Raw genomic sequence first — 72,089 nt, forward strand, 5'->3', positions numbered from 1 at the left:
TAAGCGGAGATAAATAAACAAGTTGGGCCTGAACACAATATGTTGATATACGAAAAAACACATCGTCGCGAGAAATATCATAAATACATTGACTTTTCGACGATTTTACCCCCATTTCACCCCTTAAATCCTGGATCCTCGATCCTCGATCCTGAGACTGACGGGTCGACCTCACTTTCCTTCTACTGTGCTTTTTGAAGTAAGACAAGTGTGGCAAGGGATACAAGTTATTTTAAAGTATAGATACTGTTCCAAATAAGAATGTTTTCAAGGAAATGAGTGAAAGCTTTCTCACCGTTCTGTAGCCTTATTTTCGACCCCCTAGGCTAAATGGTGAGGCATACTGACTCTTCCCAAAGATACTTTACCGAGCTACTCAAAGACGTGCTAGAGTGTATTTTAATTGAAAGTAAACTTATAATCATTATTAATAACAACTTTTTTGATTTGGGTTAAGCGGAACAGTCTTAGAAAGACTTGGTAAATTATATCACTAATTGCCCGTTGCGAGGCAAGATCATGACTTTAGCCCTTAACCGAGTCAGATGATGTCTACGTCCCGTAATAAATAATTTTTAAGGCCCGAATCGACTCTAAACGATTATTAGGGCCAAGAACTGCACCATTAAAAACCCTGTTTTCCAAAGTGTGTAAGAGATTTTTTTTTTAATTTGCCGGTGGGCTGTTTCGATTCTCCCCTCCCCAGTAGGGGTAAAAGGGCAAGCAGCATTAGGTGACAGTAAAATTCAAAGGTACACTTTTCCACCGGGGCGTTTGAACGAGGGGCGGAAAGAGTTCTCGAAATGTCTGCTTCTACAGATATTTAATAACTGAAAAATTATACTTCTCAATATTACTTAAATAACTGGTCAAAAATTATTGGAAAAATGCTTAGTTATTTGCAAAAGTATGCGACTGGCGTTACTGTCAAGTAACATTAATACACATTTCACCAACATTCAGTTTTACCTCAATAATACTCCCCCCCAACATGTTTTGGTTAAAACAGACTAAATACGAGATCTGCTGCGTATTTAGTCAAAAAAACGTTCAGATTCTTTTATATGTGGTGTTAACAGCGACGAATTAAGGGGATCAAAAGGGGCAATTGCACTCGTGCCCCTATTTAGACTCGTGTAGTAGTGTGCATGTTGTAATTATTGGTTTTGCGTTTAGAACATACTGATCGTGCAGATAAGAAATGAATCGTTGGAAACTATCGAAACCACTCTCAGGTTATCGCTTTTTTAATTAACCTGTAGATTACCTGTTTTCCGGATTCCAATTTTTCTTACCGATACATTTCTGTAGCATACCTTGATTCTAAGACGGCAAAAAAATTATAATACCCTTTACCAATTATACGCCCAGCATCTTTAACGTTAAAGTTTCTTTTAAAATCCTTATCTTCATTATTTTTTAATATTCAGTATAAACAATATCAAACTAGAGTATTTTTACCCAGATATGGCGCGCCTGTACACTTTAAAATTAAATAGATGCGATTTTTTTCTCTGGGGTTAGCTGAAGGATTTGGTGTACAAGACAGCAGTAAGTGAAATTGCGACTACGCATAAGTGTAAGTTGTGAGACAATTTCTAACGCGTCTGAAATTTTACAACGAATACGTGTATCAATTGTGCGACGGGCTGTCGCCTGTATTAGAGCTGGACGTGGTCATTTTGAACGATTATTGTAATAATTGTTTTCTGGAAAGTCTTGCGCTTTTCCCCGAGCACTAGATGGTGGTATTTGTCAGCTTTCTCTTAGCCATCTATCCTCGAACGTCTGTCACTGAGGAATGTGCTCTTGGTACAATCTTGGAGATTTTCGGCATTTGCATCTTTAACTTTGATATTAGAATTCGTTACGACATAATTTTCATTTTAACTCTATTTGAACATTACCAATACTTTAATATAGCTTGTATCCATGTCAGACTTATCTTACTTCTAAAATATAATAATGAACGTTTGCCACTTTTTATTTCACTGATAAAAACCACTGATCATTTTATGAAAACAATTTGGCTTAGGGAAGAATGCAGTTAGACAGTTCTAAGGCTGTGTTTATAGTGTAGTGGAAGGAATACCATTATCTCTGGAACGAAACATTTAAGGACATTTTTTACTCATTGGGATCCATAGAACAAGCCTCTGAATTTTTTACATACCTATCCGTTACACACGGTTGACAGGGTGTAACGGATAAGTATGCCATAAATTTAAGGGTGGTTTTTTGGTCCTAATGAGTTAGCCTAGAAAATATTACTTACATCGATATGCAACTAATTTAAGAAGTGTGCAAAATCTTTCGCTGGCGGCTACCTTGAATATCGCTCCGCTAATGGAAGTTAGAAAAATTCCAAGTGAATATTCGGCTTTTACGAGTATAAAGTGCCGAAATTCATTGTACGATTAAAAATTGACAACAGCTTTTCACAAATACGATTGTTGATGAGTGGAACACTTTACCGTCTAATGTTATAGCTAAGTCTTCGATCAGGAGCTTAAAAAGCACGTCTGAACAAGTAGTCAGCCTGACTAGGAGGTAAAAATGGGGGTATAAAAACAATAAGGACAACCAACACATACCCGTCAGAATTAAAATAGGAGTTTATTATCACTTGAGTTACATGACTTTGGCCGATTTTAAATTAGTCTTGGACTATATAGTCTTTCACTATTTTTAAATATTTTCATTGATAATATCATCAAATGACGCATTAATTTGAGATAGAGATTCGGAATCAGAACTTGTCTGACGTGCAGTGAACTATCTGGACTTGATTTTTTACAAGCTCATGTTGGGATTTTTTTAAATAAAATGGGATTGATGATACGCTATATTCGGCATTATTTATGAATATTTAGGTAGTGAGCCCCCAGATCTTGATTAATTTTAGTAGTCAGAGCAATTATCTTAGAAGTCAAATGTCTTGACTAGTGCCTTATGTCCAACCCTGGTCTGGACATACATAAGAACTGGTGAAATTTAATTTTATGTATCCTGAAATGTGTACGTCATTCCTAAAACTTGATTGTTTCTCTTAATTGTTTTTAATTTTATCTAATTATTGGAGAATATTATTTAAAATATGCTGGTCAAATATGTTAGGGACCACAGCCCGAGATACAGCCAGACATCAATAAATAATATTCCTCCTCTCAAACTGAAGAGGCGCAGCCCTTTCGCATAGCCCCTGCCCCAAAAAGGGCCAAAATCATCACCCCCATCATCGCCGAAAATTTCTGCTGCTTTTCTAATTCCTGTTAAAAACAACACAGACGACGACGACGACGACGACACAGATCCCCGTTACAATTTCGTTCGCCCCTTATAGGAAGGCAACAAAATGATAACTGGCTGATTTTCTTGATAATTTGTTTTATCTGTACTTATTAATTATTCAAACAGACTGACCCCCGTGTTTTGATAATACACTTATTGATCACTTATAAATAATAAATACACACCTTATCTAATTAAAAGCCAAAACACACTTTAAGTATTGTTTTTTGTTCTCACGTTTGGTTTCTTTATACCATATATCTAATCAAAGAAGATATATTAAACTTTAAAAGTCATTACTAAAATGGACAGCGAAGGTCACGTCAATAACTGAAAAGTTTCTTGAGTATTGGCCTACGTGATTATTATGACGATTATTTTATGTAAAGGTCTTCGCCGTTAATTTGATTTTTTTACTTGTTTGTTTTTTCGGTTTTATTTCCAACCAATTTATTTGTAATCTACCAACTATAAGACAGAAGAGGTATATATAATGAATGAATGCAGAATGAGTTGTGCTATCATTTGCCTAAGGTTAGGAACCCACTGTAGCGGAGTTTTTTCATTCAAGACCCTAAGCGCATTTTGGTTATATGCCTCATTTTATACATGACATATTTTTATTGCAATGTAATTTTGAAGGACAAGCTTAGACGTCCACCAAACAAGCTTTTCCCTTTGAGTTACATTATATTGAATTTGTTATCGCAGTGCCTACCCCTAAGAGGCGGATCGAAGTTATTTCAGTAAGTTAGGTCAAGTAAAAGAGAAGGCCCTCATTTTCAATTTTGGACCTTGGTAGGATTTTGAGCCACCCTTTTTTCCAGTAGCGAGCAAAATATAACGACTCATTCCCAAAATTTACAATTTTTACGCTGTCTGTAATAAATTAAAAAGTAAACCCTCAAAGATTTTCACCAAATTAAAATTTTAGGATACCCTTTGAAGCATTTGGGAGTTAGTAGGATTAAGGGCCACCACTTTTTAAGCTAAGAAAACATGATGATTTATGCTCAAAATTTAAAGTTAATCCTCATGGGTTTTCGCTATTTTAAAATTGTTTGGGTCCCCTTTGTAGGATTTGGAGACGTTCTTTAAATTTTCAAGGCAGGTTATACCACTCCCTGGTGGATAATAATTCACAGAGAAAACAACTCTTCCTCTCCAAGACACTTCAATAGCTTTAATTTTATTAATGAATTCCGAAAATCTGCAATAAAATTTATTACCAGAGAATTATATAGCATTTTTCTGAATCAATGGAAAATCATATCGCCAGTAGTCGCATTGGTCTTTCTGAAGGGCGTTCTGTCTTTGACGCGAGTTGTACAGTTCAATATCAATTCGGGTCTTTTCGGGAAGGCTATACATTAACCACTGATCAAGATTCTTTTGCGCAGTGACGACTCGATCAATATGAAAGTTTCCATTTTCAGTTTGCGATTCTACATTCGGATCCCTAGAGAGAAAGAGAAAATTCATTCCACGAACTTCGAGATATGTATTCTACGTTTAAGATTATTGTCTCTAAAACCCTATTGGACAAGGAGGTTTCTCTAGAAATGTAAGATGACGTTTTAAAAGACAATTATAAGGTTTCTTCCAAATAAAGCTAGGTTTAAAAGAGAAGAAATCGTTCAAATGTAACTATTAAATTAAAATTCTAAATTGGAAAGATAATTTAAGGTCATCAGAATCGCTTGAAACATTTGGGCCAGATTTCAGGTGGATTCTATCAACCGTCAGGACCCAGACTTTCCAAAAACACATGATTATGGAGTCTATCCCACAAAAATAAAACGATCAGACCTTTATCTCTGCGGCTCGGCCTCTCATTGGTTTCCTAAAACTAACGTCTTCCGACGCGAATATAACACACTGGGTGAGGTTTTCCTCGCCCATATCGGTCCAATTGCATTTAGGAAGGAATTAACCAAATGTATAACTTGGCAAAAAAATGGAAAAATGATAACTCTACCCAATTAACTGGCTCGATTTTAATATCTTAAATATTTAATAAACAGGCGAGGGAAAAGCGTGTCACGCATTTTGAGATAAAAAAAACCCTTTTTGAAGTTAGAACAATTCTAAGCTTTCCCTTAAATTACTTTTTGCTTAGTTTAAATATTTATTTCGATGAATAATATCCAGCTTACCCATGTTTGGCAAAACTTGCCCAGTATGTCATGATTCGTTGAGAAAGCTCCAGTTCGGGACCTTCCAGATCGGGTGCGCCCATCAGAAAGATCATTTCCGCGCTGTGATCCGCCTCAATCCAAACGGGCGAGCGATCTCTCAGTGGTTTGTGAGTAAACTGGTACAAGAACGTTTTAACGCCGGCGCTGGCCAGAGTATCAGCCAGCTTCGTGGTGTCGCAAGTGAACAGGAAATCGGTTGCGAAACGCGTCGTGGCTAATTATTCCTTGAACCTCTTTACCTGGTCACAGTGGTCTTTGTAATAATACCTAATTGACCTTAGAGCCTGGGAACTGACCGATCCTAAATACATATCCGCAAATGTTTCGAACACAGTTTCCGGGTGAGCTCGACCGTATTCGAGCAAAAGCTTGACCCATAAACCACGGTCGTTCGTGGTAATGCCTAACATCACCTGCTTATTCCGTAAACCAGCCGTCGCTTTATCAACGTCGAACACGTACTTGTTGTCTACCACAGGAAAATGGTTCATAGTAATAATATCACCGAATTTGGCCGATTCCTTCACCAGAGTGGAAGAATCGACTTTTCTCAAACATTCTATCATCGCGGATGTTTCGGATAAATTGGCGCATCCAACCGATTCAGCAAGTTTCAAGGATTTCTGAACGCCTTGGCTGAGGCTATCTGTTCCCCACGAACCAATGGGCGATCCGCTTTGCAAAATTGCCCTTTGGAACAGTTTCTCGGAATTGGGGTTTAAAAAATTATGACCCGTTGACACCGACCCGGCGCTCTGTCCAAATATGGTCACCCGATTCGGATCCCCGCCAAATCGATCGATATTATCCTGGACCCATTTCAAAGCCAAATCTTGATCCATTAAACCCATATTACCCGGACAATCGTCAGTTCCAAAATATACGAAACCCAGCGAACTGACGCGGTAGTTCATGGAGACGACTATTACGTTTTGAGTCGCGGCGAAAGTGGTAAAATCATAGATCACGGTAGATCCAACGGCAAAACCTCCTCCGTGAATGAAGACCAAGACAGCGGCATTTTTAGGAACAGGATCCGGAACCCAAACGTTCAAGTAAAGACAGTCCTCGGAAGTGTCTGGTAACTGAAAGTCCTTGAAAACGTCGGGGATATTGAAACGTTAGGTTTTGTTCCGAGGATTTTTATTGAGTCTTTATTTACAAATGTTAAAGTTTTATAATTTGAACGAAACGTTCACGGCCGAAAGTTATAACGCTGGGGCGTAGTGGTTGATCTAGGATTAGTATCGTCTGGCGGCAGGTCCGTGGTGACCGGCAGTGGCGTGACGACAACGGACGACGGCGTAGTAGTTACGACGGCCTCAGCAGACCCGGCTGGTGCAGTCACTGTGAGCGGCGAACTAACGGCAATGTCAGGCTGCGACGGGACGAGAACGGCTGGCCTCGGCAAAACAGGAACAGTTGGTTTCGGCGAAGCTGGGACGGCTGGTTTGGTAGAGATCCGGCTGGTTTCAGAGCCAGACTCGAACTGACTAGGCCCTTCTACGTCTCCCCCATATATAGCGGGAGCGCGAACCTCGGGGAAGCTGTTGCAGCTCAATCCACTATTGTTCGGAGCGCGAACGTCTGGGAGACCAGGTTGGCGGTGGATGACTGGGAAACTGTCGCGGCACAATCCGGTCGTTACATCGCTCCCCCTCTCTGGAAGACCCGACCCGGGTCTGGCTTCCTCGGACTCTCGAATGTACGCTGGTTTCATTCGGGCGACGTGGATAGTCTCAGTGTGGCGGCGGCGACCTGGATTGGTTTTGACAGCAAAGGTAACTGGACCAGTACGGCGAATAATCTCATAAGGTCCATGAAATTGGTGAAGTAATTTTTTGGCGCGACCTCGCTTCCTAGTCGGCTTCTGGACGTAGATCCATTGCCCAGGAGTGAAGGTATCATCGCTTCGGTTTTGATCGTAGTGAGTAGCTTGAAGAATTTGGGCTGCTTCGGCGTTAGCACGAGCGATATCCCTTGCTTCATGCACGTGATCACCGTCCAACGGAACAAAATCTGTGACAGGTAAAACGCGGTCCATTGGGGTAAAAGGCTCACGGCCATAAACGAGTGAAAAAGGGCTGGCTCGGGTCGATTCCTGTACGGCGGTGTTGTACGCGAACGTCACGCCAGGGATGGCGTCGTCCCAGTTGCGATGGTCTTCATCTACGTACATGGACAACATGTTAGCTAACGTCTTGTTGAGGCGCTCCGTGAGCCCGTTGGTTTGTGGGTGATAGGCCGTAGTACGGAGGTGGTGGGTGCCAACTTGCTTCAAAATGTCTTGCGTCATGTGGGCCGTGAATTGAACGCCTCGATCCGTGAGCAACTCTTTTGGGGCGCCATGGCGGAATACGATTTGGTCAATAAAAAAGAGGCGGCTTCAGCTGCAGTAGCGTCGGGAACCGCTTTAATTTCAGCCCACTTCGTCAGGTAGTCCGTACATACTAAAATGAAGGTGTTGCCCTGGCGAGATTTTGGAAAAGTTACTAGAAAGTCCATCCCGACTCGTTCGAACGGTTGTTCCGGGCAGGGGAGCGACTGAAGACGTCCTAAAGGGCCAGATGTGGGCGTTTTCCGGCTTTGGCAAAGTGGGCAGGTTCGGATGTACTGCTCGACGGTTTTCTGCATTTTTGGCCAGAAATAGCGTCCAGATAATCGCCGGAAAGTTTAAAAAAAACCCATATGAGCAGCGGAAGGTTGATCGTGGGCAGCTTTTAAAACATCAGACCTCAGTGAGTAGGGAATGGCCAGCAACGGCCGAAATTTTGCCCTGTGATAGAGTATACCGTTCTCCAAGGTGTACTTCTTGGCTTTGCGATTCACGGCAACTGATGTTGGTGTGGAATGGTCCTGAAGATGTGTGATGAGTGGTCCGTAAATTTGATCGTCCCTTTGTGGAGCGATGCCTTGTGCAGAGATAATGTGCCCGAGGTATTTCATCGAGCTGCTAGCGAAGTGACATTTCTCAGCGTTCAATGATAAGCCGGCTTCACTTAAACGACCCAGAACTTGACGAAGGCGTGTGATGTGACTGGCGAACGTCTCGGAGAAGACCACAATATCGTCGAGATAGACCAAACAAGTATTCCACTTCAGACCCGCAAGGACGATGTCCATGGTATGTTGAAAAGTTGCGGCGGCGTTCGCGAGGCCCATCGGCATGACATTAAACTCAAAAAGACCGTCTGGGGTACAGAACGCTGTCTTCTCTTTATCGGCTTCAACAAGCGGAATTTGCCAATAACCCTTGGCCAGGTCCATTGTGCTGAAATACTGGGCGCCATGAAGTCGGTCGAGGGCGTCATCGACCCGTGGTAACGGATAGACATCTCTTTTCGTGAGATCATTGAGGCGTCGAAAGTCAATGCAAAATCGTGGCGTGCCGTCTTTCTTTGCGACCAAACGGACCCGTGCGGCCCAAGGGCTAGAAGACGGCCGAATAATCTTGTCCTGCATCATTTTACGAACCTCTTCACATACGATGTCACGTTCGACGAAGGATGTACGTCGTGGCGGAAGATGCACTGGGAGATGGCCCTGAGTGTCTATAGCGTGAGATGGCAGGCGGGAAGTGCGTAGAGGATCTTCCGCCTTCTTGAAACAGTGATTGAACTCTCGTAAAACTGATTGGACGTCGGTTCGTTCGGCCTCGGAGAGTTCGGTGCTAACTGTAGAACGCCGCCATGCGGCAGGGTCAGGGAGCGCCAAGTGATTAATTTGAGAAATCGCAGCAACAGAGTGTTCGAAATTAACGATGGTTCCAATTTTCATCCCAGGCTGAATAACTTTATCTTCAAAGGAAAGGTTTCCAATGGCGGCGGCGAGATCTGATTTTAACGGCAGGATGGCATACGGAGCTGAGAGTCCGGTTTTGCGATTTAGCTCACGACTAGGCGTAAATAAAGCGTCACTGTAGCTGACGGATTTTGAAAGCTTGATTGGGAGTAAAGTCTCGGTCCAAGGCTTAAGTATCATAGGCGTCTCTATAGCGATGAATGCAACCACGGTCGTATCTTCAGGGTATGGGTGATTGCCTGGTAATTCTTCGAGTAGGTAGCATCGGGGTAAACTGGTTCCAGCTTCCTGGTTGGGAAATTCAAAATTTCGTCTGCACCGAAGTCTATAATGAGCTGGGTGGTATGACACCAGTCAATTCCGAGCAGTACGTCAGCCGGTAAATTTGGTAGGACGAGAGCAGAAGTCGTCGTTTCCTTTCCCACAAGGTGTAGTTATTTAAGTAATATTGAGAAGTATAATTTTTCAGTTATTAAATATCTGTATAGAAGCAGACATTTCGAGAACCCTTTCCGCCCCTCGTTCAAACGCCCCGGTGGAAAAGTGTACCTTTGAATTTTACTGTCACCTCATAGACAGTATATATCCCTAAGGGGACGAGAAATCGCCTACCTTCCACTGCATTAACGTCGCTGTTTCTCTCACTGACGCTCTGTTATTGAAAGAGGGGGGAAAACACGTAAGCTTCTAAGCGCTTCAAATGACCTTGAAAGTTTCCGTTTTTAAAGTACGGCCGTCTTTATTCAGTTGGGGCCCTAGCATCGACACGAACTCTTGCAGCTGGCCGCAAAGCGACTGTGATGGAGTCTAAAAATCAGAGCGTATTCTCGTTCCCTTAGCGATTTATACTGTCTATGGTCACCTAATGCTGCTGGCCCTTTTACCCCTACTGGGGAGGAGAGGATCTAACCAGCCCATCGGCAAATTAAAACAAACTCTCTTACACACTTTGGAAAACAGGTTTTTCTTGGCCCTAATAATCTTTTAGAGTCGATTCGGGCCTTAAAAATAATTTATTACGGAACGTAGACATCATCAGACTCGGTTAAGGGTTAAAGTCATGATCTTGCCTCGCAACGGGCCCTAGACTTCATTTAACTTCTTTATGGTTATAACCCACAAATAGAGGTTCAGGCAGCCGTTATCTATAGTTTTCGATCCTGAGTGGTAACTTTAGGTGTAACCCAACGTGATTTACATTTTGGGGTTCATCAAAAGGCGGACGTTAAATTTTTATATATAACGTTCACTGTAAGCGAATCTAAAAGTGTAAAAAATTTACCTTTAAGCAAAGCAACTTTATTTGGGTGGAAAATTATAAGGCTCACTAATTCAAATCCAACTGTATAAGTACCATTCCTTGTCTTCAACAGTTTCCTTTTGTAAGCTTTCTAGGATAAGAAGCACTTTCCTAGCATCAAGCGGTTTACTTCCAAAATTTCTGTCCATGTTTAACGGTGTTGATTAAACTTGATTCTTTGAAATAATCAAACTTGGCATTAATAAAATCATTGTAGGATTTAGCACACTTGTGCTCGTTCAAAAATGCCCATTTGGCATTTGCTATTGTGTTTCTCGCATCACCGTTAATACACAAATTAATAATAAATGAAATACCAAACTTCACATTACTGGCTATTTCGTTGTTTTGGGACCCAGTTTTTAAGGGCCGAAAACTCTGAAACAAATCATTTTGGGACCCATGTTCATGGGTTGGTTTTGACTCATTAGGACCCAAAGGACACGCCTTAAAATTTATGACACATTTATCCGTAACACCATGTATAATAATAAATTTAATTACACCAAATGCGAAAACAAAAAATCTACTATTTTCATCTGTTTTAGCTTTTAATTAGATATTTAGATTAAAACTTAGGTACATGACATTGACATAAGTAAATGTAAAACGAATAATAGAAAAATTCAATTCAGGTTGAATTATTTGGGGACAATTTTAGACAAAATGGGGAAGTCGTGCTTCCAAAATGCACATTGATCTTCCTGGAGAGCCCCGGATGCCAGCAGTGAAGAATGCAGATTTATTTCTATCCTCTCTCGTTTGTCGGTCGTGTAACGGGACCAGTGTTGGATTTCCACCGCTGTTTCCTGTTTCACCTGGTGTTCTTTTTCACTAGCAGAGAGTTCGTCTTTGCAAACTGTTTCGTAGTTCGGGTCCCTGTTAAGTGATTATTCAAATTGTTATTTGTTTTTTTAAATAGAGCTAATACCCACATAAGCAAGGTTGCTTGTGTGTGATCAAGTAACAGGTGGCCGGGTTACAATGCGTAGGAGGGTAGTGGCAAGCAATATAGTATTAATTGATTAAGTACAATTTTTGTATTTACTAAGTATTATTATTATTATTATTAATATTATTATCACTCACAAGGTTGAAATAAGGCTGCATTATGGCACTTGCAACTTAGTGGCGAAAGCTAGTGAAATGTTTTTGAAAATCTGCTCGTAAATTTATGACAGTGACTATGGGGTCGAGATAAAGAACTTATGTTAGATGTGTCAATATTTGGAAACCCTAACAATTTCAGTAATTTTCTCAGTAAAAAACCACTAAGCAACGCTGAAAAGTCAAAATCCAAGGGAGATAGCGGCTTATATTACTTTATGCTACAGGTTATATTTCATCTAACTTAGAAGCTGAACAAAGACCGAATCTGTTTTGTCGTTCAGTGCACCTAAATGTATAGTTAGGGGAACTATAGCAAACAATAGAATTTAAGTTTTTACGATTTTATTATTACGTCAAGAACCGATTTGCGCGAGGAAGAACTTGGGACTGTAGCTTATAGCTTCGATGATATGCTGTTATACCGACGCCCCGCCCTATTTCAGGATCCATCTTAATTTTAGGTCTAGAGCACCATATCTAGAACGGAACACGAGACATTTTTCCTAAGCATCATTATTTTAATCATTATAATTTTATAATTTATTTTTATAAAAACGTTATATTTTACAAAATTTCCATTTCGCGTATAAATTAAATTTATATTTTAATAATTTATAATTATTTATTAATTATTTCGTAGGTTTTAGTTATAACGAAATTTTACTCATAATTAATTAATATTATAAAAATTTTCATCACAGTATTTTCCAAAAGTATGAAGTACTTATCTTTGTGAAAGGTGCAATTATGAATGCTTTCGATTCCACTCATTAGAAGGCAGCATCTGAGTTTCTGACTCTTATAAAATTAATTAAAAAAAATTGGAGATCTACATGGAAATGAAAACTGTGCCGTTTCAAGTTCTTCTTGGCCTAAATTGGTTCTTCATAACGTCATTGCCACAAAGAGTATAATTAAAGAATAGGTAGAGTGTATCAATATGAAAATGGTCGCACATAATATTGTTAAAAATTAAATAATGTAATTTCGTCTCCAATTTATAATACTCTGTAAAACTGTAAAATTTTCTGATCGAATATTTTTTAAACATTTTTTTTAGAAAATTGCTTTCAATTTAGTAAATTCAGATAACGTACCCGCGCTTTGCAAAGCATCCCCAGTAGTTCATCATTCTAGCGGATATTTCGAATTCGCCAGGTGTAACTGCACCCAAGAGAAAGGCAAACTCCGCTCCGTGGTCAGCCTTCACCCATTTGGGCTGAATTGCCGACACTGGCCTATGATTGAACTGGTAGACAAATGTAGGGAACCCTGCTTCGGACAAGTCATCGGCGAGCTCTTTATTGGCACACGTGAAAAAGTAGTCTCTCCCAAACTGGGCAGCAGCAATTTCTTCGGCGTTTTCTTTGATCTCGTTGCAGTGGTCTTTGTAATAATATGATATGGATCTCAACAAGTCCTTGTCTGTTACATCAATATAGTTCTTCAACATTTCTTTGAATAATTTATCAGGTTTTACATTAGCCGTCGTGGACAGGCGTGTTACAATAAAAGCGCCATCGTCGTTATTAATTCCCATAAGCACCTCTTTTTTCTCCAGATCCTTCACTATTTCTCGTCTGTTCTCAAAAACCATCTTATTATCGAAGACAGGTACATGGTTTAACGTAATGGCGTTTCCAAACTTAGCTGATGTTTCCACCAATTTTCTTGGATCAATGCTACGTAAGCATTTAATTAAAGCGTCATTATTTAAATCTATACAACTCACGGCTTTAGCAACTTTGTGTGATTTTTTCAATGCAACCTCTTGGCTATCAGTTGACCAAGGACTGTACGCAGACCCGCTCTGAAGTATGGCTCTTTTAAAGAGACTTTGTGATCTCGGATTAATCACATGATGTCCAACTGAGCCTGCACCCGCGCTTTGCCCGAAAATGGTCACTCTGTTGGGGTCACCTCCAAATCGATTGATGTTTTGCTGAACCCACTTCATTCCCAATTGTTGATCCCACAAACCGGCATTACCGGGACAGTCATCGTTTCCAAGATACAAGAAGCCGAGCGAGCTCACTCGGTAGTTCATCGCAACGACAATTATTTCTTGGTTAGCCACCAAAGTGTTAAATGATCTTAGGCTGATGGAACCCATAGAAAAAGCGCCGCCATAAATAAATATCATAACGGCTGCCTTTTCGGGAACTGGATTTGGCACCCAAACGTTCAAATAGAGACAGTCTTCCGACAAATTCTCAACATTCTTGGTCATATTAGGGAAATTTTTTATATATTGGTAGCAACTTTTGGGCTGTTCGAAGGCCGTTCTCTTACCAACCCAGGGCTTGGCTTCAACTGGTGGCTTAAATCGGAGATCTCCAATTGGAGGTTGAGCGAATGGTATTCCGTAGAAAGTGTTGACTGTACTTTGAGTAGAGGCACTTGCTACTTTGACTATCTTTCCAACAATTGTACCACCGGTAGTTGTTACTTCCACCGTATCAATTCCGCTCAAAGAACCTTCGCAAGCGGAGTACTTTGCGTAAACTGAAAGAACCACGAAAATGGAAAATAAGAGGTGCATTTTTATTTACCGTCTTAGAAACCGTGTATCTTACACAAATGAAACAAGAAAAATTTGAATTAGTAAAACGGCTAATCTACAGGTTACTTATATAAAAGCGATAGCATAAGAGTGGTTTCGATAGTTTCTTATCTGTACGACAAGTATGTACTTCTAGCCGATATTTAATATTTTGCAACTGTTTATTTTAGTAAGCCCATCTTTGTCAAAATTACCGAATCTTTTTTCGCTCCTTCTTGTAAACAGTGTTTTATTTTAGTCGGGCTCCATGGCGACAAATTCTGGCTTTTCAACTCTCGTCTGCGGACACAGTAATTGGTTTTCAAGTTGTAAAAGCGAATTATTGCTTAGAATAATCAGTGAAGACACGATATTAATAGGCGAAAACTATTCGCTAGTTTTGGAGTCATATTTATGAAATAGTGAGCAACTTCAAAATACAGTTTGGCTGTTAATGTATGGAAGAAGTTGGTAGTTTGGGGTAAAAGGTGTATTCTTTTCGTCCCAAAGCAAACGAATAGTTTTCGCCTAATCTTTACTATAATCATAAGTTACATCAAAACCATAAATATATGACCTTTCCAATTGTTTAAATGCATATTATGTGACCGAAGCTTTTATCGCCACTGACATAGGCGCCCAGCTCTGTCTAGAACTTACAAACGAACTGAGTACTATATTTTCGTCTTTCGTAGTAGTATATTTCGTCTTCTGCATATTTAGACACTAAAGGGCTCTGTGCTGAACTACACATTAATTGCGCAATGAAAGGAACCTGGCACATCATGTAGTTTCCTTACTGACCCTGAACTTTGGATTGGTAACGGGCCCGTCATAGCCTTTAGTTTCGTTACTGACCCTAGACATTATTTGGCTTCGTTACAGGCCTAAGACACCAGTTTCGTTATGGACCCTAGACATCATTTGACTTCTGTACGGACCCTAGACAACATTTGGATCCGTTGCAGTGCTTAGTCATACTCTGACTTCGATACGGGTCTTAAAATCATTTAGCTTCGTTTTGGGCCCTAGTTAGTGTTCGTACGGGGACCCCGACTTTTGTCCCCGACTGTCGCAAACCAAGTCGGGGTTTTCCATTTTTCGGGATTATGTTTTCGTAGTGTAATTTTAAATTTTTGCGCCGACGCACCCCGCTAAAATCCTAAAAATATTAAATAGATAGGTTGCTTCTCTCGATTTTTTCGTGGGTGACAATAAAATGATCAGAATGACCTTCGGCTGATGCCGCTGACGTAGCTCTCGCTTGACTCCGACTTGAGTCGCTTTTTTATGTTTTAGTTTCATAATTGCCGTAATTTCGGGCTCTCTCAGTCTCAGCTAAGGAGTGTGGAGTTACAACGTTTGTATATAACTTGTAAATTTATAAAACAACTTACTTCAACAATTACAATGCCTAAGCTTTAGACCTCTATTTTAAAATCTACCTATTTTATCGATTGTTACTATTACTAATAGTCCCTATGCTCTGAGGCTGGCTTACACAAGATACACTATCTAATCTTAACCAGTAAAATTGGGGTATTTTTTTATTTTTTCTATTCTTAATAAATACAAAGAATTTTCCATCCTCGACCCCGCCTTGTTTTTCGCGGGGTTAGACCCACCCCGATCCCGACCCCGACTTTATTTTGACCCCATACGAGCACTAGCCCTAGTCCTTATTTTCGTTTGTTAGGGGCCCTAGAAAATAATCTACTTTGTTATGCGCCGTATTCATCATTTGGCGTCGTTAAGCGCTAAATCATTGTTCGTTTCAGGTCCAAGACTTCACTTAGCTTCGTTTTGGGCTCGAGTTATCGTTTAGCTTAGTAACGAACTTCCAACATAATTTAGTTTCTTTGGGGTCCAAGATGTATTATCCTCCAATTCGTTTAAAATCTCTATACATCATCTAGCTTCGCAACGATCTCTAGATATCATTTCACTTCGTTACCGGTTATAGGTCACAGAGCGTCGCCACGGGAACCCAAGCTGACGTTTTCAATTGTTTGGGGCCCTAAGCTGTCACGGGATCGCAGCCCAACGTGGGGACTATCAAAAGTGAGAGACGTCCGTTCTTTATGTTCACTGTAAGGGCACCATTACAGTTGATAAATTTATTCCCTAAATTACTATTTAAAAAGCTAACATTTTTTAATATAGTTATAGAGGACAATGTATTTTGCTTGGCAGGATGTGCCAAGTTTCATTTTTACATTTAAATAATTAATACGCACTATATCAACAATTGAAGTTTGATAATATACTATTCCTCGTGGTTGCTCATATTTATGCAATTGAATCTCGGGTTAAAGGTTCTAAAAACTTTTGCTGGTTCTGACAAACCACCACAAAATTCCTCTTTAATTGCAGCACGAAGAACGGGTAAACCCTGGACACGTGAATTACGTCTTCCACAGTAGAGAGATAGAGATTTTGAAAATTGTTAGGAATTTACTGGTGCCTCTAGCAGCCGTCATCAAAATAACGGCTACTGCGCAAGCGCGAAATTTTGTTTATCTCTTATTTCCATACTCGGGGTCATAATCTGGTTAGTCGCGCCGTCCTGTAAGCTTTATCCTGTCAGTTTGAATCAGTCTTGCATTTAGTGTGTTATTTGTAAATAGATTATTAGAAATAATAAAAATCATTTACGGTGTGTCCCAAGAGCAACAAAATATCGTGAATTTATAATTTCAAGTATGTTTTTATATTTATCATATGTAGATTGTAGAAACGCTTATTGTTATAATCGTATGATTTTCTATTAATAGACCTTTGTCACCTAATATCGTTACTATGCCTAAAACCCTCACAGTCTAAATTACAAAAAAAGTATAATATTGAGGCAGTTAGGAAGAGTGAAATACAGAAATGTTAATAAATAAATAAAATAAATAATCAGCTAGGCTAATACCCAAGGCACCACCTTAGGCCTGTAGAAAAATTAATATATGTAAATGTCTATAATAAAAATATTGCTAAATATAAGGTAAGAAAAAAAAATATAGTCTCGCGCGTGAAGATTTTTGATGTTATCGAGCGTGAAAAATTATCAGTTGTATATTTGAAGTTGTCCACGCGCGGACGTTTTGAAATCTCTTAATATAAAGTGAAATATTTATTTTCGAAGTCATCGTTATTTTTCTTTAACGGTTCCAAGTTAGGTTTAGTTAGGCCTAGTTTATTCAGTCGGCTAGGCAATACTATAAACAGTTGCTCTCCCATTATTACAACGTAAAACCTTCAACATCTTTAACATATTTGGTGCCAAAACCCGGGAACGTCATTTACGTGCCTACTTGGAAGCTGCGATGGCTGGAGATCAGAAAAAGAAGTTTATAAAGAAGCGGGAAACTACCCGAAGAACTACCACCAAAATTGTGGACGTAATAGAGAATGAATTGAATGAGAATCAGCCTAACGTACAAGAGCTTGAAGATGCTGTTGGGCAATTGCAGTCCAAATTCAAAACATTAGTGGAACTAGACAACAAGATTGAAGACTTGATCACTGACGAAGGTGAATTTGAGATCGAGATAACCGAGACGGAGCAATATATGGATAGAGTGGTGCTATTTAAGAACAGAGGAATGACATGGCTCGAAAAGAAGGCAACTGGTGTCCGAGATCATCGCGATGTTAACAACGAGGACATTCCAGCAGCTATTCACGGTCCACCGGTTCGACTTCCAAAGCTGGAAATATGCAAATTTAACGGCGAAGTTTCGCTTTGGCAGAACTTTTGGGGCCAGTACGAGACTGCTATCCACAAAAACAATCACCTCAACGCCATAGATAAATTCACCTATCTCAAGGGCTACTTGGAAGGAACCGCCGCCAAGGTCGTATCCGGATTGAGCTTGTCCGCCGCTAACTACGAAATCGCCATTTCCCATCTCAAGGAACGATTTGGCCGTAAGGATTTAATAATCAGTTCGCATATGGAACGTCTGTTGAAGTTGCCAACAGTTAAGAAATCATCGGAAATCGTGGCTCTTCGTCAGTTATACGACAGTTGTGAAATTGAAGTGCGAAGTTTGGAGGCTCTTGGCATTCCCAAGGATACCTACGGAAGTCTTTTAAGTCACCTGCTCGGAACTCGTCTACCGGAAGACATCGTTGTGGAGTTTAGCAGAACTCGTCGGAACCACGACACGGAATGGCAATATGACGAGATTATGGGTTTTCTGGAGCGAGAAATCGTAAGCGGAGAACACGCTTACGCTTTGAGACAACCTACCTTAACACCAAAGCCGGGGCCCCAAGAAAAAACAAGTACGTCGTTGAAGTTTTTCTCAGAGAAAAATGTTTTACCTTCCGCCGCGTCACTCAATGTTGTTGCCGAAAAATCAGTATGGTGAAACTTTTGTGAGAGTAATACTCATTATACAAGCGATTGCGACAAGTTTACCACGGAGGAAAAGAAGAATTTGGCTGTCAAGAAGAGACTTTGTTTTTCGTGTTTAAGAAGAAACCATATGATAAGAGACTGCGGGGCAAGAAACAGACAGTGTAAACATTGTGGCCGTAAACACCACTACTCAATTTGCAACTCTAAAGAAGTCAAGCATTCCAGGAGAAATAGTCAGAATACGTCAGAGCGGTACTCCAAAGTTGCGGAGGAAAATGTTACGCCGAAAGTTGTATTGTCGTGCGGAAATCCTGAAGTTGAAGGCGTAGTGCTGATGCAGACGGCTAAGATGGAAATATTGAGCGCCGATGGGAAGGGTCACGAATCACGTTGCCTTTTAGACACTGGAAGTCATTTGTCTTTCGTACGCGAAGACGTATCTCGTAAACTGAACCTTAAAGTGCTAGGGGAAGAGACCACAAAAATTCACGTTTTCGGACAAGATAGACCGGAAAGAGTTACCAGAAGAAAAGTCGTTATGATTTTAAGAAGTTTGTACGATCCTACTAAATCTGTGGAAATTGTCGCTATAGAAACTCCGAAGATCTGTGGAGCGGTATTCGCGATTCCCAGCGGGAATATAGTGAAGGAGATGTCCGAGCGAGGTTATAAGTTGGCGGACGTCTCTGAGAAGAGTCAAATTTCGACAGCGGATTCCTCGATTGAAGTGCTAATTGGTTCAAACTTCTATTGGAACGTCGTAAAGGACGAAAGAGTGCGCTTGGGTGATTCTTTGGTGGCGTTGAGTACGGTTTTTGGATGGATGATTCACGGTACCGACGCGTGACATACCGTGGAGGTCGGAGTAAACTCGGTCGCTGTTTTGCGAGTAAGCGTCGAAGAAGAAATATCGAGCCAAGTGCGAGCTTTTTGGGAATCTGATTCGATAGGAATTTTGAGTGACAGCGAACCGAACTTAGAAGCCAAGGAGCAACTAGATAGATTTGAGAGTAATCTTCGAAACGTGGGTGGAAGATACGAAGTAGCCCTCCCATGGAACGATAGAAAGTTAGATTTGTCCAATAACTACGGAGTGGCGAAGAGACGATTTTCTCAACTAATGTGCAATTTGAGAAGAAATCCCACGGATTTTGAGCGTTACCACCAAGTGGTACTTGAGCAGCGAGATACTGGAATTATTGAGGAAGCGCCATGTGCGGAATTTCCAAGAGCGGATACTCCGGTTTACTATATCCCACACAGAGCAGTTATGAGAGAGGATAGTACAACTACCAAATTGAGGATAGTTTACGACGCTTCTTCACACGGCAAGAATGAACTATCTCTAAATGAATGCCTGGAAACTGGACCTTCTCTTCTACCAGAGTTATTGGATGTTTTGATTAGGTTTAGAGAGAAACCGATAGCTTTCACTGGCGATATCGAGAAGGCTTTTCACCAAATAAGTATCCGTGAAGTTGATAGAGATGCCTTGAGATTTTTGTGGGTGCAAAGTACTGCCGACGATGAAAACAAAGAATTAGTAACGTATCGTTTCGCTCGGTTGCCGTTTGGAGTGAATTCCAGCCCCTTCTTACTGAACGCTACGATTAAGAATCATCTACGTAAATATGAAGAGCGATATCCTGAAGTTTGCCAGGAATTAAACGAAAAATTATACGTGGATGATTTCATATCTGGTGAAGAATCAGTATCAAAGGCCCACAAATTGATATCGGACGTCATAATCGTGCTAAAGGACGCTGGAATGAATATGCGAAAATGGAGAACGAATTCCGGAGAGCTACGTGAGATGCTAGGAGAATGCGCTGCCGGGGTAAACGAGTTGACCACCCTCCCTCAACCCTCAGTGCAAAAGGTTTTGGGGCTGTCTTGGGAAGAAAACACTGACGTACTGATCTTCGACGAAATTCGTTTAAATGAATTTGTTTTGCAACGAACCAATACGAAGCGTTGGGTTCTAAAGTCAGTTGCCCGAATTTTCGACCCTATCGGATTCCTCAGCCCTTTCACCATTCGATCTAAAATGATTTTTCAAGAACTCTGGAGCGAAAAATTTAAACTGGATTGGGATGACGAACTCCCGTTGGATATATCGAGAAGATTTGACGATTGGTGCGAAGAACTAACGCACTTGAACATGATTAAAATACCAAGATATCTCTTTAGTGGAATCGCAGATTTGGGATACGAAAACGCCGAGATCCACTGTTTTGTTGACGCGAGCGAACGAGCTTTCGCCGCGGTTGCGTATTGGAGGTTCCCAACTAAAGACGGGAAATATCAGACGAGCCTGATAACTTCTAAAACACGAGTTTCTCCACTCAAGAAAGAAAACATTCCTAGACTCGAACTAATGAGTGCTCTAATAGGCGCGAGGTTAGTGAATAGAGTAGTGGAGAAATCTTCAATCAAACCCATATCAGTTCACTTATGGACTGATTCGATCATCGCTCTATATTGGATACGCCGAAAGCCCTCTGACTGTAAACAATTTGTTGGAAACAGAGTTAGAGAAATACGACGCCTAATTAGTCCCGAGAACGTCCGCCACTGCCCAGGTCGAGAAAATCCAGCCGACCTGCCCACTCGTGGAATGTCTATCGAAAAATTATCGTTGAGTTACTTGTGGTGGCATGGTCCGATTTTCTTAGTCGAAGGAAATTTAGAAGACTCCATTGGCATTATGGAAAAATCTGATTTGAAGGTTGCGGAAAACGAATTGAAGACGGAAATAAAAAATGCGACGTTAGTCAATAATGTTGAACCAGTCTCAAAGCGGCTATTCGATTTAGATAGATTTAGCTCTTTTCTACGAGTCGTGAGAGTACTCGCTTGGATTTTAAGACTCTTTAAGAACAAGAAGAGAGAAATCAAGAAGGCAGGACCCTTTGACGCTGAAGAGATGATAATGGCGGAGAAATTATGTTTGTTGCAAGATCAAAAGGAAAGCTTCCCAATTGAATTTGAAAAACTACGGGAACGGAAAGATCTACCTAACGGATCGAACATTCTGTCGTTGACTCCGTTTCTCGATGAAGATGGACTTCTTTGCGTTGGTGGGCGCTTGCTTGGAGAAAACTTTTCATATCGTCAAAAACATCCGTGGATTTTGGATTCTAAGAGTTACCTGTCGAAACTTTTGGTGCAATATCACCACGTCAGATTGCATCACGCTGGAGTAAACGAAACTTTGGTCGAAATCAGAGAAACTTACTGGATTCTGAAAGGTCGACAACTCGTAAAGAAAGTAATCTACGATTGTGGCCGTTGTAAAAGATATAGAGTTAAACCATGTGAAACAACTGTGGCACCGCTACCTACGATAAGAACAACGGAAGCGCCACCTTTCCAAGTTTGCGGAGTTGATTTTGGTGGACCACTTTTGACGAAACAAGGAACCAAGTGTTACATAGCTCTGTATACCTGCGCTGTTACACGTGCTGTCCATTTGGAAATTGTTAGTGATTTATCGGCTGAAACGTTCTTGTTGAGTTTCCGAAGATTTGTGTCACGTCGAGGGATGGTGCGGATAGTAATTAGCGACAATGCTAAAACCTTTAAGAGAGCCGAGGCGGATTTGGATTTGCTCTGGAAGAATTTGAGAGGAATCGAGGTTTTAGAATTTTTCAGTAAACACAAGGTCGAGTGGCGATACAACGTAGAACGTGCGGCGTGGTGGGGTGGATTTTTTGAGAGAATGATTCGTAGTGTTAAAACTGCCCTGGGGAAGACACTGGGTCAAGCCCACCTCACGTATGAAGAACTCGAGACAACGGTAATCGAAGTTGAGGCTACAGTCAACTCTCGTCCACTAACTTTTGTGTCGCAAGACGCAAACGAGCCAGCGCCCCTCACGCCCGCCCATTTTCTGGTGGGTAACAGATTAACTGGACTACCATCGCAAGTATTTAAGGAATCACCCATTCAACTCATTCAGCGGCCCGATCTTACAAGGCGCCTTAAATACCGGCAAAACCTCATGGAAGCGTTTTGGACGCGTTGGAGGAATGAATATATGTTGGAACTTCGATCAGCGTTCCATAGAATCCAAAGAAAACCCAGCCGTGAACTTTCAGTTGGTGACATTGTTTTGATTGAAGAGAATAAATTACCACGCCTGATGTGGAAAATGGGACGAATTGAACAGACTTTTAAGGGTAAAGATGAGATCGTTAGATTTTGTTCAATTAGAATGCCAAGCGGTATTAATTTATTACGTCCGGTTAAATTATTGTACCCTTTAGAGTATAACGAAAATGTCAACTAAAATTTAGGAATATAATGTTAAGTTTTAAAACTTGTTTGAACGTTGTTCAAGGCTGGGGAGTGTGTAGAAAAATTAATATATGTAAATGTCTATAATAAAAATATTGCTAAATATAAGGTAAGAAAAAAAATATAGTCTCGCGCGTGAAGATTTTTGATGTTATCGAGCGTGAAAAATTATCAGTTGTATATTTGAAGTTGTCCACGCGCGGACGTTTTGAAATCTCTTAATATAAAGTGAAATATTTATTTTCGAAGTCATCGTTATTTTTCCTTAACGGTTCCAAGTTAGGTTTAGTTAGACCTAGTTTATTCAGTCGGCTAGGCAATACTATAAACAGTTGCTCTCCCATTATTACAACGTAAAACCTTCAACATCTTTAACAAGGCCTAAGTCATCATGCGACTTTTGAAGCCCTTAATTCAGGTGGCCGGGTTACAATGCGTAGGAGGGTGGTGGCAAGCCCTGCATGCCACGAGATCGAGCCAACATTAAACATTGCACCAATAAATTCACCTTAACGTTTGAATTCATTGTTTATTCATGGATGTAACGAGTTCATTAATACATCCCTGGTTTATTCAAGTCAAATTGCTAAGCCTTAGCTGATAAGTTTTAAAGTATAGTATTACATCCATTTGATTATAAGTTTTGTAAAAATATAAATGATATTATGGGATAATGTGTATTACGCATTGTCATTTAGGACAAATTTATCAAATTAAATAAATTTATAAAAAGTATATAGTAGAATTTTTGTTATTTTATAACTTTCTAATAATTTGATATTAAAAAAATATTTAAAATTTTGTATAAGTAAATATCTATTTTGACTTCCAAATATTTGACACGATAATAGACAAATATCTTAATGCTATTCTCAAATAGTAAAAGTAACATATGCAATAACAATTGTGTTTTCTAAAATTGTTTTTAAATTAGTGATAAACAGGGTTGCAGATTTTAACTGACTGCAGGGCCGGACTGGTTTACTAACAGTGAAGAGGCTACATAATTTACGGTGCCATCCTTAGTTCCTATTTTGGGCACCAAAAATTGGCTTATTGAGGCTACAGCACATGGGGTGATCGCCCTATAGGTCAATCTGGCCCTGATTAAATGCAAATGTATCAGAACCACAACATTTTATGACAATAGGTCTTTCTATAAAATAACTGGGGTACTGGGCCTTCTTGTTTTAATGTTTCTTTTACGTCACTGTCTCTTCATTATTACATCCATGGTTTATTCAAGTCAAATTGGTAAGCCTTAGCTTAAACCTGTGGAATCTTCACCTTGAATTAAGAATTTGAATCCAAGTCTCCACTACCCACGTCAGTCGACACAGGAAATTGATTAGAGAGGAGAGAGGAGGAGGGTGGAACGCGAGCGCACCAGCAAACCGATGCCTACGTTATAAAGAAGGCCTGTGCACGCGCTGGCTAGGGGGTGACAGGAGCTTAGAATATTACGCACGAAAGACCGGTAGGTGGCGTGCTTCCTTGTCTTTCACTTTTCAAATATTTGGCTACTCGCGCCCGAAATTTTAATAGAAGGCGGGATCAAGAGTTACTTCAAACTAGAAGTTTAAAATTTTTGGGAATTTAGTATTGGATTGAATATTATTCTAAATAAAAGCAATCATTTAATCAGAAATAATACTTTTATTATCACAAACTTCAGTAATAATAGTAACATTAAATTTCTATTTTGATTTTAAATTTAATATAAAATGATTTTATCACATTTTCTACGTTCCCACACATGCAGAAATTATTAAACTTTTAATACTTTTCTAGATAAAGGTTTTTATTTATTTATTCTTTCCTTATTTCATTTTTATCAGATTGCAAAACATCGGTCTTAAAAACTTTTCTAACATAATTTTCGGTAGAGAGCTGCCCCCACACTCACATACCAAAGGTTTAGAGAAATACGGTAAAATTACATTTACATATGTTGCAAGCACCTGACTTCGAGGAAATAAATGTAAGGATGTTCTGACAAAATCGTGTACTAAACTTAGCAAAGAAATTAGAAACCAGCTTGGATATTTTAATGCAGCATTATCTTGTTCAGCGATTAGGGTATATAATGGCGATTGAGATTGTGGTATGGCTGCAATTTGATCTTTCCTCCGCTACTCTGACTATGAAGGAACATGTGCGATGCTACAATTGGTTATTGTTGTATGGCAGTTGTCTAAATACAAAATTCATATACCCAGTATAAAGGATTTTTTAGGTTTTTAGTTTTTACTAAGAAAATAGTACCATTAAGAGTTAGTTTTTCCATTTGATGAAGGAGGCGCTTTACGTGTGGTGTTAATGCTATAACGGACAATATCTTCGGTTGCCCTGACTCTGTCACTAGCAAAACTTTCGTATGTTTCATATCTTGACGACTATTAACTGAAAGCTCTAAAAATATTGTTTTTAGACCAACTCTACCGAAGCAAATTACATTCGTACAAGTAAATCTTTCCAACCACTTGGGACTTGTTTCCTCCATTTGAATTCGAAGTTCTGGAAGCTTTCAGGATTCCCAATTTCAGTTTATGTTCAATGCTGAGGGTACATGATCGCACGTCCGTTTTATCATTATATCCTGAGGAGCCCCTTAAGTGCGAAAATGCCTCTTCCACCTCATCGCTTGACAATTTCCTGGTCAATACGTAATGATATCCATTCCCCAATAAGTTCTTTATTAGAGTGTGTAAAGCAAACATTTTCATTGGCCAATGTAGGCTTTGTCCCTACCAGCCTTTCCCTTTACTTCAGAGAGTTATCTCGTTGTTTTTGGCCAACGCTGTTGAGGAAGTAGGGATGACTCATCACGGGAATAACGAGATTAGGGGGAAATGTAGAGGTGAGGACAAGTCCCCGAGGAGAAGATTTACGGTTAGAACGCAGCAGAGTAAAGATAAGGCTTAGGTTTGTTTTGTTTAATAATTTAATGTTTTTCATGTTACAGTTCTATAAATTCGTTTATAACTCCCGACGGAGGGACGGTTTCGGCTGAGGCTGCCGCGTCACCTAAAAGAAAGAAAGAAAACAAAACATTTAAAATTATGTCAAATATAACGAGGGGAAAAGGTTGCGTTGTTTCTTGGATAGGGGGAAATCCAACCTGGAATTTCCGACGGCTGAATCTCATCGTTTTCGTCATCGTCATCAATAAGAATAACGTCGTCTTCGTCATCCTTCACTACAATATCGTCGTCGTCACTGTCTAAAACAATAATCTCGGCTACAAAAATGACCTCTTGTTCAAGTGTGTAGATCTTTACTGTCACACAATGATACAAGGAAGGCAATATTTCTTGTACATAGGTTTCAAGCACTTGTACTCGAGGGAAAATTGCACAAAATCAGTTACTAAAGCCAATAACTTGATTAACATTCGAGAGGGGTATTTTAGACCTCCTCTATCTTCGGCATGAATCAAAGCGAATAATGGAGATAAGGTTTGCGGTTGCGTTATTTTCTCGAGGCAAAACAAACAGTCACTTCTCTCTTCAGCGCATTTTACAATATACCCTCCAACCGAGCAATTTTTAATTGAGACTACTGAGCTTTCTGGAATATTGAAATTTTTAAATTAATTTTATTTCAGACCAATATAGTTAATATGCTAGTACCATTTGGACTCGTTTGTTCTATTTCATTTACGATATTTAGTAAGTGAACTGGCAATTTGATTGATGTCGAGGCCTTCGGTGTAAGGATTGGTGAAATATCCCCAAATCTCGTGTCATGATTAGTGGCAACGAGTAAGACAAGCAATAATTAATAACAGTTTAATTATATCCAAAGTTAATGAGCATAACCATATGGGGTTGATCTTGAACCATTTCCACAGTTGGACGAACTTGATGCTTTCAATATTCCAATTTTCAAATGGTGCTCAATACTTAAAGTACAGGCGCGAGCATCCATTTGGTCATTAAACCCACCACTGCTCCTTATATGGCTATACAAATCCTCTATTGGATTACTAGACAGTTTTCTTGTAAATACATAATGAAATCCGTTATCTAGTAAATACTTGACCAGTGACACAGTGGATTTAGTGGTCACTAACAGAGCTTCGTAAGTTTCATCAGTGAATCGGTCTTCTTGTCATACGCTGTAGCATTGGTCTGTATTGCTTCTATAAAAAGCAGAAACTCCTCAGTTAGCCATAGAAGCCTTTCATCGTCTATAGACTCAAATGGGAGTTTATTTTCCTTTCTCATGTGGATGGCGTAAGTTTTGTTATGAATATCATGCAACTCGAACCATTTACGGACCATCTCCATATAATATATAGTACACTCCAAATCAGCTTTATCTTCACCGGCTGTCATTGGAAGTGAGATCAGAAAAACTGCTCTTTTCACATTCATTTTTTTGAAACTTGAAGGGTATACCATTTTTCTTGTGAGAAATCTAACTGGTTTCATAAGTGCTTTAATCTGAGCATGGTAAAGGTCCGTAACGAACTTAGGATTAATCAAAAGCCCAATATACACCATGATTCTGTCAAGAAATTGATTCCTTATATTTTTTATCAGGTGGCTTTGATCAAATGCAATGTACAATTTTCGGTCAAGGTCCAAAGGGTGTACAACTTCATGGTTTAATTGTCCATCAATAGATAGCTTTTTAAAGGCTTCGGTATTAATCTTGGCATTATCCGATACAACCCGGACTACTACAAATCCACTGTCTTCAACTGTTTTAATTACGTCTAACATGATTTTGTGAAGGTCATCTGCTGATAGATTACTGGTAAAAAAGTAAGCCACTGGAAGCCTAAACCTTGTTGAGAGGCCCTGAAATAAGAAACACAGCAAATGCGTAGCAAGGTGGTCACCTATTCCATCCTTTTCTGATGTGGTTGTTTCCCCAAAATATCTATCCATATTTCGGTCATGCAATAACCTTGGCTTGATGGACATTTCATCATGAATAAGTGATCCTTATTTTTCATTTGGGTGTGTTAATTTGGAATATTCAGCAATGAGACGGTCTTTAGAAATTCTTTCTTTCGGGTAAATGTAAAATGTTTAAATCTCGTATGAAATTATATGTTGCAGCCGACTTCTTAAAAATAAGACAACGTATTTTCAAAGTAGAATGTTGGTAGGGTAAAGACCGTTTACCGTAAGCAATTACTTGCTCAATCAGAAAATTGACTTGTACATCACCACTAGCCCCCATAATCTTTCTTAGTTGAACATATACTTTTCTCATATTTTCTTCTTTTTGTTCCTTAATTTTTTCTCTTAAGCTTGCTATAATTTTTTGCTGAGATTCCACTTGCTTTCTTAATTTATAATTGTCCCTTATATATTTGTGATTTGAGGTGGCATACCGGGGTTTTCGTACAATAGGTGAAGCTTGAGCTGTAGCATCTCTCCATGAAATCAAAGTGGCACCTGCGACTAATGGAGTAGCTGCGACTTGAGGACTAGCTGCGGCACGAGAAGAAGCTTTGACATACAGAGAGTTATTTATCACAGTTTGTTTATCATTAGTTAAAATTTCAGAACTAGCTGAATTTGTATTATTGCACTGCTTCTCTTTAACTAAATTTAAATCTTCCTCATTAATTGTATTAAGCGTTTTGAAAAGAGCCTTTTTTAGTTTTTCTCTTGCTTGAAGAACAGGGGTGACTGGTACACTATTCTTGGGAGTATTTCCTATTGTCTTTTAGAGTTTTTTGAGGTTGTATAATGAAAGTATCTAATTCATTAGGTGCAAGATGAGGTACAGCATAGACTAATAATCTTTTTTGACGTGTTGATACACTAAAATCTGATGGTTTGAAGTGTTTGCTACAAATCTTAGCATTTCCTTTACTAGTTATAAGTTCTTCATAGAATGTTTGATCTTCATTGTCACTAAGGGAAAAAATTGCAGCAATCCATCGTTTTCGCAATAATGGTTCCTTAGGGAACAAATGAAAACTTATATTTTCTTCTTGGTCATGTAAGCGCTTCTTTACTTTCTTGCTATCACTCTGCTTACAGTTAGGTAGTGAACAGATGACCATTTTGCTTTACACACATGAAAGGAAAAGTACTTTTCTCGTTAAATTCCTGACTGGCTTGATCACTGAATGTTTTTACATGTCATATAATTTCACTTTAAAAGCGGAGTCTATACGAAGATCGATGTAAATGAAAAATCTAGCTAAAAATAGATTTCGCAGGTTTTTAATTATGTGGCTTTGGTCAAATGATAAGTAAAGTATCCGACTTGAGTCTAAAGGATGTGAAATTTGATGATGTAAAGCAGCGGTACCTAGCTTCTTGAAGTCCGCTGTGTTAGTTTTTGCATTCTCGGAAATTATTATTTTCGCAATAAAACCACACTCCTACACGGCGGCTATAACCTCTAACATCACTTTGTCAAGTTGATCCGAATCAAGTTTTGACGAAAAAAAATAGGCAACTGGCCAGCGAATGTTGGTGGAAAGCCCTTGAAAGACAAAACATAATTAATTCGTTGCCAATTTTTCTCCTATGGTATGGTCTGTATCCCTAGAAGAGAGATTAGTATCGCCGAAGAATCTGTCCATGTTTCTATCATATACCAGCTTGGCTTTTATAGCCATTTCATCTGGAATTAGAGAAAAGAGTCTCTCGTGATCATTCGTCAGTTTAGCAGATTCTGCAAGTAGTCTTAGTTTAACTAATGAAGTGGTTCCGTCTTCTCATGACGCTTCTCCGAGGTACCTCTTCAGTGTTGTTCGATGAGGTAAATGCAAAATTTCCAACTCTTGTACGAAGCAATACGCACTGGGTGACTTTTTGAATATCACACAATATAATTTAAGAGTGGCCTCTAAATAAGGAGGGCTTTTTACCCCAAAAGCCATAATTTGTTCGACCAGAAAATTAGCTTTTGCATCTGAAGTTGGGCAGCCATCTATAATTTTGTTAATTTAAATAATTTATTTTATTTTTGCTTGAGTTTCATATTTCTTTAACATAGATTTTTGCCAAAAGGGTAACTTATATTAGTATTCAAAATCCTGATTTTTTTTCTATATATCAAGTCCTCTTTGATTTTCACCTCATCAATAAGCAAAGTGTAGTATTTCCGATAGTCTTTATGGAATCTTGTTTTAGCTTCTTCGGCAAGTTTTATGGGCATGTTTGATTGGAAACAAGCCTTTTATCCTTCATCGATTGTATGGCGTAGCAAAATTTTACAGCTTGAAGGATACCTGCAATTTTATTCCCTGGCACAGCCGCACAGGGAAGGTAAAATTTTAGAGTAAGTGAATCATAGACGAAGAGAGGGTAAACCCTGGACACGCCACGTACGCCTCAATCCGCGAAAAAAGGTTAGGGTCGCGAGAGGCGCTGCTAGTATGTTTGCTGGTGCGCTAGCGCTCCACCCTCCTCCTCTCTCCTCTCAAGTAAATTTCCGATGTCGACTCACGTGGGTCGTGAAGATCCCACACGTTGAAGCTAACGCTTGGCAATTTGGCTTGTATAAACCATGGATGTATTAATGAACTCGTTACATCCAGCGTCGCGCACCAGTTAATTCCTAACAATTTTCAAAATATTGAAACGTTAGGTTTTGTTCCGAGGATCTTTATTGAGTCTTTATTTACAAATGTTCAAGTTTTATAATTTGAACGAAACGTTCGCGGCCGAAAGTTATAACGCTGGGGCGTAGTGGTTGATCTAGGATTAGTATCATCTGGCGGCAGGTCCGTGGTGACCGGCAGCGGCGTGACGACAACGGACGACGGCGTAGTAGTTACGACGGCCTCAGCAGACCCGGCTGGTGCAGTCACTGTGAGCGGCGAACTAACGGCAATGTCAGGCTGCGACGGGACGGCTGGCCTCGGCAAAACAGGAACAGTTGGTTTCGGCGAAGCTGGGACGGCTGGTTTGGTAGAGATCCGGCTGGGTTCAGAGCCAGACTCGAACTGACTAGGCCCTTCTACGTCTCCCCCATATATAGCGGGAGCGCGAATCTCGGGGAAGCTGTTGCAGCTCAATCCACTATTGTTCGGAGCGTGAACGTCTGGGAGACCAGGTTGGCGGTGGATGACTGGAGAGCTGTCGTGGCACAATCCGGTCGTTACAATATATATATCTCTCTCTACTGTGGAAGGCGTACGTCGTGGGTCCAGAGTTTTCCTGTTCTTCGTCTATGGGTGAACAGACCTAGTGTTTTTTTTAATTCTTCTTGGAAAACTAGTATAGCTTATCCATCTACGCAACCATTTCTTTTTTTCGCCAGTTTGTTACGGTAGTTCGTACACTATTATATTAACTTGTGTAAACCGAGTTTAAATATGTATAATAAAAAGCTTATAATAAGGAGCGAAATAAGTCAATGGTTAGTCTTTTCTCAGCGATTGGTAATTAGGAAGATACTAAAAAAAAATAAAAACATCAAATTTAAATGTGCTGGAAAAAGAAATCCTAGGCTTGAATGCAAGTTAGAAGAAATATATTTTTCAGCAGGTGGCTTATTACAAAATATTTCCACTATTTCACATTAAAACTTATAGAACTACATCGGTCAAAACCGATTTTCCTGTCAACACATTCAGAAATGTTAATTTTAGACAGTTATTAACCAGTTGAACCACTTATGTGTCGAAGCGTATATCAAATTTCAATTTCTTCACCTATAAAATGGGCTGGTTCGTTAAAATGTCTTCCCGCAGAATTTAGTCTGTTATTTAATTTAAAAGCCTGCAAGACCAAGTGATAATGTAAAAGATTCACCGAATGAAATACTACAGAAACGCAAAAGGTCGGATAGACTGCACACCGATAACGCGTACTCAACACTTTTAAAGGTACCAAATTTAAAGAGCACGTGTACTCTCATTAGTGCAGTCAAAGGTACGGGGGTTTATACCAATTACGAGGAGTGACTGGCCCCTCAATATATAATCATGTGTATAAATGATCTATCGTAGTACAACATTTTACTAATTGTATATGAACTATCATAATTTCAGGATGCCGGAGGAAATCATTCAAATACCCCATTAGAGGATTCTATGGTATGGAAAATTATAAATTGTTAAAAATTACAGAGCTACAATTTTAAATTCAGAACCCCTAAAATTCCAGAGCAGACATAAGCAACCAGTGAAAACTTAGATAAAGATATTAGAATTGAAATATCTAACATGTTGCAACACTGCTTCTTGGATCCATAAACACATTTCTGTTAGTTTGTAATTATTAGAGTTGTTATTTTTCCGGAAAAATAAAATGTGGAAACATTTCCAGAAAATTTTCCGCGAATCGGAAAAATAAAAAATTTAAACACAATTATACGAAAATGCCGCTTTATTGAAATTTGCAAACAATATATTAGACTAATCATGGAATGAAACCTTTTTTTCTTTTTTTTTGGAAAAATACGGAAAATTTTCCGACTTACAACCACTGCCTTCTCTAATATTAGGCCTAGAAATACAAGCTAAACCCTTTTTTGTGACATTTTCAATCTGAATTATTTCCACGCTAGGTGGCGCGCTTTTGGGTAACGGGCAATTTCGATCACGCTCAAGTTGGCCGTTTTTTAATTTTTGTGAGCTTTCAGATAAGCTTCTGTATAATTGTGGCTCTTCCAATATCAGGTAAATCTTGATGAAGTTTTTTACTTTTAATATTAAAAAGGCTCTTTTGAGACCTCTCATAGGTCACAACAGTATTTTCCTAATGCAATTAAAATAAAGTGTATATAAGCTTAAGCCTTTGTCTTATAAAACTATTTTTTAATTTTTACCCTAAAGGCACATAGTTTTTGTCGTCTGAAAGCAAAACCCTCCCTAAAAGAAGATTAACAATGGTTAGCTCATGCATAATTAAGGGTTGTTCCACTAAAGAAACCAAGTCTAGGGAAATAAATGATAACTATAACACCAAGTTTCCACTCTATTCCTAAAAATAAGCTAATGCGGGAGAAGTGGCAAGAATTAATTAAATATAACGTCCCTGAAAATACCAGAATAAGTAGCAGACACTTTAAGGAGACATATTTCAATGTTTCTACCAGTAGAAAGATATTATTACCTAACGCCATACCGTCCGTATTTGATGGAGCTCCAATATTTCGAAAATTAAAACTGGATGTTGAAAATACACCTATTAAAGTTCCTATACCTGAAGATAACCAATCAAGTCTACTATACACTCATTCTTCAGTCACCAAAAAGCAACCGGAATCCAAGCTAGATACAGAAGAAACAAATCACAATGGTCGGAAGAGGTCACCTTTAGTAGAAACTCAAGTTTCAGCTGTTACAAATGATAAATACCAGTTCAGTAAAATTATGTCACGTAAAAGACTTTTCATGGAAAATCTTATTGAGAAAGCTGATATAAATATAAGTCCAACTTCCATTAAAAAGTCAAAAGGCATCTTAGGATTTTTATCCCCAAAAAATTCTAAACATAAAACAGAAAATGTGGTAAAAGACATTCGAAATGTACACACACTTGAAACTGGTGATAGTCTAGCACACTGTGATGAAATTTTCAATAACGATCTCAACTAAAGTATTCCTGAAACTATTTAAGAAGTTCCTATTAAAGCTTCCCAAATAACTATTAAAGTAATTGACATTGGTATTCAAGTATCAAGTGTATTGAGAAAGAAGGCCAAACAAACGATATCCTCTCGCAAACAAAGTAGAATCGTGGCCAAACTCAAGAGAAAATTGCAAAACGCTAAAACTTGAATAATAAATCTTGAGGGAAAACTGAACGATATGAAAAATAAATAAACTTTTCTGGGGAGAAATATAATACCTCAACTTATAAACATTAACACTGGCATAAATAATGGTAGCCTGAAGGTCAAATTTTTGGTGGAGCAGCTGTTTTGTTTTGGAAAAAAAAGGCAAATAATACTGAATCAACTTTACGAGTGAGCATTCTGGAATCAAAATATCTGTACGACCGAAAACTCGATATGTTCTTTGGGGAAAAATCTATAACCAGGGAAGAAGTTGGGGTAAGTGAATCACTAGCGACATACTTACTCTGTTATTATTACCAAAGCCTCTCGTCTGACTTCAGAATGCAAGTTGCCTATTTCTTCGTTTCAAAACTTACTGGAGAGAGTCAGCATCGTATGACCCTCAATGTGATAAAAGAGGTTAAAAAAGAAGGTTTTAAGGTTCTTCGTCTAGTCAGCGACAACGCCAAAATAAATGTTGCAACATTTGAAAGGTTCAGTAAAACACCCTCACTCTAAAGAACGCAAGCTCTTTCTGTCTTTTGACCAAAGCCATTTGATAAAAAACAAAAGAAACCAATTTCTTTCAAGGATATGCAGTTTAATTGGTCTGACAATATCCTCAAAATACATTGAAATACTAAAATCTCCAAAAAATAACGTCATTAAAGCTGTTAGACTTTTAAGTAGAAAACATGTCCACCGTACTAATGTGGAGAAAATGAATGTTCTCCGGGCAATTAAAATTTTTACACCAGAAGTAACAGCTGCTCTTAAAACTATTTTAAAATTAAATCTACTTGATAAAGATGAACGAGAAAACTTTGAGGCAACAATTTTTTATATGGAATTAATATCAAAATGGTTTGATATCCATAATGTCCGCAGCTTGCAGCAATCGGTCTTTACTCATAATGACAACAAGTTACCTTTCTTTGACGTAAGACATGAACGATTAAATTGGTTGGAAAATGAATTTATCCCAATAATTGAAATGATCCAAGAGAATGCAACCTACAAGGACGATTAGCTGAGTAACGAAACGTACAGTGCGATGATGTTAACAACAAAACCAACAGTGGCATTTATCAAATATCTCATAGAAATTGATTTCCATTTTGTCTTAACAAGCAAACTATCCAGCGACGCTATAGAAATGTTTTATAGTAATCTTCGTCCTAAAGGTGGTTATAACGATATGATGGATGCTAGATCGTGCATTACAGCTATTGAAAACACACTCAAAATTGATATCATAAAACCTTCAAAATTTGGAAAAGCATATACATTCCCGGATAACTATAAGCAATTTTCAACAACTATTAACGCTTTCAAATCAATGGTCCCATCAAGAAAAGTTATGAACGCAACTGAAATGGATGTGGAAATAAAATCAATTCCAAATATGGTTATGAACATGCTTAATAGACCGAGTATTGTCACTCCTAGAGATTCATGTATGTTATCAAAATTTCGAAACACTACTGTTGCCCGGGTCGGGGGTGATATTGGGAGAGCGGCGGAGGAGAACACTCAATGTGACATGTGCTTGACTCGGATATCTCAAATAAAATCTAATTCTACAATTTTTAGTTTAATTCATTTCCAGGATCGAGGTGGTTTGAGATATCCAAGTCAATTTTAAGTGCAATTGCTGATTTTGTTAGAGAAGCAATGCCTTACATTGCCAAAAATGAAACCTTAAAGATATTTGTAAAAATAATTCAGCCCTATTTTGAAAAGGCTCTTAAGTGTGACTGTGATAATTATGATAAATTATCTGAAATTCTATTAACAAAATTTGTTAGGTCCTCTGGTAGTCAATTACTCTAAAGATTTAACCGATTTAAAACAGGGGGTAAAAACGTTATACAACAAACCCTTATCTAGAAAACATGTTAAAATGTAATTAAATTACTTGCTTTTTAGGGAGATCTGTATAAAAACCAAGTGACCTGATTTTATAGTTTTATTAAATAAAAATGTTTTAGTATGCTATTGAATTATTTTTCTTTAAAATTTAGGTATTTCATATAAAGATTTCTATATTATAAAACATATTGTAATTTAATAATTATAAAATGAGAATTAACTTAATATAATATATGTATACACACTTCAGTTTCCATAACTTAAAATTTACGTATGAATTTCTCACATTTTTTAATTTAGCGCCTTTTTCATCCCCAGAAGAGCGCCATCTAGGGATAGTTTTTAAATAGGTATTGTTACCCCCCTTTCTTTTCTACCTACATGCCTAGTATAAGAGAAGGCAGTGTTACAACACTAGTAATTTCATCTATAGGAAATTGCAACACTGCTTCTTGGATCCAGATATGACTTGACGAACGTGCAATTCTTGGGCTATACGTCTATTTATGATAAACCGACAAACAATGCAACCATGCATTACAAAATGTTGGGAATTTTCAGCAGGTAATTTTGAAAAGTATACTAAAACCTCAACCTCACCTTAAACTACTGAAGTGGTAACTGATGGCCACATTGTTAGTGCAAAAGTAGTGGTTTGACTACAAGAGGAAAGATTGCTTGTACATGCAGGATACAAAATGAAAAAATGGGCCAAACTCTGTTGTTTTAAGTCGAGGTTTTCATGTTCAAATATTAAGGCTAAGACAATGATAAGTAAATTAATTTCGTGGTTTATGAAGTAATATCTGGTAGCATTAAAACTTCCTAAATATAATACTAATTTTTTTAATTATTAATAATAAACCGCCAACTAAAAGGAAAAACTCCCTTTCAACAGTGATAAAACCAAAGTAAATAAAATGACCCTTAGTTGTTTTGTAAGATGATAATGTAAATACATTTCCTTGCAGGAGAAAATCAAAATACTGACAACATAAATGCATTATTTAATTGTTTCTATAGTTCGATTAACCAAAAGGAAGTCAAAATGGCTCTGATTAAAATTTTTACAAATAGGAAAATATGCGTAGAAGATATCTTGGCATTAAGTATCTCCATAAGTGGTAATACCACTTATGGTATCTCTTTGAACCCAGCAAGCCAAATCACTCGAAGTGAAGCCACTCTGAGCGTTGAAAGTGAAGCCACTCCGATCCCCTAGTTCCAATAATGGGCAGCCATGGTGCAACTGTAGAAATTGTGTCCGAATGTCAACACCAGAAGATAGGCTGTTTTGCACGAGGAGGAGGTAAGTTTGTATATGTAAAAATTAAAGCAATAAATAAATTAATTCGTATGAATTATAGTAAAACTGGATGCATCAAGGCGGGCCATTATAGGGCTCTACGATATAATATAATAAAAATATTATTTATTAATATTAATATTTAACCTGCTTGTATTTTTCAGTGCGAGTCCTATATCGGAAAACATAATTGGTGTACCGATCCATATCTACTTCAAGTCATCCGGGCCTCTGTGTCCTCAACGCCTGAGCAACACCATCGTAACGTGCAAACCATCGGAAAGCCGGAATATCAACAAAATAGTATCTCTACAAATCAGGGTACACCTACAATCTTCATTATTGTTTTCCGGGTTAAAGACGAACTGCATACACAATCAGCGGCGCGTATGGTGATTGGTTGGATTGCGTACATCACAACATCGGATTTTTTAACGGCTAAAAAAGTAATCGGGACTATCTGTGAAATGTTATGTTATCAACCACGCAAAGTTATAAAAGTCCTCGACGCACTACGAAAATTTACAGAGCACCAGACTGACCGTTAAAAACATTTAACCTGCTTGTATTTTTCAGGTAATATACCTTTTGTTGCCTTTATTACTCCTTTTTACATATTTTACTGCATGGTGCTCTGTATAACTCTCACCTATACCCATATGGGGGAAGATCAGCCAAAAATCAATCTGTTGTTTATTTACAAAGAATTACGGAATAATAAAAATTATATCCAAGAGTCGATGTCCAAAAATACCAAAACTTTAACTGATAAGGTAGACGACTTGACCCAAATGGTCAATAATACAAACCAACAGATAGTAGAAGTTATGAAAACGGTGAAAGAACAGGACGTAAGACTAGACAATATAGAAGAATCTTTAGTTAACCACAAATCCGAGTTATACGACTTAGCGGAATCCTGCGAATCTTACCAACTTAAACAAGATAAAACAGTCACAGAATTAAAAAAATAGGCTAGAATATTTGGAATCGGATAATAAAAAAGTTAATATTGTAATATCCGGTATTAAAGAATCGCAAGACGAAGACAGATCTAGATTGGTGAAGAAGACTGCCAATGACATTATTACCGACCTACTAGGTTACCAGATAGCCATCAAACCCCATCAAATCTTCAGACGGGGTTAATAGGAAAATAGCTGTTAAATTGCCTGATACCCAAAACAAAATCGACCTTCTAAACTAGGTCACAAACTAGAGGGCTCGGGAATCTACTTATCGGCCGATTTCACACCAAACCAAGAAAAAACGTGCTATCATTTAAGACAGTTCTTGAAAGAAAGAGGGAGAGGAAAAGGCAAATTCTTTTCCAATTTTATAGTGGAAAGTGAAGGCATACAATACGCTTACAACGAGACTACAAACCTGGTCGAGACTAAAAAAAATATTATTGCAGGCGATTTTAACATAGATCTAAAAAATCAACTCCTCGTTCTAACGAACTTCTTGATCTATACAATTTATTTGAAATATGTTTAAAAAACATACGACGAATATTTTAATTATATAAATGTATTTAAAAATGATGAATCTTGGGTCACCCCGGAAATTAAAAAAATGCTTAAAGAAAAACATTTTTTTTTAAATAGCACGCGTTCTCACAACCCCTCTTGCAGCCGCAAGAAAACATCCGCAAGAGGTGTGGTGGGGCTGCGTCTCTGGCCTTGTGACGTGGATATCCACCCCCTTGGGTACGTCAAGTGGATAACATATTATCCTGATTATAAGAAAACGTCTAGCAAGAAAAATTCAAGTTGAAAAGATCTCGAAGTTCCAAACAAGATGGCGGCTCTCTCAGAGCATGGATGTAGAAAGTAATTCATTAAGCCTTGTCCTAAAATGCTATTTCATAAATAGTACGCCGAAATGTTGATTTAATATTATAAAAGCCTCGAAGAACAATTAAGATATATTTACCAATAAAAATTCGCTGAAATTCTTCGGCAGGAACTTTAAATTTATAAATTATTCACCGCCATTCGACGCCATCTTGAATTCTTATTTAAAACTACCTCTAAAGCGATCTTACTATTCTTGCAAGATCTCTGACATCAATCGCTCTTACTTCTGGTTTTAAAAACCATCAAGTTCGCGAGATCACAAGAAATCTTACATTTCTTGCAAGAAATCGTATCAACTGGACGTACCCCAGGAGAGAGGGTTCAGTGTGACTCCCAACCACGCCTGTACCTGTAAGAAGATAGTACATGCGAAGTTGAATAGAAAATGATGAATGAGAATGTTTATTCATGAAGTGAATGCAAGGACAATTTGAACCTTATGGTATGTCCGCAAAGAGTGAAATTGAACAGCGTCTGGTGAAGAAGGTAACCTGACCAGATTAAAGCTGGTTTTCGTCACAGCCCTCGCGAATCGTTGATACCGCAGCTTGTCAAGATTGTGGGTGTTGGGGTTTCGTCCGTATAGAGCAATTGCGACTCGCTCTCCTGCTGCTGCTATCTCGTCAGGTGTAGAGTTGGTGTCGAGAAAAATAGCAGCTTCCTTTTCAACGGCCGGATAGGTTAGGTTATAAATGTGCTACATGTGGGTCCCATTCGTGACGTCACTCGAGCAACACTAGCACACTCGGTTGGAGGTTATTGGAAGCACATCGCTCGTAGTCTCAAATTGTTGCAAATTCAGTCTACTTTAAATACGTACTCCGTAGGTATTATCGAAAAACTAATCTTTTAGGGTTAAAATCGCCAAAAACTGAAGTAAAGTCGAAAATTTTTAATTTATGACAAGGTTGCGTTCGGCGCTCGAGGTCTCAAACTTGGATTATTCATTGGGCTAACATCATAAACCAGGCAGCAAAAAATCCCAACTACGGGATTTGACGCAAGGTACATGTACCTCCCCTTTCAGGCAACAAGATTACTGGACTATAATAATTCATTTAAAGAAAATTCGGTTAAATTCGTTAACTTGGAAGAAAAATTCTGTCCCAATGTAATAATAATCGGCTAAGCTAATACCCAAGGTACCAACTTAGACCTAAGTCATCGAGCGACTTTTACCGTTGTGTAGATTTGTCTGAGTGTGAACTGGGGATTTGAAATTAGAATTACTCTCCCCACTTTTAATACCCCCTATTTTCCAAACGTTTTATACTGCCTTTAAAGACGTCACTTTATAAGATAAATCTCAAATTATTTGGCACTGCTTGGACTATCTATTAAAAATATAAGCAATATGATATAAAGACCCCCAAATGATATAACAAAAAAATATTTATTTATGATTTTAATTAGATTTGCCGATAATAATTAGAGTCATGACATTAATATACGTCAATGTAAAACGAATTATAGAAAAACGTGAGTAAGGTTGAATTATTTGGGAACATTTTTAGACAAAATGGGGAAGTCGTGCTTCCAAAATGCACATTGATCTTCCTGGAGAGCCCCGGATGCCAGCAGTGAAGAATGCAGATTTATTTCTATCCTCTCTCGTTTGTCGGTCGTGTAACGGGACCAGTGTTGGATTTCCACCGCTGTTTCCTGTTTCACCTGGTGTTCTTTTTCACTAGCAGAGAGTTCGTCTTGGCAAACCGTTTGGTAGTTCGGGTCTCTGTTAATTGATTATTGAAATTGTTATTTCAATTGATTAAATAATAATAAGTTAGTTCAGAAGTACGCTATCATATCTGTATATTTCAAGTATGTCAACGCAGCTCAACCCAACATCCCTACATGCATATGTAATATAATAACTCGAAAGTTTGCAACAAATGTATGCTCTTTATTGCAACCTTGTTCACTGGGATATTACTTATATTATATTACCAACTTTATAGGTGAAGCTAGTCAAGCGTTGTACGAAAACGTGCAGAATTCCACTCGCGTTTTTGTCTTTGGAAATCACCAAATTTTGTTTCTGTAGCAACCTTTTCAATAGGAAAAGGAAATTTTTTTAAGAAATTTTCATTTATGGTTCACTAATTGCATCCTCTGTGTGAAAGCCGGTATCATCGAAAAATATACATATATACACATATATATATATATATATACACATATATATATATATATACATAATATATAATATATATATATACATAATATATAATATATATATACATATATACATATATATACATATATATACATATATACATATATACATATATACATATATATACATATATACATATATATACATATATATACATATATACATATATATACATATATACATATATACATATATATACATATATACATATATATATATATATATATATATATATATATATAAAAAATGTCTAATAAACATGGGTCCTAATGTGATTCATTTCAGAGATATGGGCTCCCAAAAAACTACCTCAAAAAACCGGACACAGCCTTAAATCTGGCAAACAATATTCTTCCTTGAACCAAATTGTTTTCATTAAACTATCAATTGTTTTTTATCCGTGAGGCGAGAATCTTTAATAACAAGTGGCAAAAGTTCTTTAATGTCCTTTTAGAAGTAAAATGAGTTTGAAGACAAAGCCCTTTTAATTTAGTGATACGATTTTAATAATTAATATAAAGATACAAATGTCATAAAAATTCTAAAGGAATGGTTTTAAAATTGTCTAATTCATTTTGTAGCTAATATGGCACATTGGTCCAGGAACGCTTATTGCACGGACGGGCTCACGAAAAATGGGTTAGAAGCTCAAAGATTTAACCAGCAGTAGATTCCTAAAAGAATGGTGTCAGATCGACACAAAGTTTAAACATTCTTTTTTTTTTGATTGGCATGTAATCTGGAAAGAGGTACAAATAATATTTCGACTGGTTTTACCAAATAGACGAACGATTGAATCTTTGAACTTCTAACCCAATAAGCGTTCTCGGACGGGAGATATTAACCACAGAACGCATTAGACAAACTTAAAAGCATTCTTTTAGAAATATTATGACATTTTATCTTTAATTTTGATAATTAAAATCGTTCGTAACGACAAAATGTTTTTATTTTATTTGGAACCGTGTCAATAAAATTAAAATGGCTTTGTCTTAAAACTTATTTTACTTCTAAAAGGACATTAATGAACTTTTGCCACTTGTTATTAAAGTTTCTCGCCTCACGGATAAAAAACAATTGATAGTTTAATGAAAACAATTTGGTTCAAGGAAGAATATTGTTTGCCAGATTTAAGGCTGTGTCCGGTTTTTGGGAGCCCATATCTCTGAAACGAAGCACTTTAGGACCCATGTTTATTAAACATTTTATACTAGCTGGGTAGCCCGTCCTTCGGCCGGGCCCCAGCTAGAACTAAAATCCCGTGAAGACTGTTTCGGCCGGGCCCCAGCTAGAACTAGAATCCCGTGAAGACTGTTTCGGCCGGGCCCCAGCTAGAACTAAAATCCCGTGAAGACCGAGTCATAAACAAAACTCTATTCCCCTTTCCCCCCCCCCAGTCGCTATTCTCCAAGTGACGATGACGCAGCCGCGAAATTGACTGAGACAGAAAAATATTGGTCGTATAGGTGTATGTAGGTTGCAGGATTCACGGCACCTTTCCAGGGGCAAAAGTACATAGATTTCGACTCGCTTTTTACCATTATATAATTAATTAACGTAACCGAAATTGGAAATCGATGAAAAATGCGCGACTCGCTGCCTTTGAGCCGTAAGAATAGCTGTGAGAAATTTGGCGGTCCTAGGTTGAACGGCTCGGACGCCTATAGAGAAACAGACAGACAGAAGACTCTTAGGAATATAGTATAGATAGATATATATATATATATATATCCTCCCTTCCCTTATTGAGGGAGGGCTAAAAATGTGTTTCGATGCGACTTCGGCTTTTAAAGTCACTAAAACGATAGCAACGCCACATTTAATTGATATAATAAAAAGTCACCTACCAGTAATGGTTTACAATAAACTTGTTTGTTAGTTTAGAATATTTTTTAAAAATAAATGTAAAATTCATAAATCGTCGCCGTTAAAACAAAACCACGTATCTTTTCGGTGGCCTTTTTGAGAAAAATGGATTTTTTAGTTTTGCAGGGACTTGTGAAATCGCGTGTTAGGTTTTTACATGTGAGTTAATTTTATAGTTAAATAATTTCGTTTCAATATTGACTCTTTATGAGGCTTTTAATTTTAAAATATTTTGCTTAAAGGGAATTTTTAGAGATACGTGGTTTTGCGTCATGAAGTGAGATAGGAGCTGAAAATAAGCAAGATACGTGCTTTTGCGCGAAATAAGTTGTGAATATCAAAGATACGTTTAAATGTTTTCTCGATTTTAAAAATAAATCCAATTGCAACCGTTTAATGTTTTTAATCTTATATACGTAAATTCAGGTGTAGAATCTAAATATGTCAATTTTGACAAAACCACGTATCTCAAGTTACGTGGTTTTGTTTTAACGGCGACGAAATATTCTCTTTATGCCGTATAGTTATTGTTATTAACTTTCGCATAAAGTAATTCTTTAGGAAATACTAACAATCCCCATTTCACACATTTATCTGAAAATCTCAAGGAATGTCTCCCAAGTCATTCCGTAAACGTTCTGTAGTATCGCTTACGAAAACTATAACCATATTCCTTAGAAAACCTTAAGGTATATGCCTCCAAACCAATTCTTAAGACACTCTTAATACAATAGTTCATTTTTACCTTAAAAACGTTAAAGAATTGCTGTTTAAGGAAGCTGAAGAATTGCTTAAGAAACTCTACCGAGAATATTCCCTCCAAAAACTTAGGGGATGCGTCTTACAAATATCTTAAGATTATCTTAGGAAACCATACTGGGTATTTTTCCTTAAATATTTTAGAGGATTTATCTGTATAGTTTCTCAAGGATTCTTTCAGAAAATGTATGTGAATATTCTCTTTAAAAATTCAAATATTTGAATTTATAATTGTTTAAACTTTCTTAAGAATATTTTAAAGATTTTTTTAGAATATTTTCCTTTGATTAAAGTTCCTTAGACCCTCCTAAATCTCCATACGGATTTCTTAAGAGGTCTTAAGAAAGTTTTGTAAGGGATATCAGCCAGTGATTTTTGGAATCGATCTATGGTCATAAAAGGAAATTTCAGACAACGTACCCACGCTTTGCAAAGCATCCCCAGTAGTTCATCATTCTAGCGGATATTTCGAATTCTCCAGGTGTAACTGCACCCAAGAGAAAGGCAAACTCCGCTCCATGGTCAGCCTTCACCCATTTGGGCTGTATGGCCGACACTGGCCTATGATTGAACTGGTAGACAAATGTAGGGAACCCCACTTCGGATAAGTCATCGGCGAGCTCTGTAGTGGCACACGTGAAATAGTAGTCTCTCCCAAACTGGGCAGCAGCAATTTCTTCGGCGTTTTCTTTGATTTCGTTGCAGTGGTCATTGTAATAATATGATATGGATCTCAACCAGTTCTTGTCTGTCACATCAATGTAGCTCTTCACTGTTTCTTCGAATATTTTATCTGATTTTACGTTAGCTAATGTGGACAAGAGTGTTACCATAAACGCGCCGTCGTCATTAGTAATTCCCATGAGCACCTCTTTTTTTTCCAGGTCCTTCATGGTTTGTCTTCTGTTCTCGAAAATTATCTTATTGTCGAAGACCGGTACGTGGTTTAAAGTAATAACGTTTCCCAATTTAGCCGAAGTTTCCACTAATTTTTCTGGATCAATGTTGCGTAAACATTTAATTAAAGCGTCATTATTTAAATCTGTACAACCCACGGCTTTGGCAACCTTGTGTGATCTCTCCAATGCTACCTCTTTTCTATCAGCCGCCCAAGGACTGTACGCAGACCCACTCTGTAGTATGGCCCTTTTGAAGAGACTCTGTGATTTGGGATTAATCACATGATGTGCAACTGATCCTGCACCCGCGCTTTGCCCGAAAATGGTCACTCTGTTTGGGTCACCTCCAAATCGATCGATGTTTTGCTGAACCCACTTCATTCCCAATTGTTGATCCCACAAACCGGCATTACCGGGACAGTCATCGTTTCCAAGATACAAGAAGCCGAGCGAGCTCACTCGGTAGTTCATCGCAACGACAATTACCTTTTGGTTAGCCACCAACGTAGTAAATGGCGTTAGGTTGATGGAACCCATGGAAAAACCCCCACCATAAATAAATACCATCACGGCTGCCTTTTCGGGAACCGGATTTGGTACCCAAACGTTTAAATACAAGCAATCTTCCGACAAATTCTCATTCTCAATGGTTATGTTAGGGAAATTAAGTATATATTGGTAGCAATTATTGGGCTGTTCGAATGCCGTTCTCTTACCAATCCAGGGCTTAGCTTCAACTGGTGGCTTAAATCGGAGATCTCCAATTGGAGGTTGAGCGAAAGGTATCCCGTAGAAGGTGTTTACTGTACTTTGAGTAGAGGCGCTTGATACTTTGACTGTCTTTCCAACAATTGTACCACCAGTAGTTGTTACCTCCACCGTATCTTTTCTACTCGAAGAATCATCGGAAACAGAGGACTTTGCGTAAATTGAAAGTAACACAAAAACGAACAACAAGATGTGCATTTTTATTTGCTGTCTTAAAACAGATTTTATTACACGAATGTCTCGGTATGAAAAATTGGAAGTAGCAAAATAGCTTATCTACCGGGTACTTATATAAATGATTGTCTTAGAGTACTATTGATAGTCACATTCGACAATGTCTTATCTGTATGGCCTCCTAGTCGATATTGCATATTTCATAACTGATTCTTCTAGTAGCCTCTTTTTTTCAACAACATATAGTTCTGTTTTGCGCCTTGTTTTGTACAAATTTTATATAATTTTGGGTTTGATTTTTTCTACTTTTGCTCCGTGGTACAGTGTTTCGTGTTTAAATGACGGGAAAAATTAAGTAGGTTCAAAATACTGTTAAGAAGCTTAATTTATCTCTATTCTATAGTCAATATCACTCAAACTTCATCTTTACCTTTTGATTAATCTTAATTATCATTGGTGCGTTTTTGTTAAGCGCATACCCTACGAAACTGAGTCCACCCACCTTACTAACAATTTTGAATTGATTATTGAAGATGGTTTCAATGCTACTATAGTAATAGGACACTAATCAATTTTAATACTTTTTAAATAATATGTTCATTATATAATATTGTATAATAATCACTCATATATTTTTCCTCTGCATAACATTTGCATAGAAAAATTCCAATTGACCCTGTTATCCGCCATGTTATGGGTAAAAAACAGGTTTGCCCAAGACATGAAGTGGTAGTGCTGCGCTCAAAGACTTTATTTAGTACCGGGCGCGATCCGCAGAGTTGGAAAACTGCCGTGGGTTAGCAAAGTGCCGCATATCTGCTTCTAGACGGCAGGTAAAACAATTTTCGGTAGTTCAACTATATTTATCCGCCACTAATGGGCCGCAAATCTACTTTTAAATGTCTTCTTAAATTATTAAATATTTTAAATGAAGCTATTTAAAAGCTAAGCCCACTTTTTATAAAATATAATGAATCGCGGTAGAAATTATTTAAAAAATTAATTTCAATACGGTAATATTTAAAGCTAATTCAATACTGGTTTATCTTTAAAATAGGTGAATTTAATTTTTGTGTATAGTTGTTCTATGTTGACCAGTTTAATTTTATATAATTAAAATTTATTTTCTTTTCATATTTTATTCAACCTCATAATGAAAAATTTTAAACACCTTCCAATAGAGGGCTTACAAGTGGCCAGTTGACTTAGCCCTCTAATCCCATCGAAATTGTAAAACCACTGAAAATATTTTTGGTGCTTAATCCTTTCTGGGTTTACATTTTCCAAACATTTTGTTCGTATATTACCTTTTTTTATAATGAATTTTTCTTGAATTATTTTTAAATTTTTGATTGGATTCCTTAACGCATAATAATCAGGAGAAACGGTGAAGTGTATTTCTTAAAAAAATCTTACACCTTAAATATAAATTTTCATTTTTTAAATGGTTGTTAATACCTTAAGAGTAATATTTTTAAATAAGATTATTGCAAATTGTTCTAAAAAGTAACTTCACATAGTACCTAATAATCATAATATACACTTGATGTCTAACGTACAGCTGCAGACAAGGCGAGGGGGTGGCGGAGTGGTTAGCACTTTCGCCTCGCAGCAAGAGGAGCCGGGTTCGATCCCAACTTGTGGCACTGGGTGAAAACTTGGAACTACTCCTTCTACGTTGAGTTTGCAAGTTCTCTCCCCACTGGTTTAAGGGGTTTTCCCCCGAGATCTTCGGTTTCCCCTTCCATAAAAACTTGTCGAGGTTAACGGTAATAGTTAGTGTAGGCTCGAACGCGTGGCATGCAGGGCTTGCCACCACCCTCCTACGCATTGTAACCCGGCCACCTGAATTAATGGCTTCAAAAGTCGCTTGACGACTTAGGCCTAAGGTGGTGCCTTGGGTATTAGCCTAGCTGATTATTATTATCACTCCGCGTAATCGGTGTACAGAGCCGTACCTTTGACTGTACTAATGGGACTACGCGTAATCTTTGAAATCCCTGCCTTTGGCAGTGGTAATCTAAGCGTAGTCCGGTGTACAGACTTTCTAAGAGTGGTTAGCCCCTCGAGACAAGGTTCGTAAAATACTGCGTATAATAAGGTTGGCTTATAGAGCCGGTTCTGGGGAACGAGAGATCGGCGCGCAAAAAAAGGGAGGCAAACAACCGGTGTTTCCCCTTTCATGACGTCAGTGGATGCCACTGCCGAATAAACGAGCCTTCGCGTAGTCGCGTTATATTTTGGGGTACCACAACAAAATCGGCGAGTGGCGTGTAGCAGAAGTTGGGATTTTACCCATTCGGACCGTCGGACGATGGCTTGTCATCATGGCTAACCAATTTATAATTCAAACGCAGGTAAAAATAAATTTTTTAAATTTTAATGTAGTAAATAGCTTCGAGTATTATATAGGTTATAGTGATAATTTGCAAGCTTAGTGATTTTATTGAATAATCTGTTGTAAATTAGTATTAGTTATTGCCGAGTCTTAACTTTGAAGCCTTAATTTGACTTGATTATTTTGAATTTAGAGACCACGTTTCGCCATTGATTTAGGATAATGCCAGGTCAACGCTGCTCAGTTTCTGGGTGTAGTAATTTTTTTACTGGAAGTTGGGGAAAGAATGTGTCATACCATCGATTTCCATCCGAAATAAATATCCGACAGAAATGGATAAAGGCATGTGGATCTTTACGAGACAACCTAAATTTAAAATGTGCCAGTATATGTTCAGAGCATTTCATCGAACAAGACTTTCAAAGAAGTTATTAATACCATCGGCTATCCTCTCAATCAACTTACCAATCAATGAAGCCGCATGCCAAACCATGGGAAGAAAATCAAGAGACAGGCGAAAATCAAGTGATCAAGAGGTTTTAAAAAATTAATCCTTTTTCATTCAAATATTAAACATAACATTAATAAATTTTTAGGTTGAGACCATTTCCAGTGAAAAATACACCCCAGATAAACTTCTACCCCCGGAATATAATCTAACTACTGAAGAATGCTCTAATGAAAACCCAATATCAATTGTATCTTGTGATATACAGCCTACTGAAAACCAAGAAATTCTGAAAGACACCTGTAGTGAAAAGATCTTAAATTCCACTTGTGATAACAACCAAAGTTCCTTGAACATTAAGTCTTCAATAAACCAACAAGATCCAAAAGAAAACTCTAGTGAAAAAGGGAACATAACCTTTACTTCTGATAATAATACCAAAAGTTCCTTGTCTACGGATAAACTACATGAACTTTCAAAAGAAAATGGAAATTCAAATTCTATTTGTGATACTTCCAAAAGTTCCTATTTTAAAGAGAGTGATTCACCTCATATCTCAACTCGTGCCTATAATTGCAATAGCTCAATTTTCAAAGATTTTAATGGTTGTCAGTCCACCCCTATTAGAAATAATACATTTAAAAATTATTTTCAAAATTTAGATTTTAATGATTTGTTACCAACTTTGAATTCTAAGGAATTAGCATCAAACCCATATAGTACAAAGTTATTTTCTACACCTAACTTAAATGAAACTAGCTCATTATTGAATGTACCAACTGATTACCAAGTTTGCTCGTTAGACATCAACTCTAATAACTTGTCAACAACCACTAGCTTTCTCTCTATATCACCAACTGTGTCATCGCCAACTAACCTTTGTTCTTTAACTAACCCCAGTAGTTCTCAAGTTTTGTCTAAAACTGTTTCTATAAACAAAAGCTAAATTATCTACTTTCTCCCATAAATTGCTTAAACGATCCACCCCATCGTAGAACTAATTGTAACTGTAATGCAATAGAAATAATAGGAAAACTTAAAAAGTATTATAATATCGAACAAATCCCTTAAAGGTCTTTATTATGATTTAAAAAATAAGTATGGAATTAAATACATATTGACCCATCGGTTAAATCAGGATTGCTTAGAAAACTTTTTTTCTCAATTGAGAACTAGAGGAGGGTTGGACGATCATCCTACTCCTATAAATGCCTTTTACAGGATTAGGATGATCGTTCTTGGTAAAAATCCAGGAATAGTGAAATCAAATGTTAACTCTGTGTCTCAATCCTGCGATGAATACTTTGTTACAAATGTTCTCAAGCAATCTGATATAATAGTAGATGAAGAAGACATAATGGAAAATATTGATGACATTACGTCCTTACTTTCAAATGACATTAATGTACATTCAATATGTAGTATTAATAATGTAGTTTCTCCCACTCATTCTCCTATTAAAAAAAACCCAAAGTTAACGAACCTCACAAATTGTGTAATATTAAGACCAAGTCAAATGTCAAAAGAAATATTTACCTCACCCCCAAAAAATAGTAAACATGTACAAAATGATAACTATTCGCCCAAAACAAACAATAAAACTAAAGAGAATGGCGAAAAAAATTTGTCCCCACAAGAGGAAGGTGGCATGGAATATTTAGCTGGTTGGGTGGCAAAAAAAATTGTGGAGAAATACCCCAATATTGATAAGAAATGTTCTTCAAACACTCTAAACGACCACTCGTATCCCATTCCTTCATGGGTTACTCAATTAAGTTATGGTGGTTTGGTAATTCCGTCCAATACATTCTTAAACGATGTCAATAATTTTGAAAAAATGTTTATCTCCTATCACAAAGAGGCTACAAATTCTAAGTTAATTAGTATAAGTAAAGAAAAGGGTGTTGTAAAAAATTTTACCGATAAAATTAGCCAATTATTTACTCAATATCCAAGAGAAATAATTTTCACGTACATTAAAATGGAACACTCATCAGGATAAAGTTTATAAATATTGCAAGCAATATAGAGCTGCAGATTCCAACAGCAGACTGGTTTCTCTCATCAGTAGTGTATAGCCAGTCTGACCTCAGATTCTGCTTAAATCAGTAAAACTAATAATCGAATAACTAAACAAATACCCAGAATGTACCTTAAAAATGGCGAAACTATAGCCTCCCGTTGGCATCTCAAGTTACTATTTTGACTTCTTAAACTTCGCATTCGACGGACGAACGTACGAACAAAATATTTTTTAATGAATGAATGAATTTGCTTCAAAACTTCTTTGCCCCTGGGAAATTTCTAACATTTCTTCCCATTATTTCTTGTAAAGTTGCAGTTAGTCGAATCGAACTTCGGGAATAGTTAAACATGTTAAACAAAAAATTGTAACAAAACAAATTTCAGGATGGCGTATGATTTGTTAAAATTCGGCCTAAAACAGGGGGTTTCAAATTGTTTCCTTTTGATCTCACGTCAATTTTAACCTAATTTTCGTATTCTTCGGGGTGGATTGCTAATTTAAAAATGCCGGAAATATTTACTCAGCTCGACGCATTCGTTCAAGAGATATTAGCAAAAGAAGGTTTTTGTGCCATGTCTGTGTTATGAATGAGAAATAACTAAACATCTTACCAAGTCATTTTAATAATAAATGTTGAAGGGTCTCGTCGCCATCTTTAGTTCCTCAAAGTAATATTTCTCAAAAATTTTATTGCGTTATATGGTAAATATTGAATAAATTGAAGGGAGATATTTTCGAATATCATTTGAGAAACAAGACTTCCAAGAAAGTAATCTGAAATAGATCGCACTCAAAATTGTTATTGTGATATGTATCTTAAAAAACCTAAAAAGACTTAAAGGAACCGCGCAAAACCTGAAGTGCTGATATTTTTGTGTTAGCGCCATCTTCGAGTTCCATTAATAATGTTGTTAGAAAATAAATCTTTTGTTTCGCAATAAATATTGAACAACATTATATATAAACAAAAAAATTTCCTTTTCAAATTGACATAATCAAACAGTTAACTGCGTTTGCTTACTTAAAATAAAAGTAATTAACAAGATATTTTATAGGCAAAATCTCATCTCACTTATTTGAATCTTACAAGTTTGAAGCTAATAAAACTACAGCTACGCACACCTAAATAAACGTTAAATTTCCAAGTTATTTACTATAGATTATGGTATTAATGTACGTAAGAAACTAAAAATTTTAAAATTGTAATGACCTAAGTTTGTGAACCGAGTTATTAGCACTCTCAATGGGTTGGTGTTTGCCCCTATTAGCCTTTCTTGTGGGCCCTTGTATCCCACTAAACTTAAATAGTAATTAAACTATTAGTTACGGCTTATACTCGTGCCACATTTATTTTCAAACCTATTTAGTTCTTTTCCTTATTGAAAGTTAATAATGAAACTGAGCTTTCAACCGCAATTTATCCTCATAGCTTGTGAAAACCCTCTTCCTTGACGTCATTTTGTCGTTTGCTCCGTCGTCTTTCCTTAAAGGGCAACGCAAGTGGCCATGTAGGGAGGCGCTTGATTCGGAACTAGGTTTTCTTTTATAAGTCGTAAGTAGGTTTTCTAAAGAGGATTTTATACCGCGCGGAAACCTTATTCTCCTTGGTATAGCCACGTGGTGCAATTTCGATCTCATACGCGAATTTTTCGCTCAACACCAACGAAGCGAGGATTTTAGGCTTAGCTTCATTTATTTATTATGGAGAAAAAACTGAGTTGGGTTCCGAGATTTTGACGTTGATATTTTCGATTTAACAATTTTTTGGAAAAAATTATTGGCCAATTGAATATTTTCAATTATGGAGTTTGAAACATTAGGCCTTGGACGCGGTATATCTCGCCACTAGCCTCACACACTAGTCTTGGCTCTATATCGAGTATCCCTTAACAATTTACAAATCATTATACCCCGACAGAATATTTATATTTGTTTTATAACATTTGTATGAAGGATCAGATATTCAGATTTGTTGGTAACTTCGAAAACTTAACTTTCCTCGGAATGCATGGATTTTGCTATCGTATAAGAACAGTGACGCATTTATATAGCGCATGCGCAGTTGTTCTTTTTATCTATAAGATAATTTAACCCCTTGAATGCGATGCCCTTTAAGGGTGGAAGAGAGGAAAAGTAGGCCTACTGACTTTCGGAATCGAACTATTATTAAAATGCCAACTTGCCAAGACGTAAAATGTAAATGTATCGTTAACAGTAATTAGACATAAAGTTTCGCTCTAAGCTTAATAATGGTATTTAAGGCTGACACGAGTGAATACGCCAGCTGGCGAATTACTGACTCGGACGTTATCACATGCCCAAAATATCAGGTCTCTACTCGACTGTTTAGCAACCCGGCCATCTGTTTAAAGGCATTAAAAGTCGCTCGATGACTTGGGCCTAAGGTGGTGCCTTGAGTACTAGCCTAGCTGATTATGGCATGACAAACGACTTGTTGGCTTCTCTCTGTAGTTTGAGAGAACTATTGGAACCTGTTGAAAATAATCGATCTTTCTTGTTGTTGATGGTAAAATGGCGATTCAATTAGTATAATATAATTAAACTGTAAATATCTTTATGTATAGAAACAAGATGCTACTGATATTTATTTAAAATTGTAATTAGCTTTCGGAAAACAGTTCCTTTTCAAGCCACGATTCAAATAGAATATTTTAATTATTGATTATACCATGACTTTTAAACCATTAATTAAACTTGGACATGAAGCAAGTTCAATGAAGCAGTTCGATTAAAAAAACCAATGGCTAAATGTTTGATCATTCTGCTAATTCACGCGCTATTAAAGTTATTAAGAATGTAGTAACTTGTTTTTAAAAAGTTTTTTTTAGTTTTAAGCAATCCAATGAAATCATTAACAGATTCCGATTCACAAAGAAGCACAAAATATCGTATTAAATAGTAGCTGTAGCACAATAGCCACGATCACCAAGTGTGCAACCCATTTTCTTTAGAAAATACTTTCAAAAATAAATCAACTGAGAATCAAAAAGAATTAGTAAAGACTCCAATTAATCATTTTCTTCCAATAGAAAACAAATTTTGTGGTAAGATACCAAATAAAGAATTTCTAGACAATGGACTAACTTAGCTCAGCATGTTAAGGAAAAATACTGCGAATTTTTAAAGTTAGCTTTCATGTGTATTCTCAAAGTGGTAAAAAATGCTGTTTAACCCTTTAATTATTTTTTCCGCGGGAATAGGCAAAATGCCGTTTCCATGCAGCTCTCTATATGAGAGGCGAGACATTTCGAATGGTGGCTCAAAAGAATCCGGTTTTTCGACGCCGTCAAAGTCAAATCTCTTTAATTCGTTGTACTAAAATTTGTCCTTGAGAAAGTTGAAACAAGACATACCGCATTCGGATCATTCTTAATCCAGTGTTACTGTTTTATGTGTCTCACAACGTGCGGTTTTATATGTACTATAGGACAGGGTTGGATTTTACATAATTCACCTGACTTCATGTTTTGCGTCGACCTTATATTTCAGCATGCAAGTGTACCACGCAAAAGTGTAATTTACTTAATTTTACGGTTAATTTAAAATGTTATTATTTATCCTACAGTTCTTCATTGTTTTTTTTCCAAAATGAAAGCGCAATGAGCAAAGAGCAATCCTTTAAACCACAGCGTCTCCTTTTATTTTGAAGATAAATGGTACTCGATTCCATTCCCACTTGGCTTTCCGGAATGGTTATTCGAAGAATTGTGACTGAAACGTCCTGTACAACCTGGCAAGAAATACGCAAACACGATTTTTAAAATATAAGCGTCGCGAAGTAATGATATTGATTAAAAAATTGTAAAATTGCTTTCTTCGTAAACGGAAGCTAATCTTATGAACCCAGGCTTTGAGATGTAGGTCTTGAACTCATGGCCACCCGTAGTTAGTTTTCTAATGGTAGGGGCAATCTACACATTTTTAGTATTATGAAAGTCGGCTTTTAAGCTATTTAATGTAAACTAAAACACTCTGCTTAAATATTGACGTATTGTTCTCCAGAAAACCACTCCCGAAGGTCCCAGTGCGTATCCAAAATTTTACATGTTATGTAGGTTTAGATGAGTTTTATATATAAAAATTACAATATAATCAAAATAATATCATTCCTGTAGTGCAGAGGTGCCCAAGTTTCCAATTCTAGACAACACTATTATGAAGGTCAAGGTCACCTTTTTCAAGGTCGAAATCGTCATTTTTCCAACAGTTATTTTTATTACAGGATTTTAGTATATTTTTGAGATACAAATTTAGAAGGTGCAGATCGACATTTACTACAGATGGCCCATTTGGGCCGCTGCCCTTTCATCATTTTACGGTCGGTGAATAAGTTTCACGTAGCTGCCACCGGTTTTAACTAAGGGCGCTAGTTACGTTAAAGAGCGGTCGGAGCGAGTATTAGCAGACAATTTTTGTATTAGGTTCTACTCCTTTAAGAGTTAGGTCGTGTAGTGGTTAGCCTCGCTGCAAAGGGAGCCGGTTCTTCGGTTTCCCCTTCCTTGAAGTTAACGGTAATAGTAAGTGTAGGGAGCTGTTGGCTCTGGTGTTGTGAAGGACTTGACACCACCATCCTGCGCATTTGAACCCAGCCACCTGGATTGATGATATTTGAAGTCACCCGATGACGTGCGAATAAAGTATCCTATTTGGTTTATTTCAACAATATTACGGTATAAGTCTCCGAGGCCCACAACCTACGTGAACTACGAATTAAGGTTAGATTAGAAACCAAATATGCTTACCAATAACCTGAAATGTCGCGACAATGTTTAGAAATTTCTTGTATGTTGTCATAGTAGGTTTCTTTACTAAAATAAACCACATCTTCTCCAAATGTTAACTTTGGGTAAAGGCACTCAACTATGAATGAAACTGAGAATGGGTTCTAACACTGAATAACGTATTCATCTTTTTTCGTAGAATTAATGACTTTTAAAAATAAAGCTTACATTTCTAATGATTTTTGAGAAATCGCTTTTATTTCAACAGTGCTCTTAAACATAATGCGTTCAGAAAAAGGTCTACACCAACACTAGCATAACAGTGGTAATAAGCCTGGTTTTGTTTGACGATAATTAACTTGATATTGCTTCCAGTAGATTCAAAGATATTTAAGGAAAGGTTTAGGGAAAGTTCTCAATACAACTAATAATAAAAAATAGTTAAATATCAAGCGATTGGAATTATATTTTGAAAATAGCAAGAACTGAGTCGCTCCCATTTTGTGAAGAAGGCTGAAATTTTATTTTCATTCTGAACGGAGATATTTGATGTAAAATTTGGCAAACATATAAATCTATAATCTATTTCAATGTATGTTTTAACAGTGAGTCAGCAAGCTTGCTAATGTCATTTTATAAAAAAGAAAAAACCAATTTTATACCAATAATATATTTTTTACTATTTTCAATAATATAATTATTTATACAAATTCTCATAAATATGCAACTAAATCAGCCCCGTTTATCGTTGACTTCCGGAAATTACGCGTTAACAAAACATCCACAGGTGGTGGGGAAAAACTACACCATGGTTTCCACGGATTATCTCAACAGTGCACAGTCATTCGCAATAACGATATTCTTGGTTCGTCAAATTATACTAACCCTACGCATTAGAAACTATAACTATCAAATTTAAAACCACTGTTGCGTAGTGACAAACAATATTTTGTTAAAAATAAACAACACGACTAGTTTCAGAACCCGTCGCGTCCATCATCATATGTAAATTCAATTGATGTGAGGAAATGTTACAAATCAACAAGAAGTAAATAGTTAATTGATAGAGTTATATATAGATAAGAAATTAGTATAGACATACCAAATTGAAGCAACATCGCTGCTGGGGCCTTCACCTCTATTAAAAACTTGTTTTGTTTTTTAACTTCTAAAATTTCATGAGATTCCCTAATATATCATTTCAATAGTTGTTTAATTTGCATATGCTTTTACTATATCTTCAAATAAAATAGAATGGTTTGGATTTTTTGCGATATGTTTCGCCATGGCTTAAGAGTGAACAGTAGGCTTTAGCATGTTTACGTCATTTTTGTGTTCATTTAGTCTATATTTAAAATTCCTTTTGTTTGTCCGATGTATACATATTCTTGGTATTTTATGAAAACGCTTTTAAAAGATGAACCAGCAATGTAAAATAAGTAGGTTCGGTAACATGAAATGAATTGGGATAAGCTTTGAGTTTAAACCGATGTAATAGGGTCATGGTAGATGCCACACAATTAAGTAAAGTTTAAAATGGCATCGAAATGGGGTTTAGTATAGGTGGTTTATTGGTAGTTCTGTTAATCCTTTGATTTTGGAGAGTACATGTTTTAACCATAGCTAAAGTCATATTCTAATGTTACGTTATTTTCATGTCGCGAACATAGTAGTTACCAAAATTGGTCTTTTGGTATGTTAAAATAAATCTTCGTATTTCATCCCTACCCACAAATTCCAATTGTAGCGTACTCACAGCAGTCGGTTAAAAAAGATTCGTAGTGAAATAATGGCCACAACTCGCAACTGACCTTCCCAGATCGAACAGGGATAAAAATTATTTGAGTAATTAATTTCTACGAGAGGTGAACATTTGTGTTATTTAAAAGATATCACATTGAAATTATACCATTGTACAGTGCGAGAAGTAACCGGCCGTGCCGTCGTCTTCAGCCTTGTTCCCATATGAAGAATTTTGTCTCGTCTCTTTTTACCGTTTGAAACTTTTCCTATTGCACCTCTGTTTCAAGCAGACGAAACGCGACAAACAGGGAAGCATACTCACGTGTGAACGAGCCTTTACAAATGGTCGCGCTTCAGTTATTTTATATTTATTTCTAGCTCATTTCAAACCTTTATTTTTGAGAGGATATTGAAGACATCGGGAACGTGGAGGGGATAGCCGTGATCGTATAGTGGTTAGTACCTTGCGTTGTGGCCGCAATAACCCAGGTTCGAATCCTGGTCACGGCATAGAAACCCTTTTTTAAATTTGGTGCTATTATATGATTTATTATTGCATTTTTTTACGAAATAACGGATGAGAAGTTGTATCTTTTTACTTTCTATTAAATCTTATATAATTATTTAGAAATTAAATGTTTTCTTTATCATATAGAGTGCTCGATAAATATACCTATAAACAATACGTCGAAATTCATTGATTTTTCTTGGTCTATAGAAAAATTACCCAAATTTCTTATTTATAAAAAACCCAATTAGTTCTCACGAATTTACTACGTACGTTGAAAAAGGTGCAACTGAGGTTAAGATACAGTGTACCACTCTAATCTCTTCTGTAAAACACGTCAGTTACTTTGGGAATCGTCAGAGTCAACACAGACTTCTAACGTATACCTATATAATATCTAGCTGCTGATACTATAGTACACGTACTTTGTGCAATCTAATATAAATTTCCAAAAGTTTGTATGTCATGTCTCGTTATAGGCGTCCACACCCTTTGCCCTTGAAAGCTTAAATTGGCCACATCTGTTCAGAATGAGGAAAGTAAGGCTTGTGGACCGCGGGTCATATACATGTACTAATTCGCGGGCCTCCTACCGTTGTGTTTCGCGGAAAAGCCAATGGCTCGGTTTGACCCATTCTTTAATATTCAGGGGTTCAAAGAGATTAAATTGTTATTGTTACATTTAATGTATGAACTAGCGGGTTGTGTTTTGAGGATGATGTCAACATATTTTATATAAACAAGTAATTGTTCTTTTGAATAAATAATTTTTACATCCCATAAAACCTAAGCAGCTCGTTGAGGGCGGGCTTCTCAGATAGTAAAATTATACGCATGATATACCTAACACATCGAGGGGATTGTGTGCACTCAATGGTTTGTTTTTATCTTGTTCTCATTAATTCCCTTTGCAGAGGTTTCTTTGGTCTACTGCGGTCGTGTTTTTAGTAATGAATATTTTAAAGTGTGGCCAGTTATAAGCCGACCTGGGGTATGACCGTTGGGGATGATTTTATGGAAGAAGGTACCACTTGTTTTAAAGTTTGAATTTGATGAAATCGCGCGAATAGTGTCCTTCCCTAAGAAACATAACTTAATTAGGGTGCTGGAGGAGGTCTCGCACGTTTGTTGATCGTTGCAACAATAAAAAATATTGTCGTCCACAATTTCGTCATTTTCCAACTCATTGGTTATTGCAAATAATTTTTTTATCTACTTCTGATTTTCGGGCCCTGTAACATTAATAGCCGCCATGCTTAAAAACAGCGCTGACTAGAAATAACATCGTTCAGTAGCTTCCTACGTCACTATGACGACAAGCGCTCATCAAGCAAACATCAAGTACAAACCGATATTTCCCAGATTTGCGTTACTGAACGTACCCAATATTTGGGTACAGTTTTTAAAATTTGTTCACGTAATTAACTATCAATTCAATTAATAATTAATACTTAGTTTGCTCTCAAATGAAATGATGCCCTTCTATATGGAAATTAAAACTTGTCATTAATATGAATATGCCTAAGCCTTATTAACAATGAATTTATCATAAAACATTAAATGAATTTATCATAAAACAATTTTTGAATAAAATTGAAATCAATTAAAAATCATTATTCTACAAAATAAAATAAATCAAAAGTTATTATTTTTACTAAATATTTGCCCAAAATAAAATACATTCGTCCAACATTAGTAAGTCTCTATTTCATTACATAGAAAATACATCGTGAAAACCAGTTTTACATTTAAACCAAAATTAGAAAGCAGAAAGTTGAAACGGAAGTTGGAAAATTTACCGTCGCTTTTCTGATCCCGCGTCATTTACTGCTTTACGCGAGCGTGAAAATGGGCCTCTAGACCCTTTCTTTTTTGTCATTAATTTCTGTCAGCTCTGGCATGAAAACGTGAGAAAATTGACGTGTTGTATTTTCTCCATGCGTATAGAAATGGTATGCATTGAAGAAAAACAACTAAATTATAAATGTTTAATTTCCGATCCATGGTTAATTTAAAATTACAAAATAAAATATCAAAGGGACTGATACTTTATGGTTAAAAATATTTTATTTATTTTCTTGAGAGCTTTCGGACCGAGGTCCTTCGTCAGCCGTTAACAACTAAATATTTAGCATAGAAGTGAGAGGGTTCCACTAGTAATCAAATTAAATGTTAAAATATATAACAAGATGAAATATTAATGTATGAGGACAACGTCAATCATATTTAATAATACGTTGTAGCTAAGCCCCACTTTGAAAGGGCAGCCATGATATTATTAACGTCACAGATTACTACACAAAACACCGTACGATTAGTGTTGCCCGACGTCCTATAATTATGGTACTTTTCTATAATCTCTAGCCAATTTCCGCGGTATACTATAATTTCATTTTCTCGATCATTAATTATTGACGTACTATAAAATCGATAATTCTTTAAAGAAATTAGTTGGTGGCTGTTCTGAGTTTTTATTCACGGTTAACTCTTTCAAAAGTTTTTTATTTAAAATAATAAAGTGTTATTTTTCGTGTAACAAGCGCTTATTTTGCATGTATCAATCAGAAGTTTTCGTGTAATAAGCGTTATTTTTTAAATATGGCCAACAGATTGTTCGTCTTTCAAACGCAAAAAAGGTATATATTTCAAGAATCCATACGTGATATTCAGATATGATTTGAAAAACATCTAGTCTAAGGTCTATTCGTTAAAGGAATACCAATTATAAATTACAATAGATTAACGTTTATTATAATTTCATGGCGTACCTTCTTCCCATACATTTTTAATGTAAAAAGATAAAGAGGTAGACATTGTTATGTTACTGGTTATTGATATTTGTTTTTTATATTCATTTTTTATATTCAATTTTATATTCATTTTTTATATTCATTAAGCTATTATACTTATGGCTCATGCACAAAATTCCTAATTTAGATATGTATCTTCGAACAAATTATTTATCTAGAGCTCTTACAAGTTAATAAAACTCAATCTACAGGATGTTTCAAAAGGTTATGCAAAATTTTTAAACTGTTGTAGGAGGTCAGTTGAGAAGTATGCCTGTTTGAAATGGTGAAAAAACGTTGGGAACCCTGCTTCGGACAAGTCATTAGCCAGCTCGGTAGTGGTACACGTGAAATAGTAGTCTCTCGCAACCAGAGCGGCAGCAATGTCTTCGGCGAATTCTTTGATCTCGTTGCAGTGCTCTTTGTAGTAATATGATATGGATATCAACAACTGTTTTTGTTATAATAATTTTAGAGCAGTCAAAGCTACAGGCTTGTACACCGATTACGGGGAGTGATCAGCCCCTCGGTCGTTAGTAATTCCCATGAGCAAATCTTTTTTCTCCAGCTCCTTCATTGTTTGTCGTCTGCTCTCATTAATTATCTTATTATCGAACTCCCAGTTTCATCAAAATCGGTGATTAACACCTCGGGTACACTCCTCGTAAGTGTAAGAACCACTTGAAAACTCTCCTCCGTAAATAAATACCCTTACTGCCACCTTTTTCGGGACCGGATTTGGCACCCAAAGGTTTAAATACAGTCTATACAGACCATCTACTGACAATTTCCCAAAATTCATGGTAATATTAAGGAAATTTGGCATATATTGGTAGCCACTTTTGGGCTGTTCGAAGGTCATTCTCTTACCAACCCAGGGTTTGACTGGTGGTTTAAATCGGAGATCTCCAATTGTAGGTTGAGCGAATTGTATCCCGTAGAAAATGTTAGTATTAAGGGTTTCCGTACCTTAACTAATTGCCATAACCACGTTGACTATCTTTCTAATTATTGTACCGGTGGCACTTGTTACTTCCACCGTTTCACTTCGCTTGAATTACCATCGCAAACAGGGTATTTGTTGTCAATTAAAACTACTACCAAAATGGACAAAATATTAATTCTAATGGAAATCGCAGAGGTTTATCTCCTTGATTTGACACTTCCTATTCTTTTAAAACTAATTTTCTTTCCGAACCTTTTCTGGAAATGGACCTTCTGGTTCAGCTCCGACTTTAAATTGCACCCAAACTGAGTAGTATATTACCGTCCTTGCTAGTAGTAAATTTAGCATTGGACATATTTGGATACTGGGGAGCTGTGTTGTACGAAAGCTTAATAGGCGTTTCATTAAATGCCACTCTATTTTGCATTCCTCCCCTACACGCATGCGCGAGTCACGGAATATGAATAGTCATGCATTTATGTTAGTTTTGTTCGTAAGGCAAAAGTTGAGAGCGTTCGCGAATTTTTTTCTGTCAAGAGGCGCGTGTGAAATTGAACGTGCCCATCTATATTGAAATATTAAGCAGCAAGCGCTTTTAAACATAACGCTTTTACAAGTATGTTCTGACTCTCTGTATTACTACTTCTAGACAAATTGCTGAACCGGTTTCATTTAAGCTATTAGCTCCCAAAATCATTTTGATTTTTAATTTCAATTTTTTATATTTGCCATACTTCTTGGTATTTTTTCTAACCGCTTATTTAAAAAAAATTGGCTTTATCGGCGTACTTTACATTTTTTTTATTGGCAAGTCGGATACAAACAATAATTGTAATTTTGGAATTTCATGGCGTTTTATTATAGTTTTGAAGCTTTGAAATCTTATTACAAGGGGAAAGGAGTTTGTGCGAAAGATTTGTTTAACGGCCCGTGAATTAGAGTGTCCACCATATCCTTCAGTTTAGGAATAATGGAATTAACGTATCCTGGCTCCAATGCTTTGAGTTTGTCATTCAATGGCCCCAGACCACTGAAAGAATTGTGGACTTTACCAAAATTCGAAATCTAGAAATAATTGTGAAACAGCAACGTAAGAAAATGAGACGCATTTTACTGCCCAGGTATTTGTACGAAGAGGCTAGCGCACCTATCTCTACCCTCCACTTATATGCAACAGCACTCTTAAAGGCTTACTTAAAATATTCGTCAGCTTACGAGAGTTGATAAATTTTAGTGGTGCCATCCGTTTATGTTAACGTAAGTTTTATATTAGTAATAATTACTAAAATATTTGATATTTTAAATAAATATTAATTTAGTAACAGCCTTGTAAGCTCTTATCCGTAATAATTCGTAAAATAGATAATATTATATCTAAAGACCAATATTTGGAAGTACTTTCAAAGTTTATAGAAGCTGACAATAGATGTCACATCACTCGACTCTTACAAACTATCTAGTCTGAGTTCGGCCCTATTGGGAATACATCACGTTCGTCACAAGTGTAGTTTGATTGTAGTGGAAAAAAGGGAGAGCATATAAGAAACCATAATATTAGCATATAGTCGCCCCAACTTTCGAACACTAGTGGAACTAATATGGTATTTAGCGAGTACATCATGGTAGACTGAATAACGGTTCTACACTTTTATACTCCATCTATTTCATAATAACAGTTTAATATATTATAAACCTTCTGTTTAAATATTAGCATATTATTACGTATAATTAAAAATTAATAATATTATTTGTACCATTAAATAATTTGATTTATATCATTACTTATAAGTAGTTTAGGTTACCATTATAGGCGCCAAATAGCAGCGTTATATTTTACCCGACCTGAAACTGACGAACAAGTTGCACAAAAACCAGGATTGCTCGGATAACTCCATAAAAAGATCCTGATAGGCCTACTTCTCAGACTATGGAAAGAGTTCATTAGTTGACTTACATTGTAACCACTTATTCGTGGGCGGTTGTTGAACCTATTTGTGGTGATGTTGACGGTGACTAAGAAAGTGTCGATGGCAGTCCTGACCTTGGCATCGACGGTTGGCAACTTTCCGTATTTTACCTCAAGTTTACAATCCATGATATAGGGACCAAGAGTTAGAGTGCACTTTGTGGAATAGTTTCCGGAAAAGGCCAACACTGGACTGCACACTGCAGCGCGTGATATTTCCAACAAACCATGCAATTTGCACTCCTTATATTTGCTTATCACAGCCACATGTATCATTCCCAACTAGTGAAAATCAATACACTTCAGTTAGCATTCACGTATCATATTTATTATATATTTGGGTGGCGGAGTGGTTAGCAGCAAGAGGAGCTGGGTTCGATCCCACTTTGTGACACTAGTTAAAACCTCTTAAAAACATCTGCTTTTAATTTGTCTAACCACTTGTTCAAGGGGTTATCCCTTCAGTTGTTCAGTTTTCCTTTTCTATAATAGCTTCTAGAAGTTAAATGTAAAAGCAGGTTTAATTAGCTGTTGGATCGTGTGGCATGAAAGGATTTCCACCACCCTCTTACGCATTGTAAACCAGCCAACTGAATTAAAGGCATAAAAAGTCGCTGGATGACTCTGGCCTAGGGTGATGCCTTGGGTATGAGCCTAGCGGATTATTATTCTAACATCATTAGGCTAGAATTTAGGTTCTTGAAATGTTTTAGATAAAAGAGGGCACCACAAGTCCCAGGGGGAGTAAATTAGCTTTTGATTTTATATTCCACTCGAGCACCAGTGACAGTCGTTGCAATAAACTGAAGTAATTTGCAGCACGTCGTCTAGTGGGATTAGGTTGCGTGACGTGTACTTTTATCTAAACATTACAAGAACATCTTAACGTTTCATTAGTGAAAATAACCTAATAGCTATGTAGTAAGAGGAAACACTGTGAATGTTTAGAAGTTTTCTCTGCTAGCATCATAATAAAGTGACGAATAAATTGTGTTTAACCAGAGGCGAGTAAGAGCCTGAACGCTTAGTCTTTTAATAAATTTAGGCCTCAGCCGCAATATAAGCAAATTAAAAATAAGAGTCGTTACGTGTGTTATGTAATAATCAATATAAACACAGAATCAATAAGGTGCTATAAATATCGTGAACTCTAGCTAAAGAGTGACTTAATGACTTAAAACGTCAATTTTAAATAATCTTTATAAAATAAATATGGGTTTAAATGGGAAATGGGCTCTGAACTCAATGTAAATTATTTTTTATCAAAATAAAACAACGCCAATCTCATTATATGGATATAAAAATACTCAAATATATGGTTTTGAATTTCTTGGCCAAGTTTTAAATAACCTGGATTAATAAACAATTGATCTGAAGAAATTCCAGAATACATATCATAGTTGTATCACAAATAAACTATTCTATCAAAAACTAACCCACTTGGAAATTGTTCTAAAAGTGATATCCTGATATTCAACGAGTATGTACTATAGTAAAACCAAAAACCATAACTCCAACAAAGTACAGGTGGTAAATCATTAATCTGCTGGACATACTAGATTGAATATAACACGTTTTTTATGCATTTCGGAGACAGTCCAAGGCCGTGTTCAGTAACAGCAAACGGTTGGACCGTTGAATGCGCATTCGCTACTGTACGACCTTTTTCACTTCCGGGACAGACGTCACGTTTGCAAACTGAGAGTCAACGAAATAAGCGGCTGGAAGAGCGGGTTATTTTGTTGATAAACGCAATAGTGACGTTTCAGACGACAGACAGACGATATTTTATAAAATTTACAACAATCGTAAAAAAGCGTTCAACAGACGTGGCGTCACGAGACTCACGATTGCAAACGGATATCAATGGTTAATTCACACTTTCCCTTCCGTTGAGCGTCACTGAACGCGGCCCAAACTTTTATTTAGTAAAGTTGGTTTTTCTTTCTGATTGAATAAAAAGATCCATTTTTATTAGATTTGTGTATTGCGTCCTATGATCATCTTGTTATTTTTCATGACTTTATTTCATGGTGAAAAATCGATCTTTTTTTACCGAACCAAATTTATTTGTACGTTTTCAAGTGTGTTCTACAACGTTCTTACTGAAAATGTGCGTCTACCACCTACCAGACCTGTCAGCACCCCTTCAGACACCCTATATATTAGTTTTCCGGTTTTGTTGCGGTAAACCAATAAATAGGCTTAAGATTGAAAGAAATTAAATAATTTTAAGGTTATTTGTGATATTATAACTGAGTGTGGTTTGATTATGTGTTACTACAGTTGGCAGGTGGGCTCTTTCTAATTGTTTTGTGTTTCGTAATTTGTGAACAGCACCTAAACCACGATATGGCCTACCTTGAATGTCCAAGCCCTTCTCGCGCAATCCTACCAAGAGGCCCGCAAATTTTGCATTATCTAAAACGTTTTGGGTTAAACTTTTAAGTTAATTAAAAGTCTTATAATTTGTTTCTTACAATAACTGTAGAAATGTAAATTTTGAGGATGAATTACCATATATTGCTTAAGTTAGGAAATAAAGAATAAAGACCCCAGCATCCTGGTCACGGGTCCAAGAATTTAAATAGTGAGTTCCGCCTACCTCTCCCAAAATATCGTGCCACTGCCGCTGATCTTAGGAAACGTTGCCCTCAATAATAGTCATTTCAGATGAATAACAATAAATCATTTACCAGAGAAAAATGTACCATCGCAGACTCCTGGCAAATTTGAAAGGGTCAGATTTTACCAACAAACCGCATAACGGCTCAAAATTTACCACGTGAATTACTTTCTAAAATGTAAAAATGATCCTTCATAGGGATATTCACTTTTAAACCCGATTTTTCCAATGATATAGTTTTGGAAAACTATAATAATATACGTTTTTGAGCGAATGACATTATTAATATGAAAACTTATGTCGTAAGAGATATATTACATTCTTGAAATAATTGTTTTCCTCCGACGCGGGGCTCTTTTCCAGAGTTGGGAAATTAAAGTTGGAACTTTAATTCCTTCCCCACGGTTTCTAGATTGGAATTTCAAGATAACTTATTGAGCTTTCAGCTCTTTTTATCGAAAATTTCGACCTTTTTACGTTTCTTTTTGAATAAATAAATAGGTTTTCCTTCGAATTTAAAATAGATTTCTGGCCTCTTTAAAACTTCCATGACATAAAAGGGCTTTTAACTTCTATCCACTTTGTCGAGAGTTATTAGACCTTTAACGGGCTGAATGTTCCGTAGCACCACTTCTAAACTATAAAAGGGATTTCTGGTGACTAGAGAACAGAATAAACTAGTTTGAAATCCCCAAAATAATGACTAGAATAGTTTTAAAATCAACCTTATCCCTGTATGTCGATTGAGATTCACGCAAACGCGCTGGCAACAAATTATGAGCCCTCAATACTCGAGGGAAATTTTCTGCTAGAGCTTTGTCCACATACTTGTTGGAGTCGTGAACACTGGAAAAAGCCACAGTGTCTGTAATTTTTTATAATTAGGTTTGAATATTTGCTCAATCTCAAATTGTAACATACAAAAAATAAAGAAAGCAATTAGATAGAAGATCAACATTTTCCGTGCTGCCGAATCTAAAATGAAAAATAAATTAATGCTATTTTTGAAACAATCATTAAAAAATCAAGTATGCCCTTAATCAATAGAAAGATTGAAAAACTGTGTACAAACCACATTCAATTTCAGTTACCTGATTCTAGAAAATTGTAAAAAATATAATTCGATACAAGGCGTTACTTCGATACTTAGTCAAAGTGGAACACCTTTCAAGACTACATATACTAGTAGAGAAGGCACTTACAGGAGACTACCCGGGATTCTGGTAGACCTTCATGTAACCTCGGGTCGTCTCCTTGTTAGTATTCTTTTAACCAGTTTCGTGGCACTACAGTAATGTGAACCTTTCAAACCGAGAACGCATAAAAGTAACTAAGAACTATGAAAATATTAATTGCTGGCACAATGAAGTGATATTTCGCAAACTCTGGGTCCTCTAGCAAAACTATTGTAGACCCCAACGCCGCCGATGTAAAAAGTCGGCTGCCAGTCAAAATTTCGCGGCGTCGGGGCCTTCTTGTCATATAAGAAAATAGTCTCTAAATAATAAAGTATAATTTATTATTTTTATTTTTAAAGTTTTCAATTATAATACTTAAGTCAGCCAATGCAATTTAAAAAAAAAACATCTTCCAATTTCTGAATCTTCTGTCAGAGACATCTTTTGCATTGTCCAGATGGCGCTACAGATAATATCATGGCAGCTGAGGACAATGTTATCATCGAGGGGCTGATGACTCCTCGTAATAGGCCTAAAAACTTTCAGCTTTGACTGTACTAAAATGATTACGTAACTGATTACAGAATTAGCATTACCAAAGGCTGTTCTCAGTTCCATATGCGTGTAATCGGTGTACAAAATTTAAGATGTGCTTAGCCCATCGGTTATCATATATACACGCAGTTCTTAGTAATTCCATGCGTTTTTGTTCAAATTTATAACATGATATCGATAATTAAATCTTTAAAAAAGCTTCTTATTTATTATTTACCTGTTTCTTTGAAATTGTAAAACACAGAAATAAGTCGTTTCTTCGTCTGGAAAGCGTACTTTGATATAAGGCACTACAGGAGTGTTACTATGTTTAATTAAAACTCTAAAGCGATAAGCCAAAATTATGTTCTTTGATTTTTTGAACTTTGGTTACGGTGTACGTAAAATCGCGACATTCCTGGAAATACCTTTACTCGAAAGTAAATGCTTTTATGAGTATTTAAACCCTAAAACACCGAATTGAACACTTGGAACTTCGATTAGTTATATCAGAAGTGTATGATTAACTTATGATCATATAAGTTTACCACGGGTTTCGTTGATTTTAAAACCTATGATGCCCGTTTAGAGTCAAATACTGTTTTGCCAAACACAGAAGCGTGTTTTTCCACTAGTCGAAACTTCACTCCTGTACGATTTGCGCATGCACCGAGAGTCTGAGACGCAAAAAAATGAGATATTTTTCCAATTTCATGATCCTGGGCAAATTTTTGTTTTCCTTCGAGAAGGCTTTAACGAATTAAGATAGCGTGCTATTTTAAGTAAGCGTTACCTTATTTTTTTAAATCCAATCTTGGAAGTTCTCAATTCGTCAACAGTTGCGGCGTCAGGGGCAGTCTTAAGCCTCCTTTTAATTTGAATTGGGAGCCCAGCCCCGGCCCACAAATCGGTTTTAAGAGAATCCCTTCATCAACTTAATTCCTGGGACCAGATTTGAGAAAAAAAATTCCTACATGATGTTTCACCGAGGCGTAGCACAGACGCGGTTATAAATTGTTTATATGTGGCTCGTTTTAATCAGTAGAGACGCTTAACGAAATTCTAGAGGCATAGTACCCTTCACCGAATATTGCCTTTATAAAATAAAAGTACCATAATGCGTGGTAGCGAGAAAATTGAAATAGCGAAAATGTATAATGTAGCGTTCTGGATCATTTTCTTTAACTTTTATTATAATTGGAGCTAATGTTATTGGCATTGTACATGCAATACGGTATTCAATAATACAGTAAATATTTATCTAGTTCTGAATTTCTGGGAACAAAGCAAATGTTTGACTACTGACTAGATAACGTGTCATCCTTTTCCGTGATTGTATACCATTGGATAGAATCCCATATATCCGAATGTACCTTTGAACCGAATTCCAATGGACCGAAAACCACGTTTTTTATTCAATATAATCATATGTAATATTATGTTTTATATGAAATAATGTTTGGGAAACATTTTTTATATCGTAGGGTACGTGATGATAGTATTTCTAATTTGGACTAAACTGTGTCTTAAATATTTATTATTTCGTATCGTTGTGTATTTTTAGACTTTTTTCCCTTGAAATTCGATATTTCGAAACTATTGCCTGTAACATGTATTGATTTATTTAATGTTTTCTTGTATAATTAAAAAAATTATTATGCAATAAAAAATAAATGCATATTTTAAGATATTTATTTTGTTGTATAAGGCTTATACTAACATAACCAAAGAAAACCTAACTTAGCCTAACCCAACCTACCTCACCTAACCAGTCCTAACCTGCCTAACTTAACCCGACCCAATGTAACCTAAATGTGGTAGAGCTAAATCCTGCATTTATATAATATAGCTTAAAAATATCACGAGAAACGTTTCTTAAACTTGGTTTAAACATACTGGCGTCCAATGCAAATGGAAATTTTCTAATTTATCTCCATTCAATCCGCTTATAAGTATGTAAGGTTATCAGGGGAAAATTTTAACAATTGAGGAGTGTTTCTATCTTACTTCTCAAGTTCTTTTTCAAAACGCCATAGTGTTCCCATGAATTTCACAGCAGCCTTAGCATATGACAAGCATCTAGAACTAAATAAACCCTTTCACCTGGATCCGCTAAAAATAAATTTTTATGTATAGTGATCAAGGGCGTATTTATGGGGGGGGGGGTTCAAACCACCCCCCTGAAATGCTGATGACTCGGGGGTGTCTAATAAAAATCAGTGAAACCTCCGTCAGCACCCCCCCTGAAATGCTGATGACTGGGGGTGTGTCTAATAAAAATCAGTGAAACCTCCGTCAGCACCCCCCCTGAAATGCTGATGACTGGGGGTTGTCTAATAAAAATCAGTGAAACCTCCGTCAGCACCCCCCCTGAAATGCTGATGACTGGGGGTTGTCTAATAAAAATCAGTGAAACCTCCGTCAGCACCCCCCCTGAAATGCTGATGACTGGGGGTTGTCTAATAAAAATCAGTGAAACCTCCGTCAGCACCCCCCCTGAAATGCTGATGACTGGGGGGTGTCTAATAAAAATCAGTGAAACCTCCGTCAGCACCCCCCCTGAAATGCTGATGACTGGGGGGTGTCTAATAAAAATCAGTGAAACCTCCGTCAGCACCCCCCCTGAAATGCTGATGACTGGGGGGGTGTCTAATAAAAATCAGTGAAACCTCCGTCAGCACCCCCCATGATATGCGGATGACTGGGGGGTGTCTAATAAAAATCAGTGAAACCTCCGTTAGCACCCCCCCCCCCCCTGAAATACTGATGACTGGGGGGGTGTCTAATAAAAATCAGTGAAACCTACGTCAGCACCCACCCCCTTGAATACGCCCTTCATAGTGAGTAATGAACAATTCGGTGATTTATTTCTGTACCTGGATTAGGAAAACTGCATTGGACAAATTCTTTTGTTATAACAACACCTAGTGAGTGGGCCATTGTAAAGTTACTGTAGTACATCACATACAAGAGCAATACATTTAGCCCCTGTTTAATATATTTTAAACAGACACTCGGTTACAACATTTTTCAATAAGTAGCTATGAGTGCCATTAACAAGAAAGTATCCCACGGGGAGTTTCCAATGCCCATTGTTAACCACAGCCATAAATATGAGTGCTGATGTTGCCACTTCCTCACTGTCTTGGGTATTATGTTCCAAATTAAGTTTCCATATCTGGAAAATTATTTTCCAGTCCATTCAGTATGTTATTTGGTTGGCATTTCCTCCAAAGGTCATGTATACAAAACTTTCCGGGCTGACCATCAATTTTATTTTTCCATTCACGTACGGTGTTGGTATGTGGAAGGCAAAGGTGTTTTCTTATATATGCATATGCTTTTGGAGAATTAAAATGCCCCGTCATGGCAAAGCCTCGAATTAACTCAGCTTATAGTAGCGTCTTTGTATTTTCAGACCGGTTTTCCTAAAAACAATTAGACATTTCTATTCCAATTGGGATGAATCGCTCCTAATTATCAAGAGCATTTTCTTCTAAGAGAAGATTTTGCGTTCGCAGCTGCTGAAGAGAAGAAAGCTTTAAATCTTTGCGATTCTTTACCTGCTTAGTAACCTTTAGTTGTTTCCTCTCAATTTCTGAATTCTTCTGTAGTGAAAACCAATGCAAAGATGTTTTGCATGATTTTTATTATATAAATTTAAAATGAATACTCATTTTAATACTAGACTACTAGTCTGGTTTTATTTTTACCATGAACTTACACATATTCAAACCTATGTATATGTATAACCTCGTGTGTTTATTTTTACATCAAGAGCGGCTTTTTCTTCATGAACCTTTAAAGGATCAACACTAATCAAGAGCCGGAAATATGTCTATAAAATTATAAAATGAACCAGGTGATTAGAAATTTAGTTTAATTTTTTTCAGTAATTTATTACAGACAAAACTAGCTTTAACTTCATACATTGTATCACCAAGGTTTTCACCGTTCGCATCATCTCCAATTCTATAAATATCATAAAATTCAGGTAATATATCAATCCCTACTAACTACAAATTCTAAATAAAATTAATCCCGGTACATTAATTATTAGGACAAATTTTAATTCTGTTTATTCATAATCTGAAGCTATTACTACTAATTCAAGACCATAGAAGTATTCATCTTTACCTCAGTTGCTACTTTTTCAACGTAGTAAATTCATGAATTTATGCATTGTGAAAAACATTTTAAAAATTTCTATAACTTCAGTGTGGGAACGAAATAGAGTTTTTATAGATAGGGAATTTGGGTGATTTTTCAATAGACAATAAACATATTGTTAATAGGTATATTTATCGGGCACTCTATATGATAAAGAAAACATTTAATTTCAATATAATTATATAAGATTTAATGGAAAGTTAAAAGATATTTTTGTGAAGATCCTATCGCAGAGGGAAAATCACAACTTCTCATCCGTTATTTCGTTAAAAATGCAATCATATAATAGCACCAAATTTAAAAAAGGGTTTCTATGCCGTGACCAGGATTCGAACCTGGGTTATTGCGGCCACAACGCAAGGTACTAACCACTATACGATCACGGCTATCCCCTACACATTCCCTACGTTTCAATTTCCTCTCAAGATATAAAAATTTTAATTGAGATAGAAATAAATATCAAATAACTGAAGCGCGACCATTCGTGAAGGCGGGTTCACACGGGAGTATGTTTCCCTGTTTGTCGCGTTTCGTCTGCTTGAAACAGAGGTGCAAAAGGAAAAGTATCAGATGGTAAAAAGACAAGAGACCAAATTCTTCATATGGAACAAGTCTGAAGACGACGTCACGGCTGGATACCCCGTTAAAGATACTTCTCGCACTTGACAATGGTATAATTTCTTTCAAAAAACACAAATCCTCACCTCTCGTAGAAATTAATTACGCAAATAATTTTTCCCCTTATCGATCTGGGATGGCTAGTTGGCAATTGTGACCATTATTTAACT

The 72,089-nt window shown here is 37.0% G+C and overlaps 2 protein-coding genes and 2 non-coding genes across 4 annotated transcripts; 2 read left to right on the top strand and 2 right to left on the bottom strand.

Annotated features, from left to right (window-relative positions):
• Positions 1-17,556: 17,556 nt before the first annotated feature.
• On the top strand, positions 17,557-22,887 carry LOC149946297 (uncharacterized). Its single transcript, XM_090170715.1, has 4 exons — positions 17,557-18,597; positions 18,652-19,429; positions 19,547-22,822; positions 22,865-22,887. Exons 1-4 carry the CDS (start codon positions 17,557-17,559, stop codon positions 22,885-22,887), a joined length of 5,118 nt encoding a protein of 1,705 aa, XP_090026841.1.
• Positions 22,888-40,019: 17,132 nt separating this feature from the next.
• On the bottom strand, positions 40,020-45,331 carry LOC149946298 (acetylcholinesterase-like). Its single transcript, XM_090171725.1, has 2 exons — positions 43,867-45,331; positions 40,020-40,377 (listed from the first exon to the last, which is right to left on the bottom strand). Exons 1-2 carry the CDS (start codon positions 45,309-45,311, stop codon positions 40,140-40,142), a joined length of 1,683 nt encoding a protein of 560 aa, XP_090027851.1. The 5' UTR covers positions 45,312-45,331; the 3' UTR covers positions 40,020-40,139.
• An 11,691-nt stretch (positions 45,332-57,022) lies between these two features.
• On the top strand, positions 57,023-57,094 carry TRNAH-GUG (transfer RNA histidin (anticodon GUG)). Its single transcript has one exon. It is a non-coding gene; the product is annotated as a tRNA-His (tRNA).
• Positions 57,095-71,615: 14,521 nt separating this feature from the next.
• TRNAH-GUG (transfer RNA histidin (anticodon GUG)) lies at positions 71,616-71,687 on the bottom strand. Its single transcript has one exon. It is a non-coding gene; the product is annotated as a tRNA-His (tRNA).
• Between the last annotated feature and the right edge of the window lie 402 nt (positions 71,688-72,089).

This window comes from Leiobunum rupestre, chromosome 4 (assembly GCF_980474605.1).
Source record: "Leiobunum rupestre chromosome 4, qqLeiRupe1.1.hap1, whole genome shotgun sequence".
NCBI classification, from domain to species: Eukaryota; Metazoa; Arthropoda; class Arachnida; order Opiliones; family Sclerosomatidae; genus Leiobunum; species Leiobunum rupestre.

Excerpts from the sequence above, each read along its gene's own strand:
- LOC149946297 (XM_090170715.1), top strand. The coding sequence starts at position 17,557 with ATGGCTGGAGATCAGAAAAAGAAGTTTATAAAGAAGCGGGAAACTACC. Across the intron at positions 18,598-18,651 it reads ATGTTGTTGCCGAAAAATCA|TTTACCACGGAGGAAAAGAA; the intron begins GTATGGTGAAAC and ends GATTGCGACAAG. Across the intron at positions 19,430-19,546 it reads TTTTGGATGGATGATTCACG|GAATTTTGAGTGACAGCGAA; the intron begins GTACCGACGCGT and ends CTGATTCGATAG.
- LOC149946298 (XM_090171725.1), bottom strand. The coding sequence starts at position 45,311 with ATGCACATCTTGTTGTTCGTTTTTGTGTTACTTTCAATTTACGCAAAG. Across the intron at positions 40,378-43,866 it reads GGATGCTTTGCAAAGCGTGG|AGACCCGAACTACCAAACGG; the intron begins GTACGTTGTCTG and ends ATCAATTAACAG.